The sequence below is a fragment of the Silene latifolia genome, chromosome Y (assembly GCF_048544455.1).
Source record: "Silene latifolia isolate original U9 population chromosome Y, ASM4854445v1, whole genome shotgun sequence".
In the NCBI taxonomy this organism is placed as follows: domain Eukaryota; kingdom Viridiplantae; phylum Streptophyta; class Magnoliopsida; order Caryophyllales; family Caryophyllaceae; genus Silene; species Silene latifolia.
Genome location: NC_133538.1, coordinates 348,897,010 through 348,969,098, shown reverse-complemented (window position 1 = coordinate 348,969,098; position 72,089 = coordinate 348,897,010). Strand labels below are relative to the sequence as shown.

Genomic DNA, 72,089 nt, shown 5'->3' with positions numbered 1-72,089 from the left:
AGTTGAGTAAACTACTTTTTATATGTTGTGGTATAGTTAGATTTCGAGTAGACTTGAATGGCAAGTAATGGATGAATGATTAAATGGATGCTTAGAGTGATATGATTAGTGGTTACATTATCAAAGATACTAGGGCGTGATTGGAATTTCTTTGCTTTAGTCACAGTTATATGAGTAGAAATAGGAGGATATGTGTGAAAATGTGCGTGATCGAACTAATTGATTAAACATTTAATTGGTTAACGGTTGTCATAAAATAAAACGGATGTGTTTAGTGGAGTAATGAGTTTGCGAGAATGTATGTTTTGAGCTTGCGTGGTAGTAATACTACGTGAATGAGTATAATAATCTGTGACGGTTTCCAAAGTTATTTTTGGAATCGACACGCGTTGCTGTTTTGCAGGGAACTTTAACTAATCTGGTATTTTCGGCCGTGTACTTAGCCTTGCTTGGCCGAGTATGAGTGCCTACTAGACCGAGTAGACCTCATTCGATCTAGTTAGGAAGCTATAACGTCGAGAAAGTTGGAATTCCCAACGGAAACTCGACCGAGTAGCTCCCACTCGATCGAGTGGAGGCCACTCGATCGAGTACCAGACTTACTCGATCGAGTAAGTGCTACAGTACCTGAAAATTTGAGGGTTCATATACCCTTTCTCTTATTCATTCCCTTATTTCTTCTTTATTTCCGCAAACCCTTATTCCCAAATCCCTCTCAAACCCTTTGATTCTTGTGATTGAGGTGCTTCAATTTGCTAATTTTCTTGCTTGATTTCGTTCTTTTTACTTCCTAATTGATAAAGGTATGAATGCTCCCTCTATTTTAATGTTTTTAATCAATTAGAATCATATAGGATGATGGAAAGTGTTGAAAAATCGATTTATATGTGTTAAAACTTGCTTCTAATTGTTGCAATATGATCTAGATGCTTTCCTTTGATGATTATTGTTGTCAAGTATGCAAAAATCGAATTAAATTGGAGGTAATATGAACCGAAAATTTTAGGGTTTGAGAAATTGAATTGATTTTTGGTTGTCTATTGTATGTAAAAGGATGAAAATTGAGTAATCTATGCCGTATATATCATGTATGGAGTCGATTGTTGTGATTTTCACCCCAAAATTTGTCTTAAAACTCCGTCTTAAAAGTGCCCCAATTGTAATTCGTCTCATGTTATTGTGAACTTGGGTTGTATATGAATATGTTTTGAAGGTTTGAGTCCTAAAAGTAGTAGTGGTTAAGTTAATTCATGCTAAATATGTCAAAATTTCTACAACTGTAGAGACCGTCTGATTCATAAGAATTGGAAATTTTTCTTATAATTTTGGATTTGTTGGTGATAGTGTGTACTTAGATGATTCTTTTATGATCAAACATGTATGCTTTGTATGTTTAGTGTATATGTGGCGGTATATTTAAATTGTATGCTGAAACAGATACCGAGACTGACAGTAGGGACCAGACAGAGTAAGAGGGGTAGGGCTTCTGAGCCCGAAATTGGGGAAGGGAGTGGACCGGTAGTCCCGGCTATACCCGAATACCCGTATGTGGTATTTGTTGATTTCACACAAAGAAAGAAGTTTGTGGCTTTACAGACTCGTAAGATGAGACCGACACGCTGCATTGACACGACCCTTTTGGATGATCTGGGTGTTGAGACCGATGTAAGACACATCTTTGAGTCCTTGTGGTTGACCGGACTTTATCGCTTACGAAAGCATTCGTATGCCTTTTTTACCCTCGAGTTCATGAGCTCGTTTAAATACGAGCCGGTGGAACAAACTGTGGAGTTCCGTCTCATGAATACCAGCTTTGTCTTGACCATGGACATGTTTTCTTCTCACCTTGGCTTGACTAAGCCTGCCAAGGGAGCCCTTCGTGACATACCGACCGAGCGTCGGGTTAGCAGTCTTATGCATTATATCACCGGGAAATCAGCTCCCACTGCTAGTAACATGTTGATCAATGATGTGCAACATGTCACTTTGAAAATCTTTCTTCGTGCCTTGTCGTGCCTCCTCTACAAGAGATCGGATGTGTGTAAGTTGAACTCACATTAGTTAATGCTTCTGATGGCGTACCTTAACCCCGAGCGGACTGAGAGAGTGACCTTTAGTGCTCCCGCCATACTGTGTGCCAGTCTAGCTTTGATGGCCTCGTCTGACACTAGGATCCTGAGTTGTGGTGCCATTGCCACACGTTTAGCTGAGAAGCTAACTTCCTTTGAGGCTTCTTTGGCCTACACCCCGTTAGCCACCCCGGCACCTACCTTGGACAGAGCTTACTTCCTCGACCTGAAATGGTTGAGAACCTTGGAGGATGCTAGTTTAGTGTGGAGGGTGTGGGAAATAAGTTGGATGAAGATACCAGCTCCTGAGCACCTCCCACCGACAGAGCCTTTACCTACGGAAACTATATCTGCCGATTCTGACGAGGAGGAAGAGGGGGATGCGCGTCCTGCGAGGCAGACGTACTTCATCGACCCGAAGATCTTCTGAGTCATGCCTGAACCGAGGAAGGGGGAGAACGTGAGGGCTGAGGAGGATCGACCTAGGATTGGGAGAGGGCCACGCCGAGTGCGAGAGAGGATGGCTGAGACTCAGCCACAGCAGCCGGTACCATCACAGTATCCGTTTCCCGGTTACCCTTCTTTCGATACCCCGGAGATGCGTGAGAGCTACCTTGCTGAGAGAGTGTCCTCCACCTTGACGATCCGAAACTTGCATAAAATGGCGTATGTTCAGGGAATTGGGACCTCGGGACCTCATCCGGTTTGGTGGAGGGGAGTCGGGGATAGCAGCGGGGTTTTTCACTCTTATGGGGTGGACATGTCTACTTGAGGAGAGCCTCAGGCGTACCCTTACGGTGGTTTGACCCCTTGGTACATGAGGCCAGATGCTGGAGCCGGTAGTGATGCGGGTCTTGGTACGTCGGGAGCAGGCACTTCGGGTGGCGGTGGAGATGAGGATGTCGTGATAGACGAGCAGTAGCAGCAGGATTGATACTCTGTTCCTTTCTTTTATGTTTGTAGTTTTGATGGATGTTAGTTGATTCGGTCGGTACTTTCTTTTAGAACTTGGTTGTATCGGTGGTCATAAGGCCGTACTTGCTTATTTTGAACTTGTTTTACAGGATTGGTGGACGAGATATCATCCCGACTCGTGGTTATGCGATTATATAGCTTGTGTTTGAAATTTAGAGCATTTTTTACTTGAAGCCACTCGATCGAGTGCCCCTCACTCGATCGAGTAGCTGCAGGTGTGTCTACTCAAGGGGTATTCTGATCTCGAGCAACTCGATCGAGTAGCTAAGATACTCGATCGAGTAGGGTCAGCTCGATCGAGTGCCTTACCCACTCGATTGAGTGACACTGTTACATGCACTTTTTGAAAATTAAATTGTTTGAATGCTTTTATTTTTGGATGTTTCGATATTTATCATGACTGTTGAAGGTTAGTAACATGTTTTGGTCGCATTATTAGTTATGTTTTGACTCGTGCTTGCGTTATAAATGAAGTTTTGTGAGATATAGGTGCGACGGGACGATAACATGTATCGTTACGGGAACTTGACATGCTAGTAATGCTGTTTAAAGTTCATTTTTGTATATGTACATATAGTTGGCTTGTGAGTAGTGGTTATGTGGCGTCAGTGGCCGGGGATGGACATGGATTTTGAACAATTCACGCAGTTTTAGTAGTAATTGTATCGCCTTTTGTCTGTATGCGCATACCATCTGTCACGGTTTACCGATTGCTATGTTTATAATATCCTCACTTCTTCCATGTGGTTGTATAATATCAAGTTATTGAGAAGCTGCTAGTTGTCATAGGATATGTGCTTGTATGGGTCCGTGAGGTAGTATGCAATCTCAATAGTTTACGGTTGTAGGGGTTGTGGTCACGTAATGTCTGTGTGTAAAGTGGCATGTGTATATGAATTAATATTAGGGGTGGTTCATAAGTAATGTCAATAAGATGTGATAAGTGTCGGGTTAAGGGACAGGGAAGTCGTCTGATGGTGAACTTCGGGGACGAAGTTCCTTTTTAGAGGGGAAGAGTAATGTCGCAAAAGAAAAAGCCGAAATTATAACAATTTTGCCGTATGCTTATAATATTTTGTAATATCTCAGTTACATTCCAAGTATGAGTTTATGATTATTTTAATAGTTTTGGTTGAGGAAATTGTATATTTAAGTGAGAATGAGTAATTGTCGAACAAGATGACATGTCGTTATACCTTATTTTCAGTAATCTTTCGTTATGTTATAATGAGAGTATGGTGTCATGAGCAGTAGCGAGGTTGTCAGTAGTGGTTTTGCGTTGTGCGGCTATGAATCCTACATTGTTGTGAATCTGTGATAGGACCGTTGTGTTGCATGTTTTTGGTAATTGCGACCAGTGAAAATATAGTATCGAAGTTACGTTGATGTATGTCTGAATAATTCGATGTAGTAGTATTAATGATAGTTGAGTTGGTCGTGTTGATGCATGTTATGTGTTCGGTAACTCAAGTAGTGGTTCGTTGAGGCTTGGGTGTGTGGTGTGTGTTAGGCAATTGACGATGATGTTGTTTGATGGACATACATAGTGGGGATAATATTTCTAAGTAGTTTTGTTGACCTGTGTCGGGTAAACGGTGGTGTCGAACTTAGTTTCTTGTCATGTGGTTGGGGAAGGATGAGTCAAACTTCGGGGACGAAGTTCTTTTTAAGGGGGGAAGACTGTAATACCCGTCCTTTTAGGGACCCGTTGACCAACGTTGACCGACCTTGGGGGCATGCGATAGTCTTTGGGAATTCGTGCAAGGGATGCCTCGTGTAGTGATAGACCTTGGGATGAGTGGCACTCGATTTATTCGGGGCTACTCGATCGAGTAGCTTGGGTACTCGATCGAGTAGGGGACACTCGATCGAGTAGGTTGGTTACTCGATCGAGTAGCGTCTTTACAACGAGGGTTTATAATCGTGTTTTGATAGAATCGCAAATCATTTTCGCCTCCTTCCTTCAGACCTAGATGTCGCCTTACCTCTTTTCCTTCACCTTAATTCCTTCCATGGGAGCCTTTGAGGATGCTTGTGCCTTGGGGATAGGTTGCTTGAGTCGGGTAGCGGTCTTGACGCCGATATACGATGCGTAGGTATGTCATCATCATCATCTTTGTCATTGTTGTTCCTTATAGGATTATGGTGGTAGTAATAGGCTTTTAAGATGTTTGTATAGCGTTTTTCTTGCTTGGTTGATGTCATGTGATTGAAGAAGGAATCGTTACGATTGGCTAAAGGTAGGTTCCCCTACTCAATTTCTGTTGGTTGTTTAGTGTGTCGGTTGTTGTGCTGATTATAGTGTCAGTGTGGTTGATTGATTATAGTAATCGGTTGGTGTTGGGTTGTTTCGTTTGTTGTTGTTGTGGTGCAGCTGATTGTGAATGATTTTCTATGGTTGTCGAGGTGCGTCCTCGGCTGAGTGGAGTCACTTGCTGGAGTGGCTTCACGCCATAGTTTCGCCCTCCGTGGAACCCGCCACGGGAGGGGATGTGCACATTAATGGGACAAGGTTATCGCTCAATATGATGAGCGGGGCTCAGGTGAAAACGGCTGCGGTTCCCCACTGGCAAGGCTGGTCCAGGGGACAGTCGGTGACGGTGATTAGCTGGAGTGGTTGTGACTTGTGTGTGTGCTTGGTTGTATTTGTAGTATGCTAGTAGTTGATGTTGTGTCTTGCCTAAGTTACTAACCTTGTGTGGTTGTTTCTTTTTTGTTTCTGTTGCGTTTGCCATGATCCCTTATAGTGAGCAGCCAGTCTTAGCAGGTGATGTCTTGGATGGTAGCCGGAGTCTTGGTGGGATGAGTCTTCACGAGTCATGACAGGAATAGTTTACATAGTGTTGATGAGTTGTATCGTTTGTATTAGTAGTTTTGGTTTAATCACTTGTAAAGTAACTATAAATGTTCTTTTATCGACTTTTGATGATTGCTTTCCTCGGGCAACCGAGATGGTAACGCCTTTATATGCTAGGGAAGGTCTTGTTAAGGCTTCTTGATATATGGGGGTGTTACAAAGTAGTATTAGAGCCTCGATTTTGGAACCTGTAACAAATGAGCCTAATGAACGTAGCGGGTCTAATAAAATGAACCTGGTGTATGTGTATTGGAAGCCCCAGCTGATGCTAGATTTTGGGTGAGTAGGCACCCTCATTTCAAAATCATGGACCCATTATGCTTAAGCCAGTCACCGGGTATGGGAATGTCAAGTCGGAAAGTATGTGCCTAATGTGTGTAATGGTTATGCTAGAAATGTTTGTGCTGAAGTTTATATTGATGCTAGTATGTGTGATGGTGATGGAAATGGTGAAAGTATACGGTTGAGTAGAGATGTGTATGAAAGTAGTAGAAATGATGAAGCGTTTATAGTACGTGATAGTGGGTATGATGTGGTGATGGTAATTTTTTCCTAAATAGTTGGTATTAGTGGTTGATCTAAAGAACTTGTGAGTCTTGTGTGTGGTAATAATGATAATTAGTAAGTTCTGATTTTGTTGTAATGGTTATCAAAATAGAATTTGGAAATGCGATAGATGAATGGTTGAATGCTTCCGCATGTGACATGATTAAGTTGAGTAAACTACTTTTTATATGTTGTGGTATAGTTAGATTTCGAGTAGACTTGAATGGCAAGTAATGGATGAATGATTAAATGGATGCTTAGAGTGATATGATTAGTGGTTACATTATCAAAGATACTAGGGCGTGATTGGAATTTCTTTGCTTTAGTCACATTTATATGAGTAGAAATAGGAGGATATGTGTGAAAATGTGCGTGATCGAACTAATTGATTAAACATTTAATTGGTTAACGGTTGTCATAAAATAAAACGGATGTGTTTAGTGGAGTAATGAGTTTGCGAGAATGTATGTTTTGAGCTTGCGTGGTAGTAATACTACGTGAATGAGTATAATAATCTGTGACGGTTTCCAAAGTTATTTTTGGAATCGACACGCGTTGCTGTTTTGCAGGGAACTTTAACTAATCTGGTATTTTCGGCCGTGTACTTAGCCTTGCTTGGCCGAGTATGAGTGCCTACTAGACCGAGTAGACCTCATTCGATCTAGTTAGGAAGCTATAACGTCGAGAAAGTTGGAATTCCCAACGGAAACTCGACCGAGTAGCTCCCACTCGATCGAGTGGAGGCCACTCGATCGAGTACCAGACTTACTCGATCGAGTGCTACAGTACCTGAAAATTTGAGGGTTCATATACCCTTTCTCTTATTCATTCCCTTATTTCTTCCTTATTTCCGCAAACCCTTATTCCCAAATCCCTCTCAAACCCTTTGATTCTTGTGATTGAGGTGCTTCAATTTGCTAATTTTCTTGCTTGATTTCGTTCTTTTTACTTCCTAATTGATAAAGGTATGAATGCTCCCTCTATTTTAATGTTTTTAATCAATTAGAATCATATAGGATGATGGAAAGTGTTGAAAAATCGATTTATATGTGTTAAAACTTGCTTCTAATTGTTGCAATATGATCTAGATGCTTTCCTTTGATGATTATTGTTGTCAAGTATGCAAAAATCGAATTAAATTGGAGGTAATATGAACCGAAAATTTTAGGGTTTGAGAAATTGAATTGATTTTTGGTTGTCTATTGTATGTAAAAGGATGAAAATTGAGTAATCTATGCCGTATATATCATGTATGGAGTCGATTGTTGTGATTTTCACCCCAAAATTTGTCTTAAAACTCCGTCTTAAAAGTGCCCCAATTGTAATTCGTCTCATGTTATTGTGAACTTGGGTTGTATATGAATATGTTTTGAAGGTTTGAGTCCTAAAAGTAGTAGTGGTTAAGTTAATTCATGCTAAATATGTCAAAATTTCTACAACTGTAGAGACCGTCTGATTCATAAGAATTGGAAATTTTTCTTATAATTTTGGATTTGTTGGTGATAGTGTGTACTTAGATGATTCTTTTATGATCAAACATGTATGCTTTGTATGTTTAGTGTATATGTGGCGGTATATTTAAATTGTATGCTGAAACAGATACCGAGACTGACAGTAGGGACCAGACAGAGTAAGAGGGGTAGGGCTTCTGAGCCCGAAATTGGGGAAGGGAGTGGACCGGTAGTCCCGGCTATACCCGAATACCCGTATGTGGTATTTGTTGATTTCACACAAAGAAAGAAGTTTGTGGCTTTACAGACTCGTAAGATGAGACCGACACGCTGCATTGACACGACCCTTTTGGATGATCTGGGTGTTGAGACCGATGTAAGACACATCTTTGAGTCCTTGTGGTTGACCGAACTTTATCGCTTACGAAAGCATTCGTATCCCTTTTTTACCCTCGAGTTCATGAGCTCGTTTAAATACGAGCCGGTCGAACAAACTGTGGAGTTCCGTCTCATGAATACCAGCTTTGTCTTGACCATGGACATGTTTGCTTCTCACCTTGGCTTGACTAAGCCTGCCAAGGGAGCCCTTCGTGACATACCGACCGAGCGTCGGGTTAGCAGTCTTATGCATTATATCACCGGGAAATCAGCTCCCACTGCTAGTAACATGTTGATCAATGATGTGCAACATGTCACTTTGAAAATCTTTCTTCGTGCCTTGCCGTGCCTCCTCTACAAGAGATCGGATGTGAGTAAGTTGAACTCACATGAGTTAATTCTTCTGATGGCATACCTTAACCCCGAGCGGACTGAGAGAGTGACCTTTAGTGCTCCCGCCATACTGTGTGCCAGTCTAGCTTTGATGGCCTCGTCTGACACTAGGATCCTGAGTTGTGGTGCCATTGCCACACGTTTAGCTGAGAAGCTAACTTCCTTTGAGGCTTCTTCGGCCTACACCCCGTTAGCCACCCCGGTACCTACCTTGGACAGAGCTTACTTCCTCGACCTGAAATGGTTGAGAACCTTGGAGGATGCTAGTTTATCGTGGAGGGTGTGGGAAATAAGTTGGATGAAGATACCAGCTCCTGAGCACCTCCCACCGACAGAGCCTTTACCTATGGAAACTATATCTGCTGATTCTGACGAGGAGGAGGAGGGGGATGCGCGTCCTGCGAGGCAGACGTACTTCATCGACCCGGAGATCTTCTGAGTCATGCCTGAGCCGAGGAAGGGGGAGAATGTGAGGGCTGAGGAGGATCGACCTAGGATTGGGAGAGGGCCACGCCGAGTGCGAGAGAGGATGGCTGAGACTCAGCCACAGCAGCCGGTACCACCACAGTATCCGTTTCCTGGTTACCCTTCTTTCGATACCCCGGAGATGCGTGAGAGCTACCTTGCTGAGAGAGTGTCCTCCACCTTGACGATCCGAAACTTGCATAAGATGGCTTATGTTCAGGGAATTGGGACCTCGGGACCTCATCCGGTTTGGTGGAGGGGAGTCGGGGACAGCAGCGGGGTTTTTCACTCTTATGGGGTGGACATGTCTACTTGAGGAGAGCCTCAGGCGTACCCTTACGGTGGTTTGACCCCTTGGTACATGAGGCCAGATGCTGGAGCCGGTGGTGATGCGGGTCTTGGTACGTCGAGAGCAGGCACTTCGGGTGGTGGTGGAGATGAGGATGTCGTGATAGACGAGCAGTAGCAGCAGGAGTGATACTCTGTTCCTTTCTTTTATGTTTGTAGTTTGATGGATGTTAGTTGATTCGGTCGGTACTTTCTTTTGGAACTTGGTTGTATCGGTGGTCATAAGGCCGTACTTGCTTATTTTGAACTTGTTTTACAGGATTGGTGGACGAGATATCATCCCGACTCGTGGTTATGCGATTATATAGCTTGTTTTTGAAATTTAGAGCATTTTTTACTTGAAGCCACTCGATCGAGTGCCCCTCACTCGATCGAGTAGCTGCAGGTGTGTCTACTCAAGGGGTATTCTGATCTCGAGCAACTCGATCGAGTAGCTAAGATACTCGATCGAGTAGGGTTAGCTCAATCGAGTGCCTTACCCACTCGATTGAGTGACACTGTTACAGGCACTTTTTGAAAATTAAATTGTTTGAATGCTTTTATTTTTGGATGTTTCGATATTTATCATGACTGTTGAAGGTTAGTAACATGTTTTGGTCGCATTATTAGTTATGTTTTGACTCGTGCTTGCGTTATAAATGAAGTTTTGTGAGATATAGGTGCGACGGGACGATAACGTATCGTTACGGGAACTTGACATGCAAGTAATGCTGTTTAAAGTTCATTTTTGTATATGTACATATAGTTGGCTTGTGAGTAGTGGTTATGTGGCGTCAGTGGTCGGGAATGGACATGGATTTTGAGCAATTCACGCAGTTTTAGTAGTAATTGTATCGCCTTTTGTCTGTATGCGCATACCATCTGTCACGGTTTACCGATTGCTATGTTTATAATATCCTCACTTCTTCCATGTGGTTGTATAATATCAAGTTATTGAGAAGCTGCTAGTTGTCATAGGATATGTGCTTGTATGGGTCCATGAGGTAGTATGCAATCTCAATAGTTTACGGTTGTAGGGGTTGTGGTCACGTAATGTCTGTGTGTAAAGTGGCATGTGTATATGAATTAATATTAGGGGTGGTTCATAAGTAATGTCAATAAGATGTGATAAGTGTCGGGTTAAGGGACAGGGAAGTCGTCTGATGGTGAACTTCGGGGACGAAATTCCTTTTTAGAGAGGAAGAGTAATGTCGCAAAAGAAAAAGCCGAATCTATAACAATTTTGCCGTATGCTTGTAATATTTTGTAATATCTCTGTTACATTCCAAGTATGAGTTTATGATTATTTTAATAGTTTTGGTTGAGGAAATTGTATATTTAAGTGAGAATGAGTAATTGTCGAACAAGATGACATGTCGTTATACCTTATTTTCAGTAATCTTTCGTTATGTTATAATGAGAGTATGGTGTCATGAGCAGTAGCGAGGTTGTCAGTAGTGGTTTTGCGTTGTGCGGCTATGAATCATACATTGTTGTGAATCTGTGATAGGACCGTTGTGTTGCATGTTTTTGGTAATTGCGACCAGTGAAAATATAGTATCGAAGTTACGTTGATGTATGTCTGAATAATTCGATGTAGTAGTATTAACGATAGTTGAGTTGGTCGTGTTGATGCATGTTATGTGCGGTAACTCAAGTAGTGGTTCGTTGAGGCTTGGGTGTGTGGTGTGTGTTAGGCAATTGACGATGATGATGTTTGATGGACATACATAGTGGGGATAATATTTCTAAGTAGTTTTGTTGACCTGTGTCGGGTAAACGGTGGTGTCGAACTTAGTTTCTTGTCATGTGGTTGGGGAAGGATGAGTCAAACTTCGGAGACCAAGTTCTTTTTAAGGGGGGAAGACTGTAATACCCGTCCTTTTAGGGACCCGTTGACCAACGTTGACCGACCTTGGGGGCATGCGATAGTCTTTGGGAATTCGTGCAAGGGATGCCTCGTGTAGTGATAGACCTTGGGATGAGTGGCACTCGATCTATTCGGGGCTACTCGATCGAGTAGCTTGGGTACTCGATCGAGTAGGGGACACTCGATCGAGTAGGTTGGTTACTCGATCGAGTAGCGTCTTTACAACGAGGGTTTATAATCGTGTTTTGATAGAATCGCAAATCATTTTCGCCTCCTTCCTTCAGACCTAGATGTCGCCTTACCTCTTTTCCTTCACCTTAATTCCTTCCATGGGAGCCTTTGAGGATGCTTGTGCCTTGGGGATAGGTTGCTTGAGTCGGGTAGCGGTCTTGACGCCGATATACGATGCGTAGGTATGTCATCATCATCATCTTTGTCATTGTTGTTCCTTATAGGATTGTGGTGGTAGTAATAGGCTTTTAAGATGTTTGTATAGCGTTTTGCTTGCTTGGTTGATGTCATGTGATTGAACAAGGAATCGTTGCGATTGGCTAAAGGTAGGTTCCCCTACTCAATTTCTGTTGGTTGTTTAGTGTGTCGGTTGTTGTGCTGATTATAGTGTCAGTGTGGTTGATTGATTATAGTAATCGGTTGGTGTTGGGTTGTTTCGTTTGTTGTTGTTGTGGTGCAGCTGATTGTGAATGATTGTCTATGGTTCTCGAGGTGCGTCCTCGGCTGAGTGGAGTCACTTGCTGGAGTGACTTCACGTCCTAGTTTCGCCCTCCGTGGAACCCGCCACGGGAGAGGATGGGCACATTAATGGGACAGGGTTATCGCTCGATATGATGAGTGAGGCTTAGGTGGGAACGGCTGCGGTCCCCCATTGGCAGGGCTGGTCCAGTGGACAGTCGGTGACGGTGATTGGCTGGAGTGGTAGTGACTTGTGTGTGTGCTTGGTTGTATTTGTAGTATGCTGGTAGTTGATGTTGTGTCTTGCCTCAGTTACTGACCTTGTGTGGTTGTTTCTTGTTTGTTTCTGTTGTGTCTGTCGTGATCCCTTATGGTGAGTAGTCAGTCTTAGCAGGTGATGTCTTGGATGGTAGCCGGAGTCTTGGCGGGATGAGTCTTCACGAGTCATGACAGGAGTAGTTTACATAGTGTTGGTGAGTTGTATCGTTTGTATCAGTAGTTTTTGTTTAATCCACTTGTAAAGTAACTATAAATGTTCTTTTATCAACTTTTTATGATTGCTTTCCTCGGGCAACCGAGATGGTAACGCCTTTATATGCTAAGGAAAGCCTTGTTAAGGCTCCTTGGTATATGGGGGTGTTACAATCCATGTTGGTTTGCAAGAATTCAATTAGGCGTTGTCTGAGGTCGCCCGTGCACCCTGCCTCTATTAACACAGTTCTAGCTGGGTGCAGCTTGTCCAGGTTGATCTGGTCCAACTCCTCGGCTGGAGGCTCAATGTATTCGTCCTGGACATGCTGCTTCTGTGATTGTTATGCTAGAGGGCTGGCTGTGCACTTTAACGCTTTCTTGTAGCAGCCTCTAGCTTCTTCCTGGTCTCCTCATACTGTCTCTACTCCCCATGGCGTGGGGAACTTTATGTAGTGATGGTATGTTGAGGGAACTGCTTTCATTAGGTGCAGCCATGGCCTTTCAAGAATAACGTTGTAGGTAGAGGGTCCATCTATGACCAAGTACCTCACCTGTTTGTTGACTCCTCCCACGTAGGTTGGGATTACTATCTCGCCCAACGAGTTGGCTGTCTCTCCACTGAACCCAACCAGCGGGATGGTCTTCTTTTGTAAATCTTTCTCGCTGAACCCCATATTTTCTACGATTTTAAGCATGATCAAATTGACCGAGCTACTAGTGTCCACCAGGACCTTCCTAACTGTACAGTTGGCCATTGATAGAGTTATGATAAGTGCATCGTGATGTTCATGTCCATAATGCACATCCCCTTCGTCGAAAGCTACAGTAGGTAGGTCATTGTGAGAAATCCTGCAAGAAGTTTCTGGTCTATCTCCCTTAGTCTCAGTGGCACGCCTTTTGGCTGCTGAATATGTCAATCCGCTTAAGTTTGAGCCGCCTGTTATCACGTTTATTATCTTGGTGCATGTAGGTGGAGTTGCAGGCTTTGCAGAGCCTACCTTATCTTGCCGTTTGCCCCTACGTGGTAATAGGTGGCTCAGTTCTCCCTGCTCATACAGGCGTCTGATCTCCCTGCGTAGTGTGTAGCAATCCTCCGTGTTATGCCCAATGTCACAATGGAACTCACATTTTTTCTTGCTGTCCTTTCGCCATGCATGTCCCTCTACTGGTGGCCTGGGCCATCTTACCCTGTCTCCCATCTCTCTTAGTGCTTTCAGGATTCCTCTGACGCCAATTGTGAATCCATATTCTGCCAGTGTGGGGAGTTGCTGATTTTCTTCTCTGTTGTCGACCTTGTTGACTCCCCTTCCATATGGCATGTATCTTTCATCGTTCTTGCTAGTGGGTTGCTTTCTACCTGACTTCTCCATGGCTGGTGTGCCGGATACGCTTGGCGTACTTGGTATGCTGGCTCTGGCTAGGATATCTTCTTATAATCTGATCGCAGTTGCTGCTTTCTCTTGCACCGCCTCAAAGCTATGACAAGGGTGCATAGTTAACTGCTTATACAGGTCAGACTCATGGTGTAGGCCCCTACTGAAGGCTTCCACCGCTGTTGACACATCACATTCCCGTACCGCCACCTTCTCATTGTTGAATCTAGTGTTGTACTCTCCAATGGTCTCACCAGCTCCCTGAACAATTCTGTACAAGTCTCTTGCGTGCTTCTGCAGCTTCCGGTTGCTTGCAAATTGCTGAGTGAATGCGTTTACCAGGTCGGCAAATGTGGATATTGATCTGTTAGGCAAGCTTATGAACCATCAGAGTGCTGGCCCCGACAGTGTGGATTTAAACCCCTTACACATACAAGCTTCATTTACTTGTCCTACAGCCGTCACTGTCATCATTTTCTGCTTGTACTGGCTCATATGGTCAAAGGGATCTGTAGTGCCTTCAAAGAGAGGCATGTTTGGATTTGTGAATCCCTTTGGCATGGCAACAATGGATATGGCGTCCACAAATGGCGAGTCAGCATAACTGTCGGGTGCCGCCTTCTCAAGTGGAGGTGGCAATCTGGGACCCTGCCCAGCATTTCCCTTAGCTCCAGGTACTGCTAATTGGCCAGGCTTCCTGAATCCGGGATTCGTCTGTCTGCTACCTGCTGATTTAGAGTGATGCTTCCAGGCCCGAATTCTTGAAGGTTCTAATGTGGCGTGGTAGCTAATGGGGTTGAGGTCACGAGTGTTCCTTGATGCCAGCTTACCTGCGGGCTACCTGCGGATCCTGCACCAGGTGTCTGGTTAGTTACTCCGAAGTTATCAACTGGAAGGTTACCTGGTTGTACTTCCACGCGGCTGGCTGGCTGCCAGCTGTCTGGTGTGAGGTATCCTAGCCCTTGCGGTGTTATCCTTTCTCCTGTTGACGCTGCTGTTAGATACAGTCTTGTTACCAACTCGGCTGGTATCCGTCGAAGTTGACTCCTGCTGCTTGATGCCCCCTGGGTAAGATCTACTACCGGGGACCGACCTTCATCCCCCGTGCTTGCTGGTGTGCCGGACTGCTGCTTCAAAAAGTGTATCTACGCCCAGAGTTCCCTGTCCCTTCTTCTTGCTTCAGCTTCTGCCTTTCTCTTGTCCTCTCGCATATCTTCCATGACCTTTTGAAGATTCTCCATACCGCTGAGCAGGGTTTTTGTTGGACTGGGTGGTGGGGTGAGGCCTGAACTTGTTGTGCCCTTGTCTAATCTGGGTTGAGCCGCCACAGCAAAAGTTTTAGGAGGCAGAGTGACTTTTGTCACGGATGCGGCTCTTGGAGTGTGTCCGGGGGCCTGAGTTTGTGCCGCTGATGCTGGATTTTGAATTGGATTGGGTGGTATCGACGGTTGACCGCTCCCTGACACGACTGTTGACGTTTGCTTGTCCATTATATGTCTGGGTAATCAACGATTGACGACCATAATGCCCCACGGTGGGCGCCATGACTCAATGAACTATAATTCCGACTTCGGATCATGAATAAAGTCCGTATAATACATTCTCCGTAATCTCTAATTATTTACTTTATTTCGTTTTTCAGTAGTTATGCAGTCGCATACAAAGTGCTTGTAATACTTTTTTTTTTACAGTTGGATAGATATTATAGAGTAATACTTAAGGCGCGTAAGCGGCATAATAGTAGATTATAGTCCGTAAAACGAAAGTTTTTATAACACATTCATCAATTTACAAAATACGTAGTACTCGGTATCATATTAGAAATCACGAAGCCTAATTAAATGAATTTAACTCTAATTATGCATACTGTTACTTTCCAATGTTTACTACGAAGTACGCTTTTGCATCGAGAATATGCCTTGTTTGCGTAGTACTCTGCGGATTCTTCCCTGCGTTAATTAAAATTTAGGTTTTACCAACTCTTATAAACTAAAAACAAGATTTAGTAGGGTCTAAAAATTCCCATTAGTCTATTTATTTAGCATAAGATTATTATTTATGTTCTAGGTGACATCTAAACTTGTTTTTTTGGTTAACACATCTAAACATGTTAAAATGGTAAATACTCCATACTCCATACTCCATACTCCATATGCGCTAGGTAAAAATGGAGATTGTATTCCGAGATGAGATTGATGCCTTATTCTACTCTTACATCTTACGGATTACCCTATTTTTTATAATTTAATTTCAGTTTATTTTAGTTCAGCTTAACTCCATTTAGTTCCGTTCAGATTAAATTAAAGTCATCTTTATTCAGTTCAGTCCATCTCTTCATAAATTAATTATTTGCAGCTTTATCTAATTTAACTCAATTTCAATCAATACAGCTCAATTCAGCTTGGCTCTACTCGGTTTAGTTCAGCTTCTTTCCGCCGAAAAGAATAGTGCCTACCATTATGTAATATTTATTAAAGTTAAAGATTGGTTAAGACATAAGAATTTATATGTAATAGATGTTTAATTGATGCTTGATCACCATATGTAACTTTGTTTTTATCTTATTTTATATTTATATATATATATATATATATATATATATATATATATATATATATATATATATATATATATATATATATAATCGAGTTGAAACATTTGTGGATGCGTCATGTGTCACATACAGTCTTAATGACAAGCATTAATTACAGCTAATCATTTAATACGAACATAATAAATGCTGTATAAATCTCAGCAAAATATTAATTATAGTTTAATAATTTTATTATAAAATTAAATTAAATAATTACGGTAATTTGATTCTAAATTTATTAAAAAAATATTTTGATAAAAATTCTAAAATATAAATAATTACCTTCATTGCGAAAAATGCTTTCAATTGAATATAATTTTCATTATATTTATTTAAATATTTTGATATGTAAAGATGATAAAGTGAATGTCTCACAATATTTTACATTTACGTAAAAAAAAAAATTTGAGAAAGTTATAAAATTTAGACCATTAAATCTATTAAGAAAAATATATTTGGAAGAGTCATTGTATTTATTAAAAATAGAACTTAAAGAAAACTACTAATAGATAAGATTTTATAGTGTGGGAATGAAAGAAAATTATATTGCGAGAAATTGAATACATATGATATTTTGATAGGCTTAAATAGTGTGATAACGAGTATGTGTACGGGTATGTATGTACACAGTGATCACGAATGAATTTGAATAATAAAAAAAGTAATGATTATTAAGTAATATATTATTATAAATTACATGAAAAAGTAGAAAACACGCTAGATTTTTCTTTATTTTCTTCAATTAAATATTTATACGTCAAGTATAAAATATTGATTATGATTAACTAAATTTATTTTTAGTTAAATATTTTATATGTTATATTTTAAATACTTTGAAGTTAAACCTCAAAAAGGAATATTTTAGAAAGTTCAACTTATTTTATTCACAGGTAAACTTTTAAACATCATTATACATAGAAAAAATTGCAAATTTCTTATAGATATATTTGATACATAGATTATGCAAGACACAATCAAAACATTTGAATAAGTTGAGTTTGGACCTCATTTATTTGATACATAAATATCACATCATTTTGAACAAATTACATAAAATTATATTCACATCATTTTGAACAAATTATTAATTGTTTTGGAACATAACGTATCGTGAAATAATATAATTTGAGAACTTAATATTTATTGTTACATTATTTGAATAAATTTTATTTTAATTAATATGATATTTAATCAGTCAGAAATTTATTTATAAAATTAAACCTTGATACTGCATAATTCACTTATTTGTTTTAATTAAAATTTTATGTATTTTATTTTAAAACATTGAAGTTAAACCTAAAAAATTAAATTTGAGAATTTTAATTTATAAGTAAAAATATTAGAGGTCTTATATGAATTATAGTATTTGGGTTTTTTACGTGGTACCCCTATGTTTTTTTTTTCGAATTCTACGTGGTACCCTTAGGTTTTTCAAAACATCGGTGGTACCAATAAACTTAGTAAAATATTTTTAAAATACCCAAACTACTAAAAATCAAGAGTTTAAACATTTTAATTTTGTAAAGAAAATATGTTTACGATTGAAAAAACAATATTTATGTGAATAACATGACAAATTATTGGCAAAAAATCAATCAAAAATGCGTAAAAGAAACATTTAAAAGAGGTGAATTAAAGAATTTTGGGTATTGTAAAATATTTTCATTACCACTGATATTTTTGAAAAGCGAGGGAAGCCATGTAGAATTTGAAGAAATACAAGGTAGCATGTAGAAAAACCTATTACTTTTTCTTCAATTATAATAATAAAATTTTAAAACAGGCCGCGCAAAGCGCGGGATACTACCTAGTAATATATATACTCACATTTTACCAAAAAAAAAAATATATATATTAAAGTTAAAGATGAACTTGCTGTAATCTGCCGCTCCATATCATACAATTTCATTTTTTTTCACAAGCCGTATCAAATCATTCGCATTTTAATTTTTGCTTCTTACCCAAGTACATTGCATTAGGACATAATTTAATGTTTAAATCTTATATATGAACTACGAAATACAAAATTAAAATTCAACTACCGCGTAGCAAAATTCTAGAACTTACTAGATGGCCCGTGCATTGGACGGGCATGAAATCTAGTATATATATAGAGGAGGGATCATTTGAGTCCTCCCATTTCCTCTGAGTCCATAAATCCCCATCCAAGCCAATGGATGAAAGAAATAGAGGACTAGGATTAGATCTAAAAGGGTGAGCGGAAGGCTAGGATTGGAGCAAAAATTATGGACTAGAATTACCCTTTAAAAACAAAAAATCTCACCCTTTTCTCTCATTCTCACAACCTCCCTCCCTCTCTCTAATACACTTCTCTCTCTTTCTCTCATTTCTTTCCCTTTTTCTCTCTTCCTCTCATCCCCCACAACCCACCTAAATAAAGAACGGACCACCACTTCATCTCTCACCACCGCCACCACCACACCACCGCCACCACCATGCTGCTGCCACAATCACGCTGCCACCACGCTGCCACCACCACCCATTTCAACACCGCCACCACAACACCACACTACCAGGTGATAGCAAACACCACGCACCCACCACCACAACGCTGGCCTCCCTCCTCTTTTTAGATCTAAGTTTTTTTTTTTTAAAACACAACTCCCTCCCTTTTTGTAGATCTTGCATTTTTAAGGTTTTTATTTTAATGTTTTAGCTTCTTTTTCTTTTACCAAATGTTAAATCTACTAAAAAATACAAATAATTTCGAAAAATCAATCATATAATTGTAACCTTTGTGAAATTTCGATGAGGATGCTTATGGTGGTGATGGTGAGTCCAGGACGAGAGGAGACGGCGGGTGGGTCAGCGGGTGTGGGTTTTATTTTTTTTCAAATCTAAAACCTAGATCTGGTTTTTGGTGGTGGATGGTTGTGGTGGTTGGCGATATTGATGTTGTGGTGGAAAGTTAAACCCATAAAATACCAAAGTTACACTCGTAAAGGACCAAAGTTACACTCGTAAAAGACCAAAGTTACACTCATAAAGGAACAAAGTTACACTCGTAAAGGACTAAAGTTACACTAAATTATATAAAATTGGCTAAAATTACATAATTCAATTTTTTATATACAAAATGACCCAAAAAGACCAAAGTTACACTAGTAAAAAAATCAAAGTTACAATCATATAGCATCAAATTTACACTTGTAATTTTTTTTTTTTTTTTTTTTTAGGGAAAATGTAAGTTTTCTCATTAATATCATAATCTCCATACAAGCAATTTTAAAGCAAAGTCCTCAGACTTTTTATCCTTACTTACTCCTAATTACATTCAGCCAATCTATTATATTTACATTCATGCAATTAATCTTACAATTCTTCAGTCTAGTTTTAACATCATACTTAACCTGATCAACTAACTTCTCGGGTCTTAGCATAATCTGCTCAATTCTACACTAATTTCGACACATCCAGATATGATACATCAATGAGGCTAGGATGATGCCAAGGACTTTCTTCTGGGTGAGTGTTCTGAGGCGCAATCTTGTTCACCAAGAAATGCAGTTCTTTAGTGGGAGCTGAAAAGAGCACCAATCAGAGATCAAACTGCGATATCTAGCACTGTAAGTACATAAGAAAAATAGGTGTTTGTGATCCTCTGGCAGAAGTCCACACAAGTAGCACCTATTCTGCTGCGTAATGCTCATGTTCATCAATCTGTCTTGCGTGAGAAGCCTCTGCTGCGCAATAATCCAGAAAATGAATCTATGTTTTGGCAAGATCTATCTGTTAAGTTGCCAAGGATACCAAGCCACATTATCAGTATAAGGGAGCAGCCAATTATACCCAAGACTGATGGAAAATGTGACATTCTGAGACCAAATGCAATCCTTCATTATATTTTTAATTTGACAGATTTTGCACCATGCCCAGCTAGAGTTTGACGGAGGTTCAGAATCTTTCCAAACTGCACCTTTGATATAGATGGCATGGACCCATTTCAACCATAAGTGATCCTCCTTCTTCTCAATCCACCATACATATTTAGGTTATGGCACCACAATTCCATAATTGAAGATCCTTAATGCCTAATCCCCCTTTTTTCTCAGCTCTGCAAATCCTATCCCAAGCCACTAGAGCAGGTCTGCTGCCAGCTTCTCTACCATGCCAGAGATAGTCCCTACATATTGCTTCAATACGCTTGATCACCGTTTTGGGGAGGATAAAAATACGAGCCCAATAACTATGGAGAGTGCTAAGTACTGATTGAATGAGCACCACCCTCCCAACATAAGAAAGTTGTTTGGAACCCAAGCCCCTTATCCTATCAACCACTTTGTCCACTAAACAGTTGCAGTTCATTATTGAAAGTCTCTTGGGAGAAACACTTACTCCAAGATATCTAAATGGAACATTTCCCCTGCACATACCAGTAGCTCTCTCAACTTCCTTCACCAACCCTTCATCCACACCATTATAATAGAAATTTGATTTACCTCTATTCAACTGAAGGCCTGAAGCATTGGAGAAAAAGTTAAAAGCATTCACCATTAATTCAATTGAGGCTCTATCACCTTTACAGAACATGATCAAGTCATCTGCAAAACACAAGTGAGAAATCCCAATCCGTTTGTAGAGGGGATGGAACATGAACTTTTCATGTTTCTGGACAGTCATTAGAATTCTACTAAGGTATTCAAGGCAAAGGGTAAAAAGGAAACGGGAGAGGGGGTCTCCCTGTCTAAGGCCCCTTTGCCCCCTTAAAGAACCCAAACACCTCTCCATTTAAAGCAATTGAGTAAGATGGGGTGCTTACACATTGCATAATTAGTATCACCATCTTTTCAGGGAAACCCATAGCTTTCAGCATCTCTTCCACAAAAGACCATTCAATGGAATCATATGCTTTTTGCATATCCAACTTCATCAACATTCTGGGGGAGCATGTTTTCCTTTTATATAACCTGATCAGGTCTTGGCAAATTAAAATATTCCCAACTTTAAAAAATATTAAAATTGTATAAATTCAATTTTTTATATACAAAATCGACTTTGAAAATCAAAGTTACACTTTTACAACTCAAAGTTATACTTATAAATATCTAAAAGTCATAAGTCAAATCACTTAAAATTAACAGTTACACTCATCAAACATCAAAGTTACACTTTTGAAGTATGTGGTATATATATATATATATATATATATATATATATATATATATATATATATATATATATAGATTTAGGATCCTAGGTGAGAACGAACACTCGGTGAGAACGACCTTGTTACTAAACATTTACCAAAAAAAAAAAAAAAAATTAACCACGCAAACACTATGTAATACACTGATTGTCTCTCATCAATACTCCACATGACATCCACCATTAATCCAACATTTGGCAGTTCCCACCGGCATCAACTCCGTCACCGCCGTCGGCCGCCACCACACAAAGACCCGCACTGCGCCGACGCCACACACGACCAACTATTCTCCGTTCGTTCTCCCCTTCGCCCCACGCTGAATTCGAAAGGGCTCCTGTGAATTTAACACAAACCACAGTCCAACTCTTAAATTCGACCGACGGTGGTCCCTCAATTACCACTGTCGACGCTCGATGACGTGATGCTTCCCTCAACTACCATGAATCTGATTTCGCTTTGAATAAAAACAAACTCATTCACCTTGAAAAATCACCACACACCACCGGTGAATAAACCATGGACATTCACACGAGTGGCAGACGAGTCGTCGACGACAACTAATCTACACTAGTTTTTGATGTATGTACACTAATCTTTGATGTATCTAGCCACTATTTCAATGTATCTTAACATAGATACACTCAATTAGTTATTAGGTACATCAAAATTGGTGTGAGATACATCAATATATAAACTAGATACACTAATTTCGATTAGCTGACAGTGCTGGATCTGATTATGGTTGGACGGAGAAAGCAAATGTGACAATGGCAGATCCTTAATTAATTGATGAATTCGACAACGAAGATTGAATCGGAATGCACCACCATCTATGTTTGTTTCGCCCACTGTATGAGCTGGATCGAGGTTGTGTGAAATATTGGAGGAAAAAGGATGGGATGTGGGGTGGGCTTCTCAGGTGGTCAACAGAGTTAGAAAAAGCATCGCCTAATTAGTAAATTGAAGTAATTTTTTGATTAAAATAGTTTTAACCGATTAATTAGGAAATTGAAGTATGTTGAGAAAATAACAAAGAAATTAATTTGGGTGAGTAATGTAGTGCGTAACAATAAGTTATGGTAAGCAAATTGAGAAGGGAAATTTACAGAGGAGAGTGAAAGTGGAAGGATGAGAGTGGGGTCAATATGTTGGTTTAGCCGTTTAGTGTAAGTTGGGCTTGTGCAGTTGCGTGGATATATTTGTTTCCGTCTAATTTTGTTTAATCTTTTATCGTTCTCGCCGTTCTCACCGAGTGACCGTTCTCACCGGATCCTACCTCTCTCTCTCTCTCTCTCTCTCTCTCTCTATATATATATATATATATATATATATATATATATATATATATATATATATATAATTAGGTTCAACTAAGTCCACCTTCCTTAGATGAGTCCCTAAGTCCTATTTTACACCCTTGGATCATAGAAAATTAATGGCTAAGATTAAAAAAAAAAGAAAAAAAAAACTAACATATATAAGGCACCCAAACCCTACTCACTCAGTCACTCTCACAAATCCTAACACAAACAGACACATCTCCCTCTCTCTCTCTCTCTTCCCACTTCTCTCTCAAACTCTCCCAACTACCACCACTTTCTCTGCCGTCAACCACCACCGCCTCCCTCTGCCTCTCTCTTTCTGTGCCTCCCTCAGCCAACACCCCGTCACCACCACCGCCTCCCTCTGCCTCCCCTATCTCCTCGTGCCTCCCTCAGCCATCCACCCGACACCACAACTCTGACAACCCACCAACACCACCCCGTCACCCACAACCACCACAAAAACAAAGGGCTCACTCCCACCACCGCCGCCTCTCCCTCTTCTTCCCCTACCACCTCACTTGCTGCCGCCGTCCCTCTAGTCCACCATCAACAACAACGCCTCCACCACGACCGCCTCTTCTCCTCCCTCCTTCTTCTGCCACGGCTGCCTCTCCTATCATTTCTCTCTCTTTTTTTCTTAGATCTACAAAAAAAAGTACAATTTTTTTTAAAAAAAGGAGCTTGTGGTCGGTGTGTGGTGGGGAGACGTTGGCAGTTGCGTGGTGGCGTTGTGCGTCGGTGATGGTGTGCGGCTGGTGTGTGGGTGCGTGATTGTAGATGATGATGGTGCATGGGGATTGTGTGCGTGGTGGTGGTGGTGGTGGTGGTGGTGGTGGTGGTTGTTGTTGTTGTTGTTGTTGTTGCATGTTTAGGGTGGTGGTTAGTGGGGGGAGGCGAGATTGGGTCTTTTTTTTTCAGATCTATTGTTTTTCCCAGATTTAACTTTTTCCGCTTATTGTTGGTGGAGGCGAAAGGCGAGTGTGGTGGTGCTTTGTTGGTTGTTTGTGGCGTGTGGGACAAAATTCAAAATAATGCAAAAAATGGACCAGTAGACTTTATAAAAATATAAAATGACTTGCTAAACATTAAAATTTCACTCGTATACTATTAGAGTTACACTCGTATATCATTAAAGTTACCTTCATAAATTGGTGAAATTACATAAATTCCAATTTTTATATTGGAAATGGCCTAAAAAAAATTAAAGTTTCACTTGTTTAACATTAACGTTTCATTTATAAATCAATGAAATTAAATAAATATTAGTCACAATTACATTATTACATAAATTCAAATTTTTATATTAGAAATGGCCTAAAAAAATTAAAGTTATATTTTTAAGCATTAAAATTTCAAATTTTTATATTAGAAATGACCTAAAAAAAAATTAAAGTTACATTTTTAAGCATTAAAGTTTCATTCGTGAAACATTAAAGTTTCACTCAAAAATTAGTTTTATTAAATAAATATTTGTCACAATTACATTATTTCATAAATTTAAATTTTTATATTAGAAATGGCATAAAAAAAATTAAAGTTACACTTTTAAACATTAAAATTTTACTTGTAAAACATTAAAGTTTCGCTTAAAAACTCAAATTTACATATTTAAAAAATCATTGTATAACATAAATTTAAATTTTTATTTACAAAATGACTTTAAAAATTTAAAGTTAGAATCATAAAGAATTAAATTTACATTCACACATTAAAGTTTCACCTATAAAACATTAAAGTTTCAATCGAAAAATTGTTTAGAAGTTTTAAATCTCAACCATCAATCTTAGAAGATCTAATGGTTTAGATTAGGACTTAGGGACTCATATATATATATATATAGAGTGAAGTTCAAATGAGTCCCTAAGTCCTAATCTAAGCCATTGATCTTCTAAGATTGATGGTTGAGATTTGAACCTTCTAAGCAATTTCTAAATTGAAACTCTAATGTTTTAAAAGTGAATCTTTAATCTGTAAATGTAATTTTAATTCTTTACAAACGTAACTTTAATTTTTGGAAGTCATTTTATATATAAAAATTTAAATTTTTGTACTTTTGAATATAACTTTAATGTTTTACAACTGAAACTTTAATATAAAAAAATGTAACTTTAATTTTTTAGGCAATTTTTAATATAAAAAATTGATTTTATGAAATAATGTAATTAAGACAAATATTTTTTTTAATTTAATTAATTTTTGTCTGAAATCTTAATAGTATACGAGTGAAACTTTAATGCTTTAAAGTGAAACTTCAATTTTTTTGGGGCTTTTTTTAATATAAAAATTTAAATTTATGTAATAATGTAATTGTGACTATTATTTATTTAATTTCATTGATTTATGAATGAAACTTTAATGTTTTACAAGTGAAACTTTAAGGCTAAAAATTGAAACTTTAATTTTTTTGTAAGGAAAACTTTAATTTTTTTAGGTCTTTTCTAATATATAAAAATTTGAAATAATATAATTGTGATTAATATTTTTCTAATTTATGAATGTAACTTTAATGTTTTACGACTGAAACTTTAATGGTAAATATAGCAACTTTAAACTTTTTAAGGCCATTTCTAATATAAAAATTTAAATTTATGTAATAAAGTAATTTTAACGGTTTATGTAACTTTAGTCCTATTTTATGAAACTTTATTCTCTTACGAGAGTAACTTTAACCCTTATCGGTGAAACTTTATATAAATATGGTGATTTTTTATATATTAATTTAATTGTTTAGTATTTTACGGGTTTAATTTAAGTCCATGTCTCTGTAACTTTAATAGGGAGAGAAGCGGCAAAGGCACCACGCACCACCACAACAACCCCACACCATCGCCAACAACCACGACCAACAACCACCGCCATAATAAAGGAAAAATCAGAAAAAAAAAAAAAAAGAAAGAAAGGCCACAGCCACGGCCACGACATCCCCACCACCATCCCCATCCCCGTAAATGACCCACCACCAACCATTTCAGATCTGAAAAAAAAAAAAAAAAAAAAAAAGAGAGAGAAGGGAGAGAGGCGGCAGCCAAACCGCCACCAACACCTCCACAACCCACCAAAGCACGTCGACAACGGCCACCGTAAACTGAAAAAGAAAAAAAAACGGAGAAGGGAGAGGCGGCTGCCACAACCGCACCAACAACCCCACATGACCCACCAACCACAACACCACGGCCGTAATCGAAAAAAAAAAAAAAGAACCGAGAAGCAAAAGAGACGGCTGCCACAACCGCCACCAACACCCCAATATGACCCACCACACACCACAAACACATCTCCTTTTATCAGATCTGGAGAAAACCAAAAAAGAAAAAAAAAAACAAAGTGAAAGGAGGACGGCGGCGATGGGATGGATAGGCTGTGTTGTGGTGGACGGATGGTGTTCTCGGGTTGGTTAGATGAGATGGAGAGAGAAGGGAGGAAGAGAGGGAAAGGGAGGAAGAGAGAGGTTGCAGGAATGAAATATTAGGGTTTTTGTGTTTTATATAGGGCTTTTATTTTCAGATTCAATCTTAGCCCTTGATTTTGTTCTAATCTAACGGCTTAAATTAGGACTTATGGACTCATCTAAGGATGGTGGACTCATTTGATCCTCATTCTATATATATATATATATATATATATAGAGAGAGAGAGAGAGAGGTAGGATCCGGTGAGTCCATCTAAATATTTGAGTCCATAAAACAATATCACGCACTATACAAAATAATATCACGAATTTTTTTTTTTCGAAAATTTTTTTTTCAAAATTTTTTTTTAAATTTTTTTTTTTTCAAATTTTTTTTTCGAAAAATTTTTTTTCGAAATTTTTTCTTTTTCGAAAATTCTTTTTTTTTCGGGAATTTTTTTTTCGAAATTTTTTTTTTCGTGTTAGCTGTGATATTGTTTAGTATAACGTGTGATATTGTTTAGCATAACTTGTGATATTGTATTACAAAACAATATCATGAAATTTTTTTTTTCGGAAATTTTTTTTCGTGAAAGCTGTGATATTGTTTAGTATAATGTGTGATATTGTTTAGCATAACGTGTGATATTGTATTACAAAACAATATGACGATTTTTTTTTTCAATTTTTTTTTTTTCAAAAAGTTTTTTTTTTTCGAGCTGTGATATTGTTTAGTATAACGTGTGATACTGTAAGCTGTGATATTATTTAATATAACGTGTGATATTATATCATGGACTCAGGAACTCAAAAAGATAGGGTGAACTCATCTGATCCTAATTATATATATATATATATATATATATATATATATATATATATTTAGATAAAGGAATGGGAACATGTGAGGATACACTATCTTTTTGAGGATTGAGGATTTCGTTACAATATCACAAGTTGTTCAATACAATATCACAGGTTATTCGAAACAATATCACACAAAAAAACATCTGTGCAAAAAAAGAAATTATAAATTTTTTTTTTTTAAATTTTTTTTTTTGGCAAAGGTCTGATTTTTGCGTAATATTGTATTGAAGAACATGTGATATTGTATTCACAAATCCTCAATCCTCAAATATTTAGGAGTTCTCACCGGATCCCGACTATATATATATATATATATATATATATATATATATATATATATATATATATATATATATATATATAGAGAGAGAGAGAGAGAGAGAGAGAGAGAGAGAGAGACAGAGAGAGAGAGAGAGAGAGAGAGAGATAGGTTCAGATGAGTCCTTAGTTTTGGTTGAGTCCATAAGTCCTATTTTCAACCCTAGGATTAAGTTGGATGGATGGTGGAGATTAAGTGGACAAAAGTAGGCATTAATTTTTTTTAAAAAAAAGGGTGTGAGGGCTTAATTTTCCAACGCTGTCCACGTTTTTCAAGCACTGTTTAATGCTCTAACTAAATAATAATTAGAGAATGTATCATGTTGTTTGAAGCTTTCATTACCTTCAAACATTCATCTTCCTTTCTATCTTTTTTTTTTTTTTTTTTTTTTTTCAGTTTATTCTTTGATCTTCTTCTTTGTTACAATTTTAAAAAAATAACAGGTTCTTGAGCTTCGTATTTGTGACGGATTTTGCATGCAAGTTTGAAAGAGAGAATATAGTGTCTTTTTTTTAATCTATACCGTCGAGTAGTTTGCATGTTCTTCAGCTTCTTTTGATTTTTGATTTCATGGATGAAATGCAGATTGTACAAGTGAACAATGGTAAGTTTACTGGTATTCAACAATGTTATTTTTTTTTGTTAAAGCATAATTGGAAGATGAGAAGTCAGACGTATTTTTGTGTAAAGTTATATGAAACGGTATTTATATGATAAGTCAGAGGCATGATTTTTTTTCTAGTGAAGTTATTTGTTTCCAGGAAGATTTTTGTATTCTGTTTAACTTATGGTGAAAAGGAATTTGTAAGGTCAGTTGAAAAGGCAATTTTTTTGTGTATAAATTTGTTGAAGTTACATACTTTACGTGGCACAGTTTTGTTTTACGCCGGTAGAGTTACAATATTATTGATGAGTTTTTTATGGGTTTTGTTATTGGTGAAATAATAAATGGATTTTTTGTATTTTTACAGTGGAAGAATGTTGTGAGGATGTTGAAGATGTAGGGGAAGAGGAATTCTCTAAAGTATTGCAAGGTGTAGGGGAGGATGAATTTTGTAGGATAGTGGAAAGCCAATTTACGCCATATGTAGGACAACAATTCGATTCTATAGAAGAAGCTGTTCAATTCTATAAGATGTACGCGCTGGCCTGTGGATTTGATGTGCGTAAATACACAACGAAGAAGTGGCGTGACGGAACTATTAGATCGAAACTCCTAGTATGTAACCGAGAGGGGTTCACGTATTCAAAGAAGGTGGGCAAATCCAAAGATGTTGTAGTTGGTGGAAGCACACAGGAGGTGGACGAGAGTGGAGATAAACAAAGAAGGAAAACTAAAGTGAGGAGGGTTGGATGCAAAGCTAGGGTTAGATTGTTGTTGATGAACGGCCTTCTAGTAGTTGATCGATTTCATGCGGGACACAGTCACGAGATTGTGGATGTTAAAGATAGGAAGTTTCAGAAACTGTCAAGGCGGTTACACAAATATCACAAGGGACTCATTGTCTGTAACTCAAGGGTTAGTACTGTTAGTTCATAATATGAATTTTTTTTTGGGCAGTTGTATTAGTTAATTAATTTGTTTGTTAAAGTTACATATTTGTAGTATTAAATTACAATAGTCATAGTTAAAGTTTCAGGTTAGCTGTTATGAAAAAAAGAACTGAAGTTACAGTACTACTGATGTAAAATTTTAGTTATGATTGATAAAGTTACAAATTTGATATATTGTAATTGTTAAAATTATTGTTTTGCTGTAATGTTAAAACGTGTAGTAAAGTTACACTAATTGTGTAGTAAAATGACAGTTGTTACGGGTTAAGTTACACTTTGATTGCTAAGTCTAAAAACTAGCTAAAGTTACAATAATTGTAGAGTAAAATTAGAATAGTCATAGTTATAGTTACATGTTAGGTTTTTTTGAAAAAGTTAAGTGAAGTTACAGTACTAGTGATGTAATATCACAATTGTCATTGTTGAAGTTATATTTTTGTTGTAATGTTGAAAAATGTAATAAAGTTACAGTTCTTCAGAAGTAAAATGACAACAGTCAGGGGTTAAGTTACATGTTAAATGTTATGTGAAGAAATTAACAAAAGTTACAGTATTTCTGAAGTAAAAGTACAGTTGTCATTGCTAAAGTTATAATTAAGCTCAAATGTGAGAAAAATGACATAAAATTACATATGAATGACATTGAAGAATGTTAAGCATGACAAAGAAATTACACTAAAAATTTTGCATTGTTTTTGAGCACTTGAATCTAGTAGTTTTATTAGAGTTACACTACTTATCATTACAGTTATACTATTGAGCGTTTAAGTTCTGATGAATTGAACCGACATTGAGATTAACTGCAGCTGAAGATAGGTGCAACAAAGACATACAAAATGTGCAAGGAACATGTTAATGGGTTTCAGAATATAGGAGCGAGTGTAACCGACTTCAAGAATTTTCACAGAGACGTAAAGTGCTACATTAATGACAGGGATGGTCAATTGTTCATAGACCGTTTTAAGAACATGAAAGAAACGCGTGATGATTTATTTTTCGATTATGAGGTAGATGTTGATGGGAGCCTGATCAGGGCAATATGGGAGGATGGAGTTGGTAGAAGAAACTACTCGGTATATGGTGATGCTGTGTCTTTCGACCCGACATACTCAACAAACAAGTACGACATGGTTTTTACACCTTTCACAGGTGTTGATAATCATAAAAGATCGGTAACATTTGCTGGTGCATTGATTTTTAGGGAGAAGGATGAGTATTTTGATTGGGTTTTCATCCGGTTTTTGGTTGCGATGGGTGGTAAGGAACCAGCGTATATTATAACAGACCAAGACCCAGGAATTATATCATATGTTAAGCACATATTCAAGACTGCTAGGCACCGTTTTTGCATGTGGCACATCATGAACAAGGTACCTGTGAAATACGGGGGCAACGCGAAAGATTTTACAGATTTCACGAAGAAGTTGAATGCCATAGTGTGGGACGAAGACATTGAACCAGATGAGTTTGACATGCGTTGGTGTGAGATAATGAAGTAAAATGGAGTTGGTCCCGAACGTGACTGGTTTGAGGAAGTGTACAAGAAAAGAAGGCAGTGGGAGATGGCCCATTGTAGGGACTTAAATATGGGGAGTGTTATGAGGACAACGCAGAGATCCGAGAGCGAAAACAGTTTCTTTAAGAAATTTGAGAATAATTCGGGAACGTTAGTCGAGTTCTGGTCGCAGTATGAGAGTGCTATAGACCAACAAAGACACACACAAAAAAAGCTTGACAATGAGAACATGCAGACATCACCGAAATTAGCAACTCGGTTGCCAATAGAGAGCCACGGGGCAAGAGTGTATACACATGTGGTATTCGATGTGTTCCAAGAGGAGGTAATTAGATCAACAACCGGACTTAGTGCTCGGGGATTCAACGAGAGAAATGGTGTCGAGGTGACAAACCTGAAAGATGGAATGACGGGAAGAGTCTACGACATTCAGTACAAACCAGGTATTAATAAATATATTTGTCTCCTTAAAATTTTACTATCATAGTTTGGAACTTTTGTTCAAATAATTTGTAACTTAAGTGATAAATAATGTAATTAAAAGAGGATAACTTATTGGATTGTTGAAATATTGTGTTTACTGAAGTTTTACTGGATGACGACACCATATTGAATTAATTTTATTTTTTCTTTGTGCGTCAACAAGGAACACATGAGGCGACATGCACGTGTAGAATGTTCGAACGTTCTGGAATACTTTGTAGACACATAATTTCGGTTTACTCAGGTAACGGTGTGAACAAAATACCGGATGCTTACGTGGCTAGAAGATGGACAAAGGATGCAGTCGGCTACGCGTCTGATGTAAAGGATATTATTGATGGGAAAGAAATTGAAATGACAAAGTTGTGGTCAGAAGTGTATGAAACAGTTGGATTATTGAGAGATAGGGATAAGACTGATGTAGAGAGGTTGGGCATTTTAATTCGGGAGTTTAGAGAAGAGTTAAGACCATCATTCGACGAGTTGACGAAGGAAGAAGAAATAGACCAGTTACTTGGATGTAAGCCCATCGAGAAAATTACAATACTTCCTCCTAAACAGGCAAAAAACAAGGGGAGTGGAAAAAGAATGTTGTCGACGAAGAGTAAAGTTGCTGCAAAAAATGCTAAACCAAAGAGGATGTGCAACAACTGTAAGCAAATGGCACACTATGACAAGAGAAATTGCCCCAACCCGTTTGCAGAGCGTCCACTGATTTCAGTTCAATCTTCTTCAGAGGAGAGTGAGAATGAGGCAGAAGAAGAAGAGGACTGGGAGTAGCAATTTGAATTACTTTTCATACTTTTTGGAAAAACTGTTATAGTGAGCAGTTTATTTTGCAGATGTAGTTACAAAATGTAGGACTGAAGTTATATGTCGTGTGAAATGAAGTTACAGTTCGTAATTTAATTATTTTAGTTTCCCAATTCTTGGTTTTAAGTATGGTTGCGCACTTGAGATTCCGTAGTTTATATTATAATCATAGATAACAAAGTTGTCGAAAAAATTTCCAAATTGGTTGACCATTGGAGTTACACAATGTATGACTGAAATTATATGTTATGCAACATAAAGTTACAGTAACAGATTTTTTTATTTTCGTTTCTGCAAAAATAGTTTATGACTATGAACTTTATTAAATGGGGCTTCAACTTTAATGTGTAATTTCAGTTGGAGTTACACATTCTTGGATTAAAGTTACAGGAATTATGACTGAAGTTATATAATTTATTGATAAAAAAATAGTGAAGTTATATGTTATGCGACATGAAGTTACAGTAACAAATTTATTTAATTTGGTTTCTCCAAAAATAGTTTATGAATATGAACTTTATTAAATGAGGCTTCAACTTTTGTACGTGTAATGTGTAATTTCAGTTGGAGTTACACATTCTTTGCCTTAAGTTACAGGAAATATGACTGAAGTTACATAAACTAATGATTAAAAATATGTTCATGGAGGATAACTTCAGTGGTTAATTGTGTAACTTCAACTTTTGTCCGTGTAATGTGTAATTTCAGTTGGAGTTACACATTCTTGGATTATAGTTACAGGAATTATGACTGAAGTTATATAATTTATTGATAAAAAAAATATGTTCAGGGATGAAAACTTCAGTGAAGTTATATGTTATGCGACATGAAGTTACAGTAACAAATTTATTTAATTTGGTTTCTCCAAAAATAGTTTATGAATATGAACTTTATTAAATGAGGCTTCAACTTTTGTACGTGTAATGTGTAATTTCAGTTGGAGTTACACATTCTTTGCCTTAAGTTACAGGAAATATGACTGAAGTTACATAAACTAATGATTAAAATATGTTCATGGAGGATAACTTCAGTGGTTAATTGTGTAACTTCAAAAACTAACAGTGTAACTATATAGCGTATCTTACTCAATGACATATGTGGCAGAGGATTAGATAAATCTACAATAGTGTATCATGGGAAAGTGAAGTAACCTAGTACAAGAATGAATTGAAAAGTGAGTATGAGTTTGCTAAAAAAAATGGTGAAAATGAATCATGAACACAAGGGTAGATAATCTTAAGGAAATATTGTTTGCTACATAAAAACAATGTCTAAAGAGAAGCAAAATATTGTTTTCTCCAGATACAAAACGACCCACTATTCATTCAAGTTTGATAAAAATTCAAACATCATCTAATTAACTTTAGACTTCCCCTGCGATTTGGAAGATTTTAAAAGTATCTTTGAAATTTTGCGTCGGGCTTGAATATTTTCCCAAAGTTCGTCTTTTCCGGCTATGAATTGACCGACCTTCTCCATAACTTGATCACGATGGCTGTTCATATCAGCTAGGACAAGGGAGGCAGCCAGTTCGATAATCAAGAAACGCCGATTGGTCTTAGAGCTAAGGTCTTCGTGTTTGAAAGGCTGACCTTCATACATTAACATGTGAGCCATGGTGAAAATGCCGGACTCTTCATTATTAGGGGTAGGGCGAGTCCATTCAAATTTAACGAAACGATGATTAAAACCCGCAATGTCGCTTCCTCGTCTTTCAAAACCTTTAGAGTCCAAATAGTCACTCATAGCGGAGACCTATAAGTAATGTAGTATATAAGACGCTTTGCAAATGTCAAGGACAGACATTAAAATAAATATAGGTGTAATACTTACTAGTATGGAAGACGCTTTGAAAATGCGGGAGTTGTCGGGGTCAGTGTATTTCTGGTTGTCAAGGATGTCCACAGATCTTGCCTTGAAGTTGATACAAGCACATGATAGATGGTCGTCTATGTTGATTGGTATGAAAATAAAATTTGCACACAAGTTGATGGTGCTACCACAATCGCCAACATAGGTGTCCCAAGCTTTAAAAAGCAAGTCATAGTTGTTATCACTAGGGGTGGACTGAGAAGGTGTATCATAAGTTGCATGAGAATGTCCTGTAAAGTAGTAAATGTAAATGGTTAAACATAATTGTCAATAATATTCTTGAAGTTATAAAGTCTAGCACTGAAGTTACAGGAATGTCGCTTAAAGTTAGAAAATGATACTGAAGTTATAGAACTTCTAACAACAGTTATGAAGTAAGAAGTGCAGCTGCAGTTACAAAGTGCATCACTGAAATTACTTAATTTTCGTATGAAATTACAAAATCAGAAATGGAAAAAAAGTTACATTAGCTCCAACTATGAAGTTTTAAAGTTGCGAAGTAAAGTTACAGAATTAATGACTAAAATTGAATAACACGCCATGAGAGTTAACGAATACTAAAAGAGAATCAGAGTAGTACCGTGTGACCTAGACCAAAGAAAGCCATCGTTGAAACTGTGTTGTCCTCTGACTCTAGCCTGTTTAGCAACATTGCCCAGCACTCAATCAGGTAGCATAGAAAGGATGTCTTTCCTTTGGAGCGTAGCATTGGGTCCGTAGTGAGCTGCGGCATCTCTAAGATTAAGAAAAATTACAAATATTAACGATTAAAGTTCATTAGCTAAGAAAATATTCATTTTAAGAGTGACAGTTACCTTACGAGTCTGGCAAGGGGTGGCCGTCTAGGAAAAAGTAGTCAGCCACGTGTTTCCTCACATCTTTTACGTTCTTGAATAATGTTAGGTTATTCCTTAGGAAATTAGAGACGACGGTCAAACCAATAACAGTGACCTGCCCACAATGGATGGAACAACCAAGGCCATCACCCTTACCGCGACGTCGGCTACTGATAGGTGAAAGCGGTTCACGAACAGAGGGGGTCGCCACAGGATCCCTGATGACAATTGGTGTAGCGGTCTCAGACGTAGAGGAACGACGGCGTTTATAAAAAACATTGCAGTTGCCGTCATTATCAATACTCCTCTTGGGGACAGCTTTCCCACCATCAATACCAGCATCCACATTATGAACGACCTCCCCATTACGACTTACATGGGTACCATCATCTTCAGGGGCAACATTATCCATCATCATTGCATTCTCAAGCTGAGTTTTTCGAATAGACTCATCTATTTCATCAGCAGTATAACCAACCTCCTCTAGACATGCACGTGTAAATTGTTCAGTGGGCTGTTCAGTTGACTGATTATGTGCTACGTCCCCCCTCAGGGCCTTGAATGACAACTTTGTTGGCTAACAAAATCTCATTGACTTCAGCCGTGCTATATAACACCCCGATGTCACAAATTTCATCAAGGGCAGTTTTTTCATTTGCTGATGGCACTTCATCAGTGTCTAAACGCACGACATCAAGATCAGAAGGACCTTCACCCGCCGATACATCTACCTCCACTGGACCTTTTTGAAGGTAAAAAAGAACTTCACTTACTAGCATTGTAGCATCTTGGTCTTCATCATTAACATTACCCTTTGAAGGGCATGGCTGGAGTACAGGTGTATTGGCCACCGATTGTTTCAACCGTTCGGCTACACCTTCAACTTCATCACAAAATCGATGCAGCTCCTCACATTCCCAAAATTCTTGGGTTGACTGCGAAGGTACAAGGGCAGGTGGACCAATTTTGTCAGTTGTGAGATTTTTGATCACCGAAATACCATTGGCATACCATGAGTGAAATGCGACCGCATTCCTCTGAATCTTTAAGTAGTGCTCATGCACGTCCTGAAGATGAAAAATAAACATCAGATACTGAAGTTACACAATGTACGACTGAAGTTACAAAATTTAAGGTTAAAGTTACATAATTTAACATTAAAGTTCGACATCAAAAAAAAAAAATTCAGAAATGTATGTAATTAAATTTAAATATTTATTTAAATGGTTTTAAAAAAAAACATACATCGACAGAATGGGCGTTCAACTGGTCATCATCCTCGACTCCTTCAGGTAGTTCAATTTGAATGAACTTCTTATCAGTCGCCGTGCGAGAAGTAGATCCAATAACAAACTGATAATTGTTAGTTATAGAGAGTGGGGTAGTAGTGGGTGAATGAATGCAGCGTGGATACCTAACCATAGACAATGTCTGCCGACCCAAACCGCCGTCCCCAACCTCACCCTTTATCCTACTCTTTAACCTAGCCTCGTCCCAATGCTTGATGAGTGGCAAATCATCGGAGCAAGTATCACCGCGGTAATCAAACCGCTGGAAGTAAGTAATCATCAGGAAGGGTATACAACCAAGCAAATGAGCCTGTCTTTTTTTCATATTTAGGCCGGCAGTAACAATGGCTTTTAGGACGTATGTACACCACTCAAAAGAAGGGATAGCGCTAACAGTTTCAACTGCCCTTAGAAGCTTGAAATCAACCCCGTCATTAGAAGTAGGGGCAAGAAATGACGACATACAAAACAACACAAACAGACGGCAAAAGTAATCTCCTCCTTCTTTGTCAGCCTCAATTTCATTTTTAATCACTCCTAACGGAATAGACCCATTTGGAGTTTTCACACCAAACATCCTCCTCCAACCATCTTTCAAGGCCTTGTTTTCAGGGGTTTGTGAACCTTTCATTTGTCCAGTAGGGACAAGATCGAGCTCGTTGGGGCCAAGTGGTAGAAGAAAGCAATCATGAACATCGTGTTTTCTCACCATAAATTCCTTCGAATCAGGCAACCTAAACACATATGTGCCATCCTTAAAAGCTTCAAGAAAGAGTAGTACATGTTCAAGAGGGAATTTCTCGAACTTCAACTCCAACATACCACCAAAACCAATTCTCTTGACGGCGGATCGCTGAGCTTCATTCAGCTTAGGTAGTAGATCGTATAACCTCTTCGCACGACATTTCACGGAAATTTGTTGAGTAGAAGGGACCCCTCTTCAACTTTTGCAACTTCAGGCTCATATTGTTCGTCAGACATCTACATTAAACAAACAATAATAGTATAGTTAAACAGCAGCCCAAATGAAGTTACAAATTAAAGGAATGCAGTTACAAAGTATGGGACTGTAGTTACAAGACGTCTCAAAGTATTATATCATGGTCTTAATCTGGGTTAAAATTACACCAAAGCTAAAATGAAGTTCCAAACAAAAGGACTGCAATTACAAAGTGTCCAATCATGGTTTTAATCTGGGTCAATTTTAGGGTCTACTTGAGACTGCAAATGTCTTTCCCTGGGTTAAAGTTACAAACAGTATGACTAAAGTTACAAAATCAATCACTTCAGTTACAAAGTTAATGGAGTATTGAATGATTTCAGGACATAATTTTGGGTTAAAGTTACACAAAATATGGGTTAAAGTTACAAACATAGTCGACTGAAGTTACAAAATCAAAGACTGTAGTTGCAAAGGTAATAGACTGTTGACTGATTTAGGCCATCTTTTTGGGTTAAAGTTACAAACAAGGCTGATTGGGATTAAATAATAAAAGACTAAAGTTTGACACTAATAGATTGTCAGATCTGGGTTAAAGTTACACAACAACTGGATTGAAATTACAAAATCATTGAATACAATTAATACAAAGTTTGACACAAATATATTGTCAGATCTAGCAATTTAATAGACCAAAAGACAGAATCAACATAGCTAATGCAAAAAAAAATGAAAATACAATCCAAAATAAGACAAAAAACACTGATTTAGCAGAGCAAGGATCATGATAAGTTGATTTCAACAAAAAAAATAATTAATACAGAAAAGCATAGAAAAAAGCAGATGAATTAAAATTACAATTAAGTAAAAATTATACACAAAAAAAAGATATGTACCTATTTCTATTAATCCGAGAAACAAAAGTAAGAACAAAGAATCAAGTAATTCAATAGCAAAAAAGGTTATTTAAGAAATTTCATCTTGCATAATACTTCAAAAAGTGAAAATAGTAGACAATAAAGAAGAAGAATACCGTATCAGTGATGAACAAGACGATGATGGAGAAGATGATGCAAGTAATGAAGGAAATAAATGATGAAGAAGATGATGCTCGATGAAGAATGTAGAAAACCGTAGAAGTAACTGAATATTTGGGGATTTTTTCTTCCTCTGAAACGGAATATGGGAGTGAAAATGTAGAAACTGTTTGTATTCTATGAAAATAGGGTTGGAAAATGGGAAGGATGAGAGAGGGAAGAGTTAATTTGCATGTTTTAAAAACCGTGAAAGACAACTGAATATTTTAATTGCATGCATAGGAAATTACAAAGTGCAATGATTAGTGTGGGAGAGAGTAAAACATGTGGGTCAAGGCAAATTAATCTCAACCATCCATCAAACTTAATCTAAGGGTCTATATTAAGACTTACGGACTCAACCAAAAAACTAGGACTTACATGATCTTTTTTTTTCTCTCTCTCTCTCTCTCTCTCTCTCTATATATATATATATATATATATATATATATATATATATATATATATATATATATATATATATATATATATATATATATATATATATATATATATATATAGTTAGGTTCAGGTGAGTCCACAAATTTGGTTGAGTCCATAAGTCCACATCTCTATCATTTGATCCTACAAAATGAATGGTTGAGATTAAAACAAAAAAAAACACTCACCCAACATGCAATTAATGCTTTGTCTCTCCTAATTTCAATTACCAATTTTATAATCAATTTCTTTCTCTTTCCTATCAACTAATTTATTAAATTAATATACTATCATTTATATTTCAATTATAGAAATATTAGATTTATAAAACGAAATTTCATACCCGCGTAAAATAAAAGTGAGTTCGTAAAATATCCCGTAAATCTTCATCCGGACTCCGATTTAGGCGAAACAAAATGCTAAATTTATTATTTTTTCGAGACCGACGTAATGGTAATATTTTCGTATACAATTGAGTTCTCAAAATTTTGAGTATTGCTAATTATTCGGAAGTTACACCCTATTTGCTTAAAATTATCTCATTTGCTTGAAGTTACACTATTTCTACTTGAACCTAATTAATTAATTTACTCATATAATTAATTGGATTCCAAATGAAGAGGCGAGGGTGGTGGGATAGACTAAAGTTACACACTTCCTTTATTAAAGTTATATACGTCACCTATTAAAGTTACACCTTCAACAATTCAAATTAGATAGACATGTGATAAAGTTACACAAATTCAAATTTCATATATACAAAATGACCTTAAAGGACTAAAGTTACACCCGTCAAGGATAAAAGTTACAGTCGCAGAGCACTAAAGTTACACTCGTAAATCAATAAAGTTTCATAAACTTGTGCTAAAATTACAAAAATTAAAAATTTTATATACAAAATTACCCTAAAAGATTATAGTTACACTCGTAAAAAATTAAAGTTATACTCATAAAGCACTAAAGTTACATTCATGAAGCACTAAAGTTACATAACTTGTGCTAAAACTACAAACATTCAAATTAGTAATATTCAAATTTGTATATACAAAATGATCTTACAAGATTAAAGTTACACTAATAAAAGAATAAAGTTACACTCGTAAAGTACTAAAGTTACACCCTTACAAAACTGAAGTTACATGATATACAACTGAAGTTACAAACTATCTACTTGGAGTTACACCCTTACAAGAATAGGTTTACACACTATATAGTTGAAGTTAGAACCTTCATCGCCAATCACCAATCCAAATCAATCAATCTAAATCTCACATCTTCATCGTCAATCTATAACACCAAAGACTCGTCAACATCTTCATCATCAATCAATATCGCCAACGACTTATCATCTTCATCATCATCAACATCTTCATAAAAAAAACTACAATTAATAATTAAAAAATGTAGATATAATTCATCAAAAAAACAATCATACAAATCACTATATTTCAAATTATCAAACCATTTTAAATACCTAAGCAACGATTTCAACAAAATCCAAAAAAAATTAAGAAAACAAACACAAACCGTTATATTTCGAGCACAACCGAGGAGTACTAAATATTTTGAAAACTCAATGGTATACAATAATATCACCATTGCGACGGGCTTGAAAAAATAATAAATTTAGCCTTTTATTTCGCCTTAATCGGAGTCCGAATGAAGATTTACAGAGCTTTTTATGAAGTAGCTTTCATTTTATGCGGAAATGAAAATTAGATTTGATTTAGATATGAATAAAAATGATAAAATGGGGAAGACAACTTAATAAAGTGAGGTGATGATAGAGAGAAAATAATTAATTAGATGAATTGGGAATTGAATTTATGAGAGAGACAAATTAATGCAAGTGGGTGAGTGTGTTTTTTTCCTTTTCATCTCCACCATCCATTTTCTTTGATCTAATGGCTTATATGAGGACTCATGGACTCAACTAAATAAGGTGGACTTACATGATCCTATTTCTATATATATATATATATATAGTACGAGGATCTCATGAGTCTACTTAGGGATTTTGAATTCATAAGTCCTCACTGGAGCCATTGGATCTTGGAAAAGGATTGCTAAGTTGAACTCCCAAAAAAAGGCGTTTAAGAGCCTAATTTAACACACTTTCTCCTACATTACTAATCCACCCTACCTAATTAACAAAGTTTATGACACTTTTATGAGTGTAACTTTAGTCTTAAATAGTGTAACTTTTTTACGAGTGTAACTTTAATGTTTTACGAGTGTACCTTTAATAAAAAATAGTGTAACTTCAAACTTAAAAGTGATTTTGATGGACATTTTTTTGACTTTTTGTAATTTTAAGATAATTTTACGACATTTCAATATTTTCTACGAGTGTAACTTTAGTGTTTTACGAGTGTAACTTTAATACTAAATGAGTATAACTTTAAATAAAAAGTGATTTTGACGAACATTTTTTTGACCTCTTCTAATTTTAAGACAAGTTTACGACATTCAGACATTTTTTTGACTTTTTGTAATTTTAAGGCAAATTTACGACATTCAAACATTTTTTTGACTTTTTGTAATTTTAAGACAAGTTTACGACATTTCAATATTTTTTACTACTGTAAATTTAGTGTTTTACGAGTGTAACTTTAATACTAAATAGTATAACTTTAAACTAAAAAGTTATTTTGACGAACATTTTTTTGACTTCTTGTAATTTTAAGACAAGTTTACGATATTCGGACATTTTTTTTTTACTTTTGTAATTTTAAGACAAGTTTACGACATTTCTATATTTTTTACGAGTGTAACTTTAGTTTTTTACGAGTCTAACTTTAATACTAAATATTGTAATTGTAAACAAAAAAGTGATTATGACAGATAATTTTTTTGACTTTTTGTAATTTTAAGAAAAGTTTACGACATTTCAGTATTTTTTAGAATGAAACTTTAGCGTTTTATAAGTGTAACTTTAGTATAAAATAGTGTAACGTTAAAATAAAAAGTGATTTTGAAGGATATATTTTTGACTTTTTGTAATTTTAAGACAAGTTTACGACATTTCAATATTTTTTACGAGTGTAACTTTAGTGTTTTACGAGTGTAAATTTAATACTAAATAGTATAACTTTAAACTAAAAAGTGATCATGACAGATATTTTTTGACCTTTTGTAATTTTAAGGCAAGTTTACGACATTTCAGTATTTTTTAGAGTGCAACTTTAGTGTTTTACTAGTGTAACTTAAATACTAAATAATGTAACTGTAAACTAAAAAGTGATTTGAGGGATATTTTTTTGACTTTTTGTAATTTTAAGACAAGTTTACGATATTTCACTATTTATTACGAGTGTAACTTTAGTATTTTACGAGTTTAATGTAATACTAAATAGTATAACTTTAAACTAAAAAGTGATTATGACGGATATTTTTTTGACTTTTTGTAATTTTAAGGCAAGTTTACGACATTTCAGTATTTTTTAGAGTGCAACTTTATTGTTTTACTAGTGTAACTTTAATACTAAATAGTGTGACTTTAAACTAAAAAGTGATTATGGTGGATCTTTTTTTGACTTTTTGTAATTTTAAGACAAGTTTACGACATTTTAGTAATTTTTAGATTGTAACTTTAGTGTTATACAAGTATAACTTTAATACTAATCAGTGTAACTATAATCGAAAATAGTGTAACTTTAGTCCAAATTTAAAATCGTATCTGAAACCAACACAACAACAAGACGAGATTGAAGTTCCAAATAATGCCATTGAAGTTGCTGTCACTACAAGGTAATAGCGGATCAGTGATGGAACAGTAGTGACAGATCAAAATTCCGTCACATAACACAGGTTTGTGACAGACTTGTGACTGAGAAACAATTGTGACGGACTATCCGCCACATACCGTCACATATTAAAGGCGCATTAATAAAATCAAGGGCGCCAAGGGATGTGACGGATTACCCATCACATAATAAGTATTTGTGACGGGCTATCCGTCACATAAACAGTAATCCAATACAGACTTGTGACGGATAGTCCGTCACAAATATCTTTTTTTTGTGACGGGTATTCCGTCACATAAGGGAAACTGAAAACACGGGATTGTGACGGATTATCCGTCACATAAAGGGATTTGTGACGGATTGCCCGTCACATATTCCCTTTTCTGAAAAAATCACGCGAGATGCTCATTCGCCCCAAGTCAATTTCTAAATGAAAACCTAAATTTTCAATCGAGATCTCCTCATTTGCCCACCACCTACAACCACCACCAATACCACTGGCTTGCCACCACCACTGCCTGCCACCGCCGGCCTGCACCACCCCGTCACATTTCTCCTTTCCTCTTCTCCTTTTTCTCCGTTCCTCTTTTCCTTTTGTTCTCCTTAATTTCCTTGTTTCCTCTTTTCGTTTTGTGCCGCCTCCAACCACCACGGCCGTGACGTCCGACTATCTCCGCCGCTGCCACCGTCTCATTTTCTTCTTTTCATTTTCACTTTTAGTTGATTAGGTAACCTCCTCTTACTAGTTACCGTTTTAAATTACTAATTTTAGTTTAAATTATGCTAATGACTCTAGGATAGTAGCCATTATTGTTGTTGATGTTGTTATTATTGATGTTTTTAAAGTTGACGTTAAAGTTGATGTTGTGTGATTACCTATTATTGTTGTTGATGTTGTTAAAGTTAATATATTAGTAGAATGTTGGAAATTGGTTAAAAATGTAAGTTAGAAATTGTTATGTTAGTTTGAAATTAGTAGTATATTAGTAGAATATAAATTATAAGTTAGAAATTGGTATAAAATGTAAGTTAAAAATGATTATAAAACTAATGTCAAATGTTGGAAATTGGTTTAAAATGTAATTTAGAAATGGTTATGTTAGTTAGAAATTAGTAGAATATAAATTGTAAGTTAGAAATTGGTTTAAAATGTAAGTTAGAAATGATTATAAAATTAATGTCAAATGTTGGAAATTGGTTTAAAATGTAATTTAGAAATTATTATGTTAGTTGGAAATTAGTAGAATATAAATTGTAAGTTAGAAATTGGTTTAAAATGTAAGTTAGAAATGATTATAAAATTAATGTTAATTGTTGGAAATTGGTTTAAAATGTAAGTTAGAAATTGTTATGTTAGTTAGAAATTAGTAGTAAATTAGTAGAATATAAATTGTAAGTTATAAATTGGTTTAAAATGTAAGTTAGAAATGATTATAAAACTAATGTCAAATGTTGGAAATAGGTTTAAAATGTAATTTAGAAATTGTTATGTTAGTTAGAAATGAGTAGAATATAAATTGTAAGTTAGAAATTGGTTTAAAATTAGTAGCCATTGTTATTGTTGTTTTTTTTTTTTTTTTTTTTTTTTGATGAAATGTAAGAATTTCATTAAGCACAAACGAGCTATTACAAGCTATTCCAGTTTTTACCACATCACCAATTCTAAACCCCATAAAAGGGTTTTACAATGACAAGCTAACTAAATTCAACCAAGATACATCATTGATAGTCATGCCCTGAATTGATTTAGTAGCCAACTTCATCTTCACCTCCTTTTTAATCTGTTGTATAACATACTCAGGTCTCAACAAACAAGCATCAACCCGCACTTTGTTCCTTTGCATCCAGATATGATAGAAGGCAGCCAAGACAATACACATGATAACATTCCTCTCAAGAGCGATCCCCGCCACACTCCAATCCAGTTGATCGATTGGAACTAGGCCACGAAACATGGCGATTCCACCATTTCGATAAGGATCCTCGACTATATCTACACTGGAGAAACAAATGAAGATGACTCTCCTCTGCTTCCCCACATAACAGACAATTTGCATCAGACACAATGCCTAATGACATCAATTTATCCTTCAGTTGAAGGCGTTCACGAGCTATCAACCAGCCAATGAACTGGTGTTTGGGAATACACCAGCTATTCCACAGAGCCTTATGCCATACCACTGTCTGAAATCTTTCTCTTAGCAGTTCATAGCCGCTGCTGATTGAGTATCCTTTAGGATCCAGAGTCCACTGATGGTTTGTGTATCCATGAGCAAGTTTAGTTTTTGTTCTGCAAATGACCTTCCAGCCCCAGCTAACATCTCCAGTGGGGATATAGTCATTCCAATCAGCTCCTTTTAAGTACACTTGGTGAACCCATTTGACCCACAATCTATCAGGACAAGTATATATCCACCAAACAAGTTTCCCTATTGCTGCAATATTCCAGGACAGGCTATCCCTAATGCCTAGTCCACCTTCTTCCTTAGGAGAACACACTTTATCCCAGCCCACAGGAGGAACCCTGATATAATCAACACTCCCATCCCAAAGATAGTGTCTACAAATAGAATTAATCTTGTTCAACACTCCTTTAGGAATAAGGAAGATATTGATCCAGTAATTATATAGAGCAGTAAGGACTGAGTTTACTAACACCAATCTTCCAGAATAAGAGAGCTTTTTGGTCCCAAATCCTCTAATCTTGGTGATAATCTTTTCAACAAGTATTTGACAGTCCTGTTTAGACAATTTCCCACAGGTAATTGGTATTCTCAAATATCTGAAAGGTAACTTACCCTCAATAAATCCAGAGACTTGCAACACATCAGCTTTGATATCTTTAGAGACCCCTTGGAAATAAGCATTAGTTTTAGTAGCATTCATCTGCAACCCTGATGCTTGAGAGAAAGTACTGAAAGATCTCAATAAGACCATAATAGAGGCAATATCACCCTTACTAAAAAGAAGAAGGTCGTCAGCAAACATAAGATGTGATAACCTCAGTTTCCCACACATTGGATGAAATTTGAAAGGCATAGTATCAGTTGTGAAGGCCATAATTCTGCTAAAATACTCCATGGCCACAGTAAATAACAAAGGAGAAAGGGGGTCTCCTTGCCTCAATCCCTTTGCCCCTTTGAAATGCCCAAAAGTATCTCCATTTAAGACCAAGGAATAAGTAGCAGTAGACACACACTCCATAATCAGGTGAATCATATGAGTAGGGAATTCCAAACTGTGCAACATCTGTTCAAGAAAAGCCCAACTTACAGAATCATAGGCTTTCTGTAAGTCCACTTTAAGCATAAATCTAGGTGAAGCAGCTCTTCTATTATAACACCTGACTATATCTTGACAAATTAAGATGTTTTCAACAATACTCCTCCCTTGAATAAATCCACTTTGGTTTTCACTAATAAGGTCAGGTAGTACAGCAGCAAGCCTATTGCAGATCAGCTTAGAAATACACTTATAGATCACATTACAGCATGAAATTGGTCTAAACTGAGTAACACTATGAGGCAAATCACATTTGGGGATGAGGGTTACTAAAGTATGGTTAATTTGTTTTAACAGTTTCCCTTCATGAAAGAAATCCTTAATGGCATCACAAACATCCCTCCCCACAATGTCCCATGAATCTTTAAAAAAGGCACTAGAATAGCCATCAGGCCCAGCAGCCTTATGGCTAGGAATAGAAAACATAACCTTTTTGATCTCAGCATCAGTGACAGGGGAAAGAAGTATGTTATGATGATCCTCAGTACAAAGCTGCCCCCTCTGCACCACAGCCTGACACACTTGCCTAGTCTCAACAGAAGTACCCAAAAGGGAAGTGTAGAACTGCAGGAAAGCACCCTGAATGCTGCTAGTGTCCTCACACAAAACCCCCTGAGTATTAGTGATATTCAAGACTTTGTTCCTGGCCTGCCTACACTTGATTACTTGATGGAAATACTTGGTATTGCTATCTCCTTTCTCCATCCAGGTAACCTTAGATTTCTGCACTAAAAAATCATGGCTAGCAGTAGCCAGAAATCTCACACTATTAGATGCATCTCTCTCCATCTCAATAAGCTGAAAGTTATGAGGATCTCTCCTTAGCCTATCCTGGATATCCTCCAGATGCATTTGAGCTCTATAGAAATTGTTTTCAATATCAGCAAAATTCTCCTTATTCAGCTTCCTAAGATGGCACTTCAAATTCTTGAGCTGTCTAGTCAAAATATACATCTTTGTGCCAAACCAATTACCTTTCCAATTAGCCTGAACACAAAGCTTAAAATTCTCAGCTTGACTCCACATATTGTAATATTTAAAACTTCTTCTTTTCTTATCTTTGTCATCAAAGGCTTGCAAGACACAAGGGGAATGATCAAAGATGCCCTCACAATAGAAATGAGCATAGACAGAGGGGTGATCAGCAAGCCATTGTTGATTGACCAAAACTCTATCAAGTCTACTATAAACCCTAGTAGCTGGATCATGTTTATTACACCAAGTAAAGAAAGACCCACTAGCAGGGCTATCAGCTACCTCACATTCATCAACACAGGCCTTAAAGTCTTCCATTTCCTCCACAGAACTATTGCCCCCCAATCTCTCGTGAGGCACCAAAGATCGTGTTAAAGTCACCACAGATGACCCATGCTCCCTGAATGCTTCTTTTAAACATACACAACCTGTCCCACAGTTCCTTTCTCTCCTGAGTCCCATTATATGCATAAACCATAGTTAACCAAAAACTATAACCAATCCCCAAATCAGTAATACTCATATGAATGAACTGTGGGTTATACTCAAGGAATTGAACATTAAACATATGAGGCTTCCACAAAATCCAAATTCTGCCCCCTTTGTGTAGATGAGTATTAGTAGAGATGCACCACTGACTACACAAATTATTCCTTACACGATTTTGAGACAAAGGCTTTACCTTTGTCTCAAGGAGGCCAAATAAACCTATCGATCTTTGATGCATAAACCATTTAATATTATTTTGTTTAGATAGGCTATTCAACCCCCTAATGTTCCAAAATCCCCAATTATACATTACCCCCCTGAGGAGGTAATGCACTACCATTTGTACCTACTCCAACTTTAGGGGTAGCATTATAAAGAGATTCCATAAATGTGTGCTGCCCAAATTTGATAGAACTCCTTCCACCTCCCAATTTCCTGCTGCTAAGCCTAATGATATTCCTAGCAGGGGTATTGTCCATGTGGTATTTCCCATCTCTACCCCATGACACTTGAAACTGATTAGGCTTCTCAACAGGAGTCCTGACAACAGTCTCTGGAGCAGATACATTAGCAACAACAGGAGGGGTGGTTGTTATAACCACGAGAGGAGTTGCGATGGCTTAGCCTTCTCGTTTAGGTCTCCACTTTGTTGTTTCCTTTTCTTTGTGGTGCCACTTTCTGAGCTCCATTGTCCTTTGGTTTCTTACACTTTTCAGACTCATGTCCTATTCCTTTACACTTCAAACAGAGCAAAGGTTTCCATTCAAACTCAACCTTAATCTGAACAAGACATCCATCTTCATCCAAAAATTTGATAGACTCAGGGATAGGGGCACCAAATTTAACATCAATCATTACCCTAGCAAATCCCAATCTAGTCTTATCAGTCGTAGCAGCATCACTTCTAACAAAGGTACCCAATAAACCAGCAAGTTTAGGCAAACTCTTACCCCAAAATTTCAGAGGGAGGTTATGGAGTCTTACCCAAACTGGCACATCCTTCACTTCGGACTTCTCCAAGAAGACATCCTCACTCCACGGACGAACAATGAGGGGCTTGTTGTCAAAGAGGAAGTGACCCTGCTGAAGAACCAGGTCCCTTGCAGCAACTGTCTTGAACCTCACCAAAAACACACCATTCGGGCAGAAGGAGACTCTGTCAATCGGAAATTTCGCCCATAGTCGCCTGAGGAAACCCTCCACCACATCAACAGGTGGATTTGCACCCAGAACAAAACCATAGACAGCAGTCTTCCAAAACTCAAGTTCCTCCTTGACATCCTCCTCTGTGAGGCTTAATAGTGGCTCTTCAGCTATGGCACCCAGTCGTTCCTTCCCCTTGCTACGGCCTTGAACAACCCACTCAGTCGTTGTCTCAGGAACCGTATCAATCACCGTTTGATTCTCAGGGACCAAAGCTTCCAAGTCATACGGGGCAATTCCAACCACCGTATTAATATTAATCGTTTTCCCAATATCCCCACTCCCAGGGCCGCCTAGGACCGCCGTTGAAGTAGTAGGAACATCAGCAACCTTCGGGGTAGAGTTTAGAGGAGGGAATTGTTGTGGATCCATACAGTTAATCGACATTTTTTTTGGATTTTTCGATGATAGGGTTTAACGATTTTTAGGGTTTATGTTATCCAGGAAACTATTTTTTAGGCTTTTTCTCTCTCTATCTCTACACTCATTTTTTTTGTACCAATTCATTGTTATTGTTGTTGATGTTCAAATTATTGTTGGTGTTGATGTTGACCTAGTACCCGTTCAAGAATTACTCGTTTTGAGACTGTCTTTGTACGTTTCAAGTCACTTAGGTAGTAAACATGTACTTGTGATTTATTAATGAGGAAAGAGTTTGGCGACGATTCCTTTAATGTTCTCTGAATACATATGTGGAATAATTATTTATTCTACATTGTGTATTTGGAGAACTAAGAAAATTGCTACCAATTTTTTTCCTCAATAATAAATGACAGGTGTGTGTTTGCTAGTGACTTGAAACGTACATTGACGGGTTTAGGTTGGAGTGATAAGGACCCAATTCGAAGATGGAGTACTTGTTGACAATAGTTATATATTTGTGTGATAATGTTTATTGTGTATTCTTTGTTGTTATTATTCTTGTTATGCTATTGTTTGTTTATGACATAGATATATTGAAATGTAGATACATAACATGAAAAGATTAGAACGACATTGGATGTATGAAATATTAGATGAAAAAAAGGAACCCGGGGCTGAATTTGCAAAGGGTGTGAGGGAATTTATTGAATTCGCGGAACAAAATACCGTGTATAAAGAGGTGTCTATGTAAGAAATGTAAGAATGTAGCTTATAGAGGGAAGAGGGATGTTCAAAGTCAGCTTTGGTCGAATGGTTTTGCCGATAATTACTATGTATGGACGCACCATGGTGAGAAGTTGCCTATCGAAGAAAGTACGAGTAGCGCAGTTAGTAGAAATTCTTACCGGGAGATGGTGGAAAATGCATTACGTGATAATATTGAACAAATATTGGAAGATCAACTTAATTCCGACGGCCTTAGCGATGAAGAAGTGCGCTATGAAACCCCAAACCTCCAAATTTCTTCCTTCTTTAAAATGCTAGAACAAGCTGAACAACCAGTGTATAAGGGAAGTAATATGATTTTGTTGCAAGCGGCCGCTAGGTTGGTAACACTCAAATGTGAGAACAACATATCTCTTAGATGTATTGATGGTTTTATGTCGTTCGTTGGTGACATTATTCCAAAGGATAATCAAATGGCGCGCAATTTTAATAAGATTAAGAATAACGTGCTTAAGGGATTGCAACTACCCCATAAGAAGATCGATGTGTGACCTACTTGATGCATGCTTTTTGGGGAGGAAAATGCTAATCTTGAGGAATGCACAAAGTGTCATGCAGCTTGGTATAAGAGTGCAAAGAATTCAAGTGGGAGGCGAATTCCTTGAAAACCACTAACTTATTTTCCGCTTGCGCCAAGGTTACAACGACTATATGCAACCAAGCACATAGCCGGTGAGATGAGTTGGCACTATAAAAACTCTCGATTAAGAGAAAGTGTGACAATGGCATACCCAAGTGATGGAGAAGCGTGGAAACATTTTGATAGAGAGCATCCAGAATTTGCAAGTGAGCCTCGTAATGTCCGGCTCGGTTTATGTACAGATGGATTTTCACCTTACGGCCAATTCGGGAAGCCTTACTCATGTTGGCCCGTGATACTCACTCCGTACAACTTACCTCCTTGGTTATGCTTGAAGAGACAAATAATGCTCTTATCTTTGCTCATTTCAGGTCCTAAGAACCTTAAGGCGAATTTGAATGTCTACCTCCAACCGTTAATCAAAGAGTTGAAAGAACTTTGGAAAACTGGCGTGTATGCCTACGATGTCTCTAAGAAACGAAATTTTCAATTAAAGGCTGCATTAATGTGGACGATCAATGATTTCCCTGCATATGGTATGCTTTCCGGTTGGTCTACAACTAGGTACCGTGCTTGTCCTTATTGTCAAGAAAAAGACCATAAATCTTTTTGGCCAAAACATAGTGGCAAGGTTTGTTAGTTCGATTGTCACCGTGAGTTCTCTTAGTAACCACATTCAATATTCTTGAGAAATACTCCAAACACAAGGTGAAAATAAGAGGAGACATAAGGTCTCCTTGTCTTAGGCCCCTTTTTCCTCTAAAATAGCCAAACTGAGCTCCATTTAAGGAAAGGGAGAATGAGGTAGTTGTGACACATTGCATAATCCAGTTAGTCATTTGAGTGGGAAAGTTTTGAGCAGCCAACATGTCCTCAATAAAACCCCATTCAATTGAATCATAAGCCTTTCTAAGATCAATTTTTATCATAGCTCTAGGAGATCAACATTTCCTATTGTAAAGCCTTGTCGAATCCTGACATATAAGGATATTGTCTACTATATCCCTACCAAGAATGAAAGCACCTTGGTTCATGCTCATAATCTCAGGCAATACAACAGCTAACCTGTTGCGAATAACCTTAGAAATATACTTATAAAGGATATTGCAGCAAGCAATTGGGCGAAAATCCATAACAGAGGAGGGGTTGTCCTTCTTAGGTATAAGAGTCAGAACTGTAGCATTAAGCTATTGCAACAGTTGACCATTAGTGAAAAATTCTTGTACTGCATCCAGAATATCATTACCTATAACCCCAAAAGCATCCTTGAAGAAACTGGCAGGTCTTGGGGCTTTCTCATTAGGGATAAAGAACATAGCCTTTTGGATTATCTCTCTAGTCACATACTTGCACATCTCATCCGCTTGTATACTAGTAACCAGCTTCCCCCTTCTGACAACTCTGTGATTAACTCTAGTAACTTGGTTGGAGGTCCCCAAGAGAACTTTGTAATACTCAACGAAAGCCTCCTTAATCCCAGCATTATCATAGCATCACTGCCCATTTAGGTCTTGAATGGATAGCACCTTGTTTTGAGCTCTTCTCATTTTTATGGAACTATGAAAGAATTGGGTGTTACCATCACCACAGTTGATCCACATAACTTTTGCTTTCTGTGAGAGAAACATATTTTTGCTTCAATCAAACCTCTGAAAGTATCAGCTGCAACACTCTACTCAGCAACTAATAATTCATTCTTAGGGTCTTGATGTAATCTTCTCTGAACATCCTCAAGCAGCATTTTAGCAACCTAAGCTAAGTTCACAATGTCCCCATACCCTTCTTTATTCAACTACTTGAAGGGTGCTTTCATCCATTTCATCTTCTTAGCCACTTGGAATAATTTGCAGCCCTAAACATTCTTCTCCCAAACTTGCTGGAAAATTGACAAGAACCTCTCATCTTTGCCCCCACATGTTGAAGAATTTAAAACTGGACTTCCTCCTATCTTCATCCTGCCATGACTCAGTAAGACAAGGTGAATGGTCATATAATCCTTCTGGCAGGAAATGAACAACCCCTGTAGAGTCATTGAGAATCGAATGATCATTGGCCATCACCCTATCAATTCTACTAAACACCCTATTTTGCCCTTTCTGCTTAGTGTTCAAAGTGTAATAAGCCCCATGAGAAACCATATCATACACACCACACATGACTACACAATGCTGAAACTCTCTGGTGTCTGCCTTAGTGATATAATAAACAACTCTTTGCTTTATGGGAGTAATAAGGATCAAGAGAGGAGATTACTATGGGATTCTCTTTTTTCATATGGGGGCTACCATGAGTGATCTCTGGCTTATCATGGGGGATCGACTTTAATAATGTCTTACACTCTGATGAACACCAATTGAATCCAATCTTGATATGTGTCACTTTAAGATGTATCACTTGACTCTCCTTTGCAAATCACCAGGATATGAAATTGACTAGCATCCTACACTACCCATATTCTACCAGAATCCTTAATATTATTATTATTAAGAAAATTCCAGTTACTCCCTATTCTAGTTTGCACTTTATTCATATTTTTAGATTTAAACATAGTCTCAATTAACCCAAAGAACCCTAAGTTATTCATATGCAAGAACCTCCTAACATCTCCTTACTTATTCCATTTATTTAGACTTCTAACGTTCCAAAATCCTATATTAACCATTATTTGGATTAAGAGTGAATTTCCCCTTCCCTATGATGTTCAGAATGTTCTTCCTTATGGAGTAGTTTAGAGCATCCATGAAGGAAGGCCCACTCTGATTAGATCCAGTAACCATTCTTGGCATTCTATGTATAATTGGAGCAGGAGAAATAGAATTGATCATTATACCTTGACCATGCATTAGAGTGACCACTACAGCAGGATCCAGTACTGGTAGAGGGCCATCAATAATGGATTTATGAGCATGCTGTGGCACTACTGCTGGCTGGATCTTTGTTGTAACTCTTGGCGCTTCCAAACTTTCTGTACTTGAGCCACCTTCTTCTCCACCCTAACTTCCTATAAGCCCCATCTTCATGCCCAATACCATGGCACTTGGAACACAAGACAAGCCTCCATTCAAAATGCACTTGTTGCTTCCTTACTACATCATGTTCATCAATGAATTCAACATACTCAGGTAATTGCTGGCCCAACTTAACCTCCACCATATATCTGGCATATCCAAGGTACTCCCTCTCCGTGGTAGCCTGATCACACCTTATGGTTTCCCAATTAGATCAACAATTTTTGGTAGAGCCAAACACTAGTACTTAAAATCCAACCCATATAATCGTACCCAGAGAGGCACAGCATCAGGCGTATCCTTCATGATCGATACATTAGGTTGCCAATCCTTGATGATAAGTGGTTTGTTATCAAAAAAATTGGCCCGGATTGTAATACAGTATTCTTATCCTCAATATTCCTAAATCGGATCATACAAATACTATTCTTCTGAAACGCGACCCTATCAACTAATAGATGACCCCATATCCTTCGGATAAAACCACCCATGATCAAACTCGGCGGATTAGCCCCCAACACATAACAATACACAGCAGATGCCCAAAAATTCAATTCAGGTATCACATCATTAAAATCTATTTTCAAGGAGTTAGGCTTACCAGGGGAGGGAGGAGTTGATTTACACTTCCCACCAACCTCCCGCCAGCCTCCTCATCTACAAGATGGTTCTCAGAGTTCGAATTTACTTCTTTATCGAGGTCAAATGCTCGAAGCTCAGCCGCCTTCAAACATTCTTCTTCACTCGTTTCTTCAACAATCTCTCTTAATTCTGTAATATGTGGCATAATACTACTATTTTTTTATTTATTAGAAGATGAATTATTATTTTTATTTTTATTTGCAGTACTAGACGGTGACAGAGTCTTCTTGGTTATGGCCATTGCAGGAAAACAATGAAGATTCAGAGAACTTTCTCTCTCTATTCTTTCTCTCTCTTAATTCGTTAATTAACTCGTTTTAACCCCAACATGTGAGATAGTTTCTACGTCGATTTAATGCATGAATTAGACTATTTGTCAAAGTTGTTTTAACATGTGAAATTCATTGGCTATTCTAGCAAAAACAAACAAAGAGAGGGATAAGAGGTATTATTACTCTTAGCATATGATAGACTAACAAACATTAGTGGTTAGATTACAATAAAAATTGCAACAAAACCAACAAACAAGGAAACAACATGAGCAAACATAGCCAAAACAAACTCGAAACATGGCACGAAGGCCGAGACACCCCCAAGGTTGGTCACGGCCTAACAACAGGTCATGAAAGGCCTACCGTAAATCAAGTCGGGTCTCATTCAAGTGATATGCAACAATATAAAACATTTGACTTGAAACAAGGCAAACAAGCAACTAATTCAAACGACTATTTCATAAACAATTGGCATATGCTTAAGACAAATAAATGGACTAAATTTTTTTACCTAAAATAGCCCCTAAGTCGTGATATTCATCATAATACATGGCATAAATCGACACATCAAGTAAACATGACGATAATTGATTAAACATGTTAAAGGTTTTAATTTAATCATAATCAAAACAATTAAATCTAAACATGCGAATCTAAACATGTAAATCATGTTAATCATACACCAATTAGATCAAATTCGAGCCTAGAAAATCGTGCTACAAGACTGAAGCACTGATGTGACTCTTAATTACACACATTTAGTCTCCTAATTGAACCCATTTTACATACTAATATAGCATTTCATGACCATTTTATCCGTCAATTCCTTCCTATTTTGCTTCCTATTGCATTGTATATGTCTTGTAGAAAAGGAGATAATAAGGCGGAATTCCCATCTCTTGTGCATATTCGGAAGTATGTTGACGATCTTAGATGGACTAGTATGAAGAGGAGGCAAGAATGATGACCAAGGATGTAGAATAATGAGTATATAGAAGGATCATAGGCTTAAAAGCAAGGAGATGGAACCCTGTCCCAGGATCCGTGCGTCCCAAGCTCTGGACGAGCATCTCAGCATAGGATCCGAGCGTCCCGAAACCAAGCCGCGCGTCTTAGCCGAGAATCCGAGCATCCCAGCCCCAGTCCGAGCGGATCCTCTTACAGGACCAAACGTACTTCAGCCCAAGACGCACGGATCTCCTTAGAAGTTGCTACATGATCTGCGCATGTCCCTCGGGACTTGCAAAGCTCTATTCAACACTTAAGCATTGTTATTTACTAATCTACCCTTGCTTAACCTAATTATGTACCACTATATATACTCCATTTGTAATAATCAAGGGATTAAGTTCCTTTAGGTGAAAGAGAATCCTCTTAGATTAGATTAGGAGTAGACTAGAATAGATTATCCTTTAATCATTCCACAAAATCACACATTAATCTTTCATTAATTATTGTTCAAGTTATTATTGGGTAATTGAATATTATTGGGATTATTGGAGAATTGACAACTCTTTATCAATCAATCAAGTTTTCTTCTATTATTCTTTCCTTTCCAATTGTTTATCTTAAGTTTGGTATAATCTCTTTACTCTTTACTCTTTATTGTTTATTTCCTCACTCTTTAATCATGTTTATACTTGTTGTAATGATTGACACCATTGATAACATGTCTTCCATGATAATGATTGAGTAGTTACTTAACTAGGATTAGTGGGGGATTAGGGGAGTCAATCATGGGATAGATTTATGCTTAATCTAATATGTTATCTTATGATTGCTTGCTTGTTGTAATGTCAACCTATGCACGCACATGTTATGTTTGATGAAATGCTAGACTATAAAACCTTGCATTTTGTACCCATCTCTTATCTATTTAACAAGAATTATAAGATATATACCAACTCGAGTTTTGTTAGACCATGCATAGAAGTGAATAGGAAGAAAGTAAGTCGACTTGTAGGTGTTGTACAGTCTAGACGACTCGGTTCCGAGACCTAAATCTTCCTATGAACCTATGACATCCTAGTATCTTTATTAATTGTTTACATCTCTTAATTTATTGCTTGTTTTACTGTATTGCTTCTATTAGTTTAGATTCATCAAATTCAAACCCCAACAATTGTGACATTAGCATAAATTGAGATAGATAGACTTAGAACCCAAAGCACACCGTCTCGTGGATCGACCTCGACTTAACCACTAACTAAGTTGTTTGTTGAGAAATATAAATATGTTTGATTGGGCGTGTGACGACCGCGTGAACCATCAAAATGGAGCCGTTGCCGGGGAACGGTGTTATGTGATTAAGTTCTTACTTGTTTGTCTATTTTTAATTGTGCTTTAACCTTGAGGAACTTGTTCCTCAAGGTCGTTCTTACCATTTTATTGTTGTTTCCGTGTTTGTAGTTATATCTTTATCTTGGCTATGATGATGACGCAAGACTTGGTACATGGAGTATGTGGTGGATATTTTGAGTATGACTACAATGGGTATGGGGAGTTTGAGGAGTAAGTCAACACAAACCTACCTTACTACTCATACAATGAAAGTTCTAACTACTACCCCAACTTTTTCCACCAAAATCACCATTCCCATTATCCACAACAATCACCCTCCAAATACCCACTTTATAATGAATTCCAAATACCACAATACAACCACTCTCACACCCACCCACAACAAGAAGATGAACATGAATTTGACATTCAAAATATGGTTCTCCAAATGGTGGGAGATCAACAAAATTTCTTCAAACAAGTGCTAGAGGAGAGCCAAAATAGGGACAATGTTATTCAAAGCATTGTTACCCATGGGGAGGAGTTGGTAATTCAAATTGTGCAAATGAAGGAAGCCAAGTAACTACTCCTCACCATTCCTTAGACATTGATCATGAATGCGAGTTTGAAGGAGTTACCTTTGATGAGAAGTGGGAAGAGCCAATCCCCTTAAGCTCTTGTGAGTATGAAAGTGTGGTATTTGATGTGGAATATATGAGGTTGAGTAAGCCAAATACTCTTAGCCTTTGTGAGTATGAGGGTGTATCATTTGATGTGGACATTAAGGTGTTGGAGAAAGAGTTAATGAAGATGAGTGAAGCCCCTATCTATGATTTATATGGAGATAACGATGATGACAAGCCTATGGAAGAAGCTTATGCAAAATATGTGTCTTGCAAGGACTTATGGAATGAAGAAGAGGAATGGAGTTATGAGATTGCCTCACTTGAGGAGCCCATCCTTGAGAAGTTTGAGGTATGCTTCATGAAGAAGATGAATGTCTCTTTCCTATTGACTATGAAGACCTTTTCGCACCCACCATGGAACCTATGATTGTTGGAGATGATATGGTAAACCTTCTCCAAGAGGTCAAATTGTCATATAAAAGGTACTTGGTGAAGAAGCTCAAGAACAAAGCTACGAATGAGCTTACTTGTGGAGGCTTGGCACCCACAATCTCAATTCCTAAGCTAGCCCGTCATCAATGCTATGAGAATTCTCCTTCTACTCTTGAAGGATTGATAAATCAAAATGCTATCATCATCACCATATTTGAGGGAGACGGGAGAGAATGGAAGCCTCCCGATGACAAGAATTTTAAGCTTGCTATTTTGGAGAACCAAAAAGGCTATGGTGGAAAGGCCAAAGGGAAGGGGAGAAATTTCCATAAGAAGCCCCTTGTTTGAGGCCTATTCTATTTTAAAGTGGCCAAGGTCCTACTTGTGCTTATTTGAGGCCTATTCACAAGCCTTTGATCGCCTATTGAGAGCATTGAGCAACATCGACAACATCAATAACCATGGCAACAAGGAATAAGTTTGGTGGAGCCCTCCCTCAAACCACCATTTGTAAGATATCCTATCCTTTGACTTTGCATTACATTTACACTTGCATTTAGTTATATAGATATACATTTAGCTTGTATTTGTGAAATATTTCATATTGCATTTACATTAGTTAGTTCATATAGTATAGTTTGCATTGTAATATATCTCACATGTTGCATGTAGTTAGTTGCATTCATTCATAGCCACTAATGACCAAACCTATTCCTTTCTAAACTAGAAATAGTGCTTAAATAGGTTTGGAGAGGTTTGATCATAGGTGACCATAGTTTAATAAAAAACCATGCATCATTTAGTGTAGCTTAGATTGCATTCATTTGTAATATATGTCATATAGAATTGCATTTACTTAGAACATGCATTCATTCATATCATATCATTGCATTTGTACTTCAATTTACATAATTCCAAAAACACCAAAAACATGTTTTTCTTTTTCATTCCTACTCCTACATGTACATTGAGGACAATGGCCAAAATAAAGTGAAGGATGGAAATTTATATTCCAAAAATGCATAAAAATTGAAAATTTTCGAAAAATCTCAAAAATATGTTCTTTACTTTCATAAAAACAAAATCTATAAAAATTTGAAAAATTTCAAAAATCCAAAAACATGTTCTTTCCTTTATAGTGTGAGTAGCATATTTTGTATATATTTGTGTTTGTTTGTCACTCTTATCACATTGGATCGTCTACGCCACATTCGAGGCATGAAGGAAATAGAAGACCGCATGATATGATCTTTCCAAATCTCTTTCCTCCTTTTAAATGTTAATCACAATGTGGCGTTATTTTGGTTGATGCGGTATAAACCAATGTATTGTTAAGAGTTTGCATCTAGATTATTTGGCATTCTAGTTAATAGAAGCATATGCATTAGAGTTGTATATATGTTAGTTGCATCATGGCATGTATTTTGCATGGTTAGGAAATTTTATGAAAATGTCTAGTTGGGAAGCTTGACAAGTGTAATACTCGCCCTTTTAGGGACCCTTTGACCAGCGTTGACTGACCTTGGGAGCGGGAATAGTTCTTAGAAATACGTGCCAAAGCTATCTTGGGTTGCGAGTTATGAGTGGTACTCGATAGAGTAGAGGCTACTCGATCGAGTAGCGTGGTTACTCGATCGAGTAGCGTGGTTACTCGATCGAGTAGGGGGTTACTCGATCGAGTGTGTGTGGTACTCGATCGAGTATCGAGTTTTCAGCGAGGGTTTTTAATCGCGTTTTATTAAATCCGCAAGTCATTTCCGCCTCATTCCTTCTATCCTCTAGTCGCCCCTTTCCCTTCCCTTCACCATAAAACCTCCATGGAAGCCCTTTGAAGTTCCTTGTGCCTTAGGAGAGCGTAGCTTGAGTCGGGTAGCGGTCGTTTGCCGGGTTTCTCCTTGTAGGTATGTTGTCATCATCATCCATATCCTTGTCTTTGCAGTTAGGGTTTGCTTGATAGTAATAGGTGATTGTGTTGTGCTTATAGGCTTTGCTTGATTGCTGGATATGTCATATGTTGGCATGGATTGGTTGCAGTTGCTTAAAGGTAGGTTCGCCTACTCAGTTTCTGTAGATGGTTTAGTGTGTCGGTTGTTGTGGTTGTATTGTGGTTGTTGTGTGTGGTCGTATTCGTACTGACGGTTGTGATATTGTATTGTGATTTTGATTGTTTGTCTCTGGTTCTCGAGATGCGTTCTCGGCTGAGTGGAGTCACTTGCGGGAGTGGCTTCACGCCCTAGTTTCGCCCTTCGTGGAATCCGCCACGGAAGGGGATGTGCACATTAATGGGACAACGTTATCGCTCGGTATGATGAGCGGGGATTTGGTGGGTACGGCTGCGGTCCCCATCGGCGTGGCTGGTCCAGGGACGATCGGTGACGGAGATTGATCAGTGTGGGTGTGCTTGTGTGTGACTGGTTGTGTTACATTGTATTGCCAGTTGTTATTGGCTTTGCTGTGTTTTATCTCAGTACTGACCTTGTGTGGTTATCTTCTTGTTTATGTGTCTGCCGTGATCCCTTATGGTGAGCAGTCTATCTTAGCAGGTGTTGATGTCGTTGATAGTTGGAGTCCGGGCAGGGATGAGTCTTCACGAGATTTGATAGTTATAGCAAGTAGTCTTTGAGTTGTATCTTTTATATCATCAGTTGGTTTAAAACACTTGTAATATAACATAATAGTTCTTTTATTGACGTTTGATTATTACTGTCCTCGGGCAACCGAGATGGTAATGCCCTTATATGCTAAGGAAGGCCTAGTTAAGGCTCCTCTGGATATGGGGGTGTTACAAAGTGGTATCAGAGCGACGATTTTGGAACCTGTAACAAATGAACTTAATGAACGTAGTGAGTCTAATAAAATGAACCTGGTGTATGTATAATGGGAGCCCCGCTGATGCTAGATTTTTGGTGAGTAGGCGACCTCATTTCAAAATCTTGGCTCCATGACACTTAAGCCAGTCACATGGTATGGGAATATGGAGTCCGTGTGTATATGTATGATGTGTATGTTAATTGTGTCGGAGCTACTTGTGGTTGAGTCTTTGTTAGAGTTAATAGCGATGTGATAGCTGTATTTGGGCCGTGCATGATAATCGTTGTTGGAATTAGTGAGTAAAGGTGGTGTTAATGTGTGAAAGTGTGGAAGTGTATGCCGTGACATGAAGGTAATCATGTTAGTGTTTGCTTCAGGATGTTAATAACGATAATTATGTACGAGTTTATAAACTCTACCGTAATTACAATGATGATAGTTATGGAATTGTTGAGTTATAATATGAAACATAGCATATAGTAATGCGTATATGCCTTGTTTATTGGCTGAAATTTTTCCGCTGCATGACAATCAATTTATGTAAGATGATTCACTTATGATTGAATTTGCAACATGATAGATCAATTTGATATGAAGAGTATGCATTTCTATGATATGTGAAAGAATGAATTCATGTTAATTATATGGTTCATGTCGATATAAACTCGAGCTTAGTAGTAATGTGTTAAGACAAGTTTTTAAGTATGATATGATGACGTGATTAAGCTTATGAGTGACTCGGTAGCAGGTAAACCAAGTTGGGTAAATTGTGTAGCGTAAGTTGACATACACCTTATTTGTTGAGACGATACTTAATGCTTGAGTAATAATAGTAATGCGGGAATGAGCGTGATAATTAGTGCCGAATTCCGAACTTAGTTTGGAATCGACACGCGATGTTGTTTTTGCAGGAATCTTCGATTTACTTTGTACTTCTGACCGAGTACTTAACCATACTTGACCGAGTGCGAGTGTTTACTAGACCTAGTAGACCTCACTCGATCTAGTAAGGAAGCTATGACGTCGGGATGTGGAAAAATTTCCGCAGATACTCGACGAAATAGCGCCTACTCGATCGAGTAGGGTGGTACTTCATCGAGTACCCTAGACACTCAATCGAGTAGGTTACTGTACAGTGATTCTTACGGGTTTCTTAAAACCCCTATTCTTTCTAATTCTTCTCATTCTTCTTCTATATTCGAACCCTAAGCCTAAAAAAAAAATAATAATTTTTTTCCTCTCAAAAGCTTTCCTAATCTTGTGTTGGTGGTGATTCTTGGGGTTGATTTCTTTGTTTGATTTCGTTTCTTTACTTTAATACTTAATCAAGGTATGCTTTTCTTCCTAATTTACATGATTTATTGATTTGAATGTGTTAGAATAGTGATACAATCTGAAATTTTCGATTCATATGGATAGATTATTGCTTTTAATTGTTGTAATATGATTCACATGCTTCCCTTGTATGAATGTTGGTGATTAATTGCTGTAAAATAGGCTAGAAATTGCCAATATTGAAGCCGAAATTTCTAGGGTTACAAAAATTGAAATTGATTTTTCATTGTTTTACATTGATTAGATGATGGAATTGAGAATTATACATTGTTTATATCATGTTGAAGAATGAATTATGATGATTTACACCTTAAAAAGTTGCCTTAAAACTCCGTCTTAAAAGTGCCCCAAATGGAAATTCGTTATTTATATTTGGAATTTGGTGTTGTATATGGCTGTTTAAGTAAAGGTTGAACTTCAATATGATAGTAGTGATGATAATTGATGAATAATATGTCAAAATTGTTACAGCTGTAGAGACCGTCTGAAAAATTTAACTGAGTTATTTGTTCCTAATATTGAAGGTTGATGATGATATGTTCTAAATTGCTTTCCGTGAGCTGGTTCAAGTGCCTCACATGTTGTTAAGTGTGTATACAGAGTAACATGAGAATCATTCTAGGATGTTAGAATTTGTTGAGCATGTGTATTCACTATGATAAATTTTTCACAACTATGGTTTATGAGTAGCTAAAAACTGAGTTTATACGTCAAAATTGAGGAAACTGTTGGTGAATGTGTGTACCTAGCTGAGTATTCAAAGTTTAATGGCATGAATTATATGCTTCACATGTCGAACTTGTTGATGAATTGGTGTACTTAGCTAAGTATGTAAAGTCCAAATTGCGTGAAGTATATGCTTTACATGTTTATGCAAGTTGTTTAAGTCATATGCTGAAACAGATGCCGAGACCGAACGTAGGAACCCGTCAAAGTAAACGGGGGAGGGTTACACAACCTGAGGTTGGGGAAGGGAGTGGACCCGTGGTACCCGCGGTTCCGGAATACCCTTCTGTTGTGTTTGTAGATTTCAAACAGAGAGAGCGTTTTGTAGTTTTGCAAAAACGCAAAATGAGGCTGACGAGGTGTATAGATACTACACTTTTGGAGGAGTTGGGAATAGAGACGGATACCCGTCACATATTCGAGACTTTGGGTTTTACGGGGTTGTATAGGCTGAGGAAACACTCCTACCCTTTTCTCACCTTGGAGTTTATGAGCTCCTTTATCTATGACCCAGCTGCCCAGACCGTTGAGTTTCGGTTGATGAACACCAGTTTCTTGCTTTCTATGGACCAAATTGCTTCTCACCTTGGGTTGGCCAAGCCTGCCAAGGACTCCATCACTGATATCCCTGCTGAGTGCGGTGTCTGCCGCCTAATGCCTTGTCTGACCGGAAAACCAGCTCCCACCTCAAGTAACATGCTGATTAATGATGTTCAGCGTGTCACATTGAGGATCTTTCTTCGTTCCCTCTCGAACCTCCTTTATGATCGACCGGATATCAGTAAACTGAACAACCATGAGGTGTTACTTTTGATGTCTTACTTGAACCCGGAGCGGGCCAGGAAAATGGTCTTTAACGCTCCTTCCATCGTCTGTGCTGCCCTTGGCTTGATGGCTACTGCCTCTTCCCGGTACTTGAGTTGTGGCGCTATCGCCACTCGGTTAGATGAAAGCTAACCTCCTTTGAGGCTTCTCCGGCGTATGTGCCTCTGGCTACCCTAGTGCCTACTATGGACCGTGACTACTATCTCGACCTGAAGTGGTTGAGAACTTTGGCTAACGGTAGCCTGGCTTGGAGGGTATGGGGCGTGAGTTGGATGGGGATTCCGACTCCTGAGCACCTTCCACCGACCGAGCCGTTAGAGCCGGTGGTGACAGATGTTGACTCCGACAAGGAGGAGGAGGATGATGACGTGCCCCGTCAGTTGCAGACCTACCTCATCGATGACGCGATCCTAGAGGTGATGCCTGAGCCAAAGAAGGGGGAGAACGCGGCGGTCAGGGAGGAGAGACCCAGGTTGGGGAGAGGACCCCGCCGAGTGAGGGAGAGGACCTCGGAGACTAGGCCACTGCCGGTAGCGCCACAGCAGCAGCAGCATCCTTTCCCGTGCTACCCTTACCTCGACACCCCGGAGACGCGATCTAGCTACTTGGCAGAGAGAGTGTCATCTACTTTGACACTCAGGAATATGCATGAGATGGCGTACACTCAGGGGATAGGGACCGAGGGACCGCATCCGGTTTGGTGGAGTGGTGTTGGGAACTATAGTGGGGTCTTCCACTCTTACGGAGTGGATCAGTCAGCTTGGGGGACGCCTCAGTCCTTTCTTTACGGTGGTTTGACCCCATGGCATGTAGGCTCGGGAGTGGGAGCGGGAGTTGATGCAGGCATCGGGTCATCGGGAGCGGGCACCTCGGGAGGTGATGGTGGAGGAGATGAGTTGATGGTTGAGAAGCAGCAGCAGAAGGAGTGATGCTCCTAGTTCTATCTTAGTTTATGGTCGTTGGTATTAGATGTTGGTAGTGTTGTTAGAGATTGGTAGTTGTTTTCGTTGAAACTTTGATCATGAACTTGTATTGTTGGCCATAAGGCCGAATTTGCTAGTTAACATTGTTGCAGGATTGATTTTGGGGATCGGGAAGTCATCCCGACTCACGTTTATGCGATGATTATGTATATACTTGGGTTTACGCCAAGTTTTCCAAAGGCATTTGACCTGTAGGTACTCGACAGAGTACCCCCTTACTCGATCGAGTAGCTACAGGTATGGCAGAGTTGATGCATTCTGATCTCGGGCTACTCGATCGAGTAGCCAAGACACTCGATAGAGTAGCATGGCACTCGATCGAGTACCCTTACATACTCGATCGAGTAGCACTGTTACAGGAACTTTTCGAAAATTAAAAGTGTTTAATTGTTTTATACTTACATGTTTGATGTTTAGCATGGTTCGTGGTGCTTAGTAACACCTTTGAACCGTTAATTTCATATGTTAGAAGTCGTGCTTGAGTTTTATATACATTTTCGTCACAAATAGTGAAGTGGTGATGGTTTATTGTTGCCTTAATATTAAATTCGCAATATTACGATCTATTCATCGGAGTTACATCTTTTCATACGCTTGTGCATACGATTTTAACGTGCTTTATCGACGGCGGCTAGTTATTCCGGTGGTTTGTGTATGATTTCTAAGTTAACGAGTATAAGCTTAGTGAGTAATCTCCATAATAAATAATATGGTTCTAATTTATGTTATGATACAAGTAATAAGTAACATGTGTGGTAAATTGGTGGTGAACTTCGGGGACGAAGTTCTTTTTTAGAGGGGAAGAGTAATGTCGCAAAATAACAAGGCTGATTTTGAAATTATGTTGTTGTTCGTTTATAATGTTTTGTTGTTTAATTACAAAATTTTCTATTGCTTTGGTCACATTGCTTATATGAAGCTGTAATTGGTTACCTTAGTTTGTTGAGTAATTCATGCGTCGAAGTGAAAGTTGATAATATATTTTAAAAGACGGTCATAAAGAGATAGTTGTGGTGCAATGTGTCGTAGTAAAATCGCGTTGTTGAGTAACATGGTGGTATAGTCGTGCGGCACGAAGTTGATATGAGATATGTTTCATGTTGATAGTTGTTATCATGTGATGGGTAATCATTGTTTATGTTGGTTCGTATTGCGAGGTTGATGTTTTATATATGATAGCTTGTAAGAGTTGATGTATACATATAGAGTGACAGTTGATGATGACAATGTTTGTATGATAGTTGCAAGAGTCGATATATATATGTATGAATAGAGCGTTAGACGGTGATGATGATGACATGGGGGATGGTATTTCCGGGGAGTAATGACTTGAGTAGGAAGAGTGGTGATGTCGTGTTTTTCCCGTGTCTTATGCGTTGAGTTAGGTGAGTTGAACTTCGGGGACGAAGTTCTTTTTAAGGGGGGAAGACTGTAATACCGGCCCTTTTAGGGACCCTTTGACTGACCTTGGGAGCGGGAATAGTTCTTAGAAATACGTGCCAAAGCTATCTTGGGTTGCGAGTTATGAGTGGTACTCGATAGAGTAGAGGCTACTCGATCGAGTAGCGTGGTTACTCGATCGAGTAGGGGGTTACTCGATCGAGTGTGTGTGGTACTCGATCGAGTATCGAGTTTTCAGCGAGGGTTTTTAATCGCGTTTTGTTAAATACGCAAGTCATTTCCGCCTCATTCCTTCTATCCTCTAGTCGCCCCTTTCCCTTCCCTTCACCATAAAACCTCCATGGAAGCCCTTTGAAGGTCCTTGTGCCTTAGGAGAGCGTAGCTTGATTCGGGTAGCGGTCGTTTGCCGGGTTTCTCCTTGTAGGTATGTTGTCATCATCATCCATATCCTTGTCTTTGTAGTTAGGGTTTGCTTGATAGTAATAGGTGATTGTGTTGTGCTTATAGGCTTTGCTTGATTGCTGGATATGTCATATGTTGGCATGGATTGGTTATAGTTGCTTAAAGGTAGCTTCGCCTACTCAGTTTTTGTAGATGGTTTAGTGTGTCGGTTGTTGTGGTTGTATTGTGGTTGTTGTGTGTGGTCGTATTCGTACTGACGGTTGTGATATTGTATTGTGATTGTGATTGTTTGTCTCTGGTTCTCGAGATGCATTCTCGGCTGAGTGGAGTCACTTGCGGGAGTGGCTTCACGCCCTAATTTCGCCCTTCGTGGAACCCGCCACGGAAGGGGATATGCACATTAATGGGACAAGGTTATCGCTCGGTATGATGAACGGGGATTTGGTGGGTACGGCTGCGGTCCCCCACTGGCAGGGCTGGTCCAGTGGACAGTCGGTGACGGAGATTGATCAGTGTGGGTGTGCTTGTGTGTGACTGGTTGTGTTACATTGTATTGCCAGTTGTTGTTGGCTTTGCTGTGTTTTATCTCAGTACTGACCTTGTGTGGTTGTCTTCTTGTTTATGTGTCTGCCGTGATCCCTTATGGTGAACAGTCTGTCTTAGCAGGTGTTGATGTCGTTGATAGCTGGAGTCCGGGCAGGGATGAATCTTCACGAGATTTGATAGTTATAGCAAGTAGTCTTTGAGTTGTATCTTTTATATCATCAGTTGGTTTAAAACACTTGTAATATAACATAATAGTTCTTTTATCGACGTTTGATTATTACTGTCCTCGGGCAACCCAAATGGTAATGCCCTTATATGCTAAGGAAGGCCTAGTTAAGGCTCCTCTGGATATGGGGGTGTTACAACAAGTGTATATAAGGCCCTTGTAGATAATTTTTCTCCTTGAGACTTTGTTTGCTAGAATACCCTCAAGACACCTTAGGATGTGTCATATTAGTATCTTTTGGCCCATAGATTAAGGCCTAGTCAAGATTACCTTGTGGTGTGTCCAAGGTAACTTTTGAAACCATGCAACCATTCTTATACTTCTATCATCATATTTTGCCAACAAAAAGAGAATGGGCAATAAAATCTCGAAATTGAATTCAAGTACCAAAATGAAAATAAAAAAGTTTGCACAAATTGCATCAAAGAAAAGAGGAGTACAAAAATAGACTCCTAAGCTTCAATAAAAGTACCCTTGCTACAAAATGGAGTTACTTTGAAAAATGTTCAAAAATGCAAAGATTGAAAAAATTTGCCAAGTATCAAATTGCCAAAACATCAAAAGTGGCAAAAGAAATGTTCTCAAAAGTCAAATACCACAAGAAATTGGGGGGAAACAAAACAAAAGCAAACTACCATTGTGAAACTCAAAGCATATCGATCCCTTGTATCCATTGATGAATCCTTTCTTTGTTGCATGGTGGAGAGGGGACGACCCTTCTTCTTGTCTAGGCAAGAGGAGGAATCGCGCGATCCTACATTATTTCTAACACCATAGGGAGTATACTCTTGACAAAAGCATTTAGCGATTGAGGACAAAAGTACTCTAGTTTGACACAACTTGGAGGTGATTTGTTGGTATCCTTTTAGACTTAGTAGTTTGGAGAAACAATATCTATGATGGAGTGTGTACCCTTAAATTGCTTACCTTGTAGATGATTTCCGCCACTTAGATGAGGAAAGTAGCTATTCTTTTGTAGATGCATCCATTACTTGTTTTGTGTGCTTAATGCTTGGATGTATCGCCATTTTGGCAAGCCCCACCTTGCCTTGCAAGAAGGCATCTTACCTCATGGATGTCTTGTTGTGAGTTGAAGGGGCGGAGTGAGAACCGCTAATTGTTTCACATCGGTTATATTATTACTAGGATAGTTTAAATAAAGGTCTAGTTCTAGTCACCTCTTTACTCGAGACGAGTTAAGGTTCGGTTTGGGGATGTTTAATGTGACTCTTAATTGCGCACATTTAGTCCCCTAATTGAACCCATTTTGCATACTAATATAGCATTTCATGACCGTTTATCCGTCAATTCCTTCCTATTTTGCTTTCCTATTGCATTGTATATGTCTTGTACGAAAGGAGATAATAAGGCGGAATTCCCGTCTCTCGCGCATATTCGGAAGCATGTTGACGATCTTAGATGGACTAGTATGAAGAGTAGGCAAGAATGATGACCAAGGATGTAGAATAAAGAGTATATAGAAGGATCATAGGCTTAAAAGCAAGGAGATGGAACCTGTCTCAGGATCCGTGCATCCCAAGCTCCTTAGGACGCACTGATCTCCTTAGGAGTTGCTACATGATCCGCGCATATCCTCGGGACTTGCAAAGCTCTATTCAACACTTAAGCATTGTTATTTACTAATTTACCCTTGCTTAACCTAATGATGTACCACTATATATACTCCATTTGTAATAATCAAGGGATTAAGTTCCCTTAGGTGAAAGAGAATCCTCTTAGATTAGATTAGGAGTAGATTAGAATAGATTATCCTTTAATCATTCCATAAAATCACACATTAATCTTTCATTAATTATTGTTCAAGTTATTATTGGGTAATTGAAGATTATTGGGTTATTATTGGAGAATTGACAACTCTTCATCAATCAATCAAGTTTTCTTCTATTATTCTTTCCTTTCCAATTGTTCATCTTAAGTTTGGTATAATCAATTTACTCTTTATTGTTTATTTCCTCACTCTTTAATCAAGTTTATACTTGTTGTAATGATTGACACCATTGATAACATGTCTTCCACGATAATGAGTGAGATGTTACTTAACTAGGATTAGTGGAGGATTAGGGGAGTCAATCATGGGATATATTTATGCTTAATCTAACATGTTATCTTATGATTGCTTGCTTGTTGTAATGTCAACCTATGCACATGTTATGTTTGATGACATGCTAGACTATGAAATCTTGCATTTTGTACCCATCTCTTATCTATTCAACAAGACTTGTAAGATATAAACCAACTCGAGTTTTGTTAGACCATGTATAGAAGCGAATAGGAAGAAAGTAAGTCGACTTGTAGGTGTTGTACAGTCTAGACGACTCGGCTCCGAGGCCCAAATCTTCCTGTGAACCGTAAGACATAAACTAACTCGGTTCCTCTACAACATTAATTGATTGTAACTATGGAAACATGTTTGTATGATCACCACCATGAATCCCCTATGAACCCATGACATCCTAGTATCTTTATTAATTGTTTACATCTCTTAATTTATTGTTTGTTTTACTTTATTGCTTCTATTAGTTTAGACTCATCAACTTCAAATCCCAACAATTGTGACACTAGCATAAATTGAGATAGATAGACTTAGAACCTAAAGCACACCGTCCCGTGGATCGACATCGACTTAACCACTAACTAAGTTATTTTTTGAGAAATATAAATGTGTTTGATTGGGTATGTGATGACCGCGTGAACCATAAAGCACACGACATACATACGAAGACAAATTGACACAAACAATTCTATTTCATGTGATTTCATACAATTTAATTAAATCCAATTAATTAAACTAACATGTGAACAAACCATATGAATAAAATCGATTCAATTAATTATGTCCAAATATTTGAACCATATGATAATTATTAACAAACATTCAATTCTAAACTAATTATTTCATAATTACGTCGAAATATTTAATTAATCAATAAACATGCAAACTAATTAAATAAAACATGCTAAACAATAAATTAACATGCTTAAATAATCAAAGATTCAAAATTTAGCAAATTAAAGCAAGTCTAATTCATAGATTCGATTATCATGCTCAAACTCATCCAATTCAAACAAGATTAAAACCATTAATTCAATTAAACATGCCGCAATGATACGAATCTAACCTAACAAAAAACAAATCCACGCAAACAAAGCCATCCATCGGCGTTTAAAAATATTACTAATCCCTTTCTCCTTCATTCAAATCTCAACAACAAAATAATTATCGTTAATTAACACAATTAAACGAATTAAAACGTTATAATAAATAAAGACGATAAAAACGGAATAAAAAAGGAGAAAGGAGGGATTTTTAATGCACCATCAACCTACATGTATCGTTGACACCGTCTTGGATCGTAATGGATTGTAGATTTTGTCTAGAGGGGCCGTCGTCGACGAAGGAACAACAATTTCAAACACGTTTCGTAAATCTGGACAGCAACTTTCAAACTCGAATATCTCTCTCGTTTCTCAACGAAAATCAAATATAAAAAATGTTTTGGAATATGTGTAAAGTATAGTTTCTGAAAGTGTAAACAAAAATGAGTCTTTTTGATGGAATCGGCATGAAAATCGAGCGCAAAGAGGACTAGTTTGCGCTAGAAATCACGCGAAAACAGAGTGTATAATCACTCTATTTTTTGAGTAGTTTCGAGGCAAATTTAGGGTTGGTTTCTCTGTGTTGATGCTTGGGAACGGTGTGTGGATGTACGGAGGTATTGGTGGTGCAAAAGTGTTGGGGAGACAAGGTATTTATAGAAGAGTTTTGAAGGGTAGAAGTAGGGTTAAAAGAGGAGATGGCAGTCGGGTATCTTGGTGTGTGTGCGTGTGTGTGTGTTGGCTCCTGTATTTGTGCAAAAGTTAAGGAATCGATGTAGTCTAGGGTTGAGCACGAAAGGGAGCAAGAGGAGCGAATTTGAGACGATAAACGAGCTTAATGCATACTCTGTTTTCCGCTGCTGCTGCCGTGGGTTCGTGAGAGGATTCTCGAGATATTTTGGAGAGGTTTCTTGGTGGGTAAGCTGGGTATAGGTTAGTGGTAATAGGTTTCGAGTTTGGGGTAGTTTGAGATGGGTTTGAGAGCTCGAAAGCTGAACACGGGAAAGCGTGTTTGGGCTGTTTTTTGTCGAGCTTTGAGCTGAGATTTGGGTAGGCTTTGGTGAAGGAATGGGTTGGGTTTATGGGGGTTTGAACATGGGTTGAATGGAGGAGGGATTGGGACACAAATTGCATCAAAATTCATGCCCAATTCACAAAGAAAACGGGCTTGAAATCGTGTGTAAAACCGTCGTAAAAATCGAGTTTTTCAAATACGATTTATAAAACAATTAAAACTTTCAAAATGATTTTTCAAATCAAAGATTATTTTATTTTCAATAAAATAAATTCAAATTATTACAAATAAAATGAATTTACTTTAACAAAACATGTAATTTAACTATCATTTAAATTAATAAAACGCTTCATCGACAACGCTCATTCTACGTCGTAAAATGAACTCCAAATAATGACAATGCCAACTAGTAAATACATGTCGTCCTATCATCATCGGGTGTTTGACGGGTTTTCTATAAATTTCAATATCGACAGATACGGGTATTTACAATGACTTGTCCCTGGATGAAATTGACTTTAATTCGGATGACGACGTGGAATATGGTGGAGATGACCAAGATGAATTGTGTCCAAAGATTTGACTTACCAAAAAAGAAAAGGCGATCATCCTTAAACCTTGGCGGCATTCACTAATTTTAAAGATGTTCAACAAAAAGATCGGATTTTCGTCCATAGTACAACTCAACTTTACTGATCTCACTGGGTTGTACTATATAGCCCAATTTTCGTCCAAGCAAGATTACAAGTTTGTTACGACTCAAGGTCCTTGGATAATCGATGATCATTACCTTACTATTGAAAATGAGTACCAAATTTTGTCCCCTCGGAAGATAGTATTACTAAGATTACGGCTTGAGTTCGTATCCCGAATCTACCTGTCGAGTATTTCAATGCAACTTTCCTGAAAAATATAGGTTCAAAGATAAGAGAAGTTATTCTTATTGACAACAATACGGCTACCGCACAAAGAGGTCAATTTACCCGTTTGAGAGTCGAGGTTGATGTTTCTAAACCTTTACTATCAAAATTCAGGCTTTAAGGTAAGGTATATTGTATTCAATATGAAGGTCTAAAAATGATATGCTTCAAATGTGTTAGACTAGACCATATGATTGATGCATGTACGAAGGATGGGGCAACAATTCCTTCAACGGCTGTGGACAGTCAAATCTAACACAAAGAAGTCACACATTCACAGTCAAGTGGTGATTCGATAAAAGCCGCCCTTCGTCCAAAGGAGTCAGCGGACTTCGGTAATGGGATGTAGGGGTAGTCAACAGTGCGGGTCGACCTTGCTAACCCGGACCCGGCCCGCCTGTGACCCGTTGATGAACCCGGCCCGCCTGACCCGGGCCTGGCCCGGCCCGACCCGCCCTATATCCGGGCCGGTTACGGGTCCCCAAATATCAAACCCGGCCCGCTCAAACCCGGACCCGCCATAGACCCGCCCTTGACCCGCCTCACGGGTCACTTCTGACCCGGCCCGCCCCAACCCGCCTTAACCCGGCCCGTCCCGCCCCCTTACCCGGGCCGGTTCCGGGTCTCCCAAAACCTGATCCGGCCCGCCCCCGATCCGACCCGGACCCGGCCGACCCGCACTGTTAACCACCCCTAAATTGGGATGGTGGGTAAGAAACCTCCACGACAAAAACTCTAATACCCGGATATTTTA

At 37.9% G+C, this 72,089-nt stretch overlaps 3 protein-coding genes across 3 annotated transcripts; 2 read left to right on the top strand and 1 right to left on the bottom strand.

Annotated features, from left to right (window-relative positions):
• Positions 1 to 12,902: 12,902 nt before the first annotated feature.
• Positions 12,903 to 13,862, bottom strand: LOC141631607 (uncharacterized). The gene is made up of 2 exons (XM_074444256.1): positions 13,514 to 13,862; positions 12,903 to 13,396 (listed from the first exon to the last, which is right to left on the bottom strand). Exons 1-2 carry the CDS (start codon positions 13,860 to 13,862, stop codon positions 12,903 to 12,905), a joined length of 843 nt encoding a protein of 280 aa, XP_074300357.1.
• A 14,232-nt stretch (positions 13,863 to 28,094) lies between these two features.
• Positions 28,095 to 30,577, top strand: LOC141631606 (protein FAR1-RELATED SEQUENCE 5-like). The gene is made up of 3 exons (XM_074444255.1): positions 28,095 to 28,128; positions 28,496 to 29,043; positions 29,885 to 30,577. Exons 1-3 carry the CDS (start codon positions 28,095 to 28,097, stop codon positions 30,575 to 30,577), a joined length of 1,275 nt encoding a protein of 424 aa, XP_074300356.1.
• Positions 30,578 to 30,664: 87 nt separating this feature from the next.
• LOC141631605 (uncharacterized) lies at positions 30,665 to 31,857 on the top strand. The gene is made up of 2 exons (XM_074444253.1): positions 30,665 to 31,037; positions 31,322 to 31,857. Exons 1-2 carry the CDS (start codon positions 30,665 to 30,667, stop codon positions 31,855 to 31,857), a joined length of 909 nt encoding a protein of 302 aa, XP_074300354.1.
• Positions 31,858 to 72,089: the final 40,232 nt, after the last annotated feature.

What these genes read in the sequence shown, in the direction of transcription:
- LOC141631607 (XM_074444256.1), bottom strand. Translation starts at nt 13,862, where the DNA reads ATGGAGAAGTCAGGTAGAAAGCAACCCACTAGCAAGAACGATGAAAGA. An exon ending in ACTGAGCCACCTATTACCAC is followed by an intron (nt 13,397 to 13,513) that starts GTAGGGGCAAAC and finishes TGACATATTCAG; the next exon opens with CAGCCAAAAGGCGTGCCACT.
- LOC141631606 (XM_074444255.1), top strand. Translation starts at nt 28,095, where the DNA reads ATGGATGAAATGCAGATTGTACAAGTGAACAATG. An exon ending in GATTGTACAAGTGAACAATG is followed by an intron (nt 28,129 to 28,495) that starts GTAAGTTTACTG and finishes GTATTTTTACAG; the next exon opens with TGGAAGAATGTTGTGAGGAT. An exon ending in TCATTGTCTGTAACTCAAGG is followed by an intron (nt 29,044 to 29,884) that starts GTTAGTACTGTT and finishes GATTAACTGCAG; the next exon opens with CTGAAGATAGGTGCAACAAA.
- LOC141631605 (XM_074444253.1), top strand. Translation starts at nt 30,665, where the DNA reads ATGGGGAGTGTTATGAGGACAACGCAGAGATCCGAGAGCGAAAACAGT. An exon ending in CGACATTCAGTACAAACCAG is followed by an intron (nt 31,038 to 31,321) that starts GTATTAATAAAT and finishes CGGTTTACTCAG; the next exon opens with GTAACGGTGTGAACAAAATA.